The following is a 71,164-nucleotide window of genomic DNA, read 5'->3' as shown; positions in this document are numbered from 1 at the left end:
GCTATTCATATTCCGCCGATTTAAAAATTTAATATTATGATTCGTATATCAGGATTCGTAGTTGTCCTAATATTATTGTTAAAAATATATTGTCCTGATTTTAGCTTGTTATCCTATCATCCACGATTTTTTTTTTGGTGATAACTAGCCTATTTTCGAGCTCAACAGTTCGACTTAAAAATTGTCAGATTTAATCAAGATATTTATTGTGTACAATAAATATCTTGATATATTCCTGAAAAGTCAGATGTGCTACTTTTTTTAAGAATATTTTTTTTTTTCAAGATTAAGTCAAATCGCCCATTAAGACTGGTTACACTTGTCAATTCAATTAAAATACTAGAATTTCAGCAAAAAGTAGCAAATATTTCTAATTAATATAACAATTTAAGAAAAATATGCAAGTAGTTTGCATATGATGCAATTATATTCTTCCTCCACTGCACTGCAATTTTCGTGGGCTCAGCATATTAGACACGTGTCAAGGAAGGGCCTCCTTTAGAGGTGGCCCTGGTAGCCAATCCGTATTGTTTGTATGAATCTTCAATAAAAGTTTAATAAACTGAACAAATAAATGTTAAAAACAGAAGAACATAAGAGAGTTGTTGGACACCGTGAATTAATCAATAACAACATGCTAATCTGATATAGTCATCTTAAAATGTAATTCATACTTTGCCCAGTAGAAAACAACTAATTTCGACGGAATTGAGGTACTCTGTCTCACCTCACTCTCTCCTATGTATATTTCTTATAAAGATACAAGGCTGAAAGTCCAAAATATAAAAATTACAGGCAAAATTGCATCTAAAATTAAGGACAATCTGAGGATGCGGATTTTCTAATGAGAGCAATTTGTAATACCAACATGGATTCGTAGATATACAATTGGTAATAGTTTTAAGTAGTTCCTCCACTCAAGTAAAAAAATAAAAATTTCAAAAAAAAAATAAATAAACTTTTTTTTTTAAATAAGTTATGGAACTTTTTTTATACAAAAAAAAAGGGAAAATATTCTAAATATGGAAAAACGCTCAGTAGCAAATTACAAGGATTCTCTATTGAAAAACAATAGAGTATGATATAGTGATGAGTAGAGATAAAAACTTTTTATATATTTCTCCCACACCGAATACTTTTATGCCATCAAATCAAGGGTAATTGTCTCTAATATTGCTAGATAAATATCGTATTTGACGGCTCTATAAAGATTTTATTTACTTTGTTTCATGGCATGTAACATAATTTTTGAATTTAAAATTTCTTCAATTCTCTTTTCGATAAATATTTTTTTCTTCCTGTTAACTTCTACAAAAATTTGGAAGTATCACAAAAATTTCAGGACATTTATTGAAATGTTTAGTAGTTAAATGACATTTAAGAACAACTTTGAGCTTTCCAGATACTTTTGAATTGTATGTGCAGATAAAATTTATAGGACCAGCCCTGTAAAAACAACTTTTAAAGTCGTTTTTTTTTAATTAAAAAAAAAACTAGTTTAATAAAATGCGACTTAGTGGCTAGTGCTTTATGCAAATAGGCATCATATTACTAATTTATTTGGATTCATTAGTTTATTATTAGCAGAAAAAACAACACCCATAACAAAAAAAAGTTTGAAAAATGCAATCAAATGCTATGTCCATTTTTTTAAACATGCCAGAAAACAAAAAAAAGCTCACCGACTTTAAATTTCGTATCATAAACTTTCGTTTTAGTAACAATAAGTTGAAATTATTTGAAAACATTTTTAATGCGCACACACAGAAAAAAAATTTTCCAAAAAAAAAATAATAATAAATAAACAATTTTGAATAGTTTTAAAGAATATTTTTAAAAGTTATCCCTTCTGGAGTAAATTTTGTGTACACATTTGGTATGGTTGACAAAAATATTACCTGTCAAACTTTAAATACATTTAGTAAATATTTTATAACTTTTTTAAAAATAAATAAGTTCTCTTTTTAATTATTATTTGAGTAATAATAAGTAAAAAGAGATTTATTAATTTGAGCAAAGAATAGTTTATTCTTTTTATAAAATAATTTCAGAGTAATTGCATTGATTATAATTTGTAAATTAAAATTGTCATCCAGTCACAGAAGTTTAGTAGAATTATTTAAACAGTAAAAAATTAGGTTTTATAATGTTACTTACCTTAAAAAAATATTAAAAAACACTAATTGTGAATTTTTTTCTTCAAAGCCTTTTGATATGAACAATTCTCTTCACTGACACACTTAAGGTAACACAGCAGGTGTTGACAATACACAGAATATCACACCTGAATCCTTGAAAATAGATATTGCTTATTTGGATACAAACGATAGTGCATATACCGCCTTAATAGTCAATAACTTCTTCAGTAGTCAAATATTCAAGAACCGCCATGCTTTTTTTTTTCTCAGTTTCAAACAATTGCAATCTTCAAAAAGCTTCAGGAAAAAGAAGTTTGATGTGAAATATCGTACATTAAATTTATAAAATTTAAAAAAAAAAAACTTCTAAAACAATAAAGATTTCTTTCCAAATTTTTGTTAAAAATACTTTTCAATTGAGATGAACAATTTAAAAATGATTTTTCAATAGAATATATTCGTAATCACTTAACAACTGCCTTAAATAAAATGAAATTAACTAATAACGACATTCAGTTAATTTTCTGATGGAATATGAAAACGATCATAACACATTCTAAGTTTGTTATATATATATGTATCACGTACGCGGTGCTGAATCAGAATCAGTAAATGAAAATTGTTTAACCGGAAAAATATTATCAAAAATGTTGATGGCTTTTAAGGGGAAGTGGTTGTAGTTCGTTTTGTCGAATTATATCTGCAAAATAGGCTATTGACGAAAGTCTGAGAAACATCACTGAAGATGATCCGAAAATATGCCATCACAATTTTGATCCTCTGCAGAGGGAAGTCTCGCACTTTACTTTAGAACAGTTTAACGAGGACCGATACCGTGCACCCTCGGTACCTTAGCAGGCAGATCAAAGTGGTCACCGACTGTTACCAATGATGCTTGACTTTGGCGATCTACTGAAAATAGTGTCTTACAATCAGTCCACTGAGGGGATGAAGTTTGATCTCAATACCGTTCATTGATATTCTTTGAAGCACACAGATTCAAACCAACACTTAAAATAAAGTTCTGGCTACACAAACCTACATTTGAAGAATAAGGATCTGTTTTCAACCATAGACATTACGGGCTTCCGATTCATGAGGGGGAAGAAATTAAAATCCACTCGCAATAGCCCTTTTAATTTCAAACTTTAAGAAAGAAATCTTTTAACTAAATATTTACAAAAAAAAATTTTTATCTCTTTCTCGTTTTTAACTTTCATAACTTTAAATCCATGATGATTCATAAAAAATTTTCTTCATTAGTCAGAAATATTGAGGGGATTTTTAGAGATTTCTAATTACTGAGGAGAAGTACACCCACCGTCCCCTTGCTAACGACCCTCATGTACCTATATTAACTTAACTAATAGTATTTCAAAGTAAGCTTGCAGATTAACAGAATAAAAATAATGTAAAAAAAACCTATCATACGAATGTATCAACATTATTTATATATATATACATATTAAGTAGAAAAGTTCAATCGAAAACCAACAATTTTTTACCAAAATATTTTTCTAAAAAATAACTGATACACAAGTGAATGAATATTTTTTTTTATTAGAAGCTTTTAATTTCATACAGAAATTTCCAATTATTTAGTAAAAGAACTTTACACGTTAGTAATATAACTGCTTTAAGATAAATTTTTTAAAAAAAATACTTGGAAAGAAAAAATTGCAAACAATGATGTTAATCTACTTTGGCATATAAAAATGATAACTTTTTTTATGTAAAAGGTAAAGGTCACTTTATTAATTTAAATAAACAAAGCTTACATTGCATTTATGATACAAATAAATATTAATTTCAGAAATAACTGCTCAAGATTGCAACAGATTTGTTAAAATAAAGAATATTCTTAACCATCTACAGGATAAACAACATCTTTAACTTTTCCAAAAAATAGACTCTACAAGGGCAAAGTGTGTAATTATTTTTAAAAAAATGTGAAAAAAACATTGTAAATTAATTTACGATCAAATGATACTTTAAATAAAATAGGTCTAGGCAAAACTTTTTAACAGCAGAGTAGTTCAAAACACACCATGCCTTTGTAGTTAATTGAGCAAAAACTTTTCGTTACTATAATGATAACACTACTTTCACAAATTCATTGAATACAGTCAACTCCGGATTGTTTGAGAACCAATGAGACATATCTTATCTTAAAGTTTAAAATATTAAAACAAGATTAAATAATTTTAAAATATGCAGAATGCATATAAATTGAAAAAGAAATAGCAGAAACCTTCATAATACAACAGTTATGCTGGCTTTGTAGCGCACAAAAGAAAAAAAAATTGGAACATTTTTTAGAATATTATACATATTCCAGATTACTTTTAAAAAAGGTAAACTAAAAAGATATATAATTTGCTCTACTTAAGCGTAAGAAAAGAAAATTTTATTAAAAAGAATAATAAAATATGTTATTTTTAATTTCAGAATTACTTAGTTTAGAACAGAAAGTTTTAATTATTTCCAGTATAATTGAATCAACACTTAAAAAACTCATTATACTTTCTAGTCAATTAATGGAAAATTTTTATAGTATTGTCTCATTAAAAAGAAAATCAGTATCAATTAGTTAATGTTCCCTCACATAAATATATAATAGAGCTTCATATTTCCTTAATAAAATAATTTCAAAGTATGGTTTCAACAAAAATCTCTAAAGAAAAAGATATAACTAACTTAATATTTTTGTACAAAACTTATTTTAGTAGAAGATACCTTCAGTAAATATTTAAATATATGAAGTAAGAATGTTGATTGAAATTGATCAATTTTAAAAGTGAAATCAATAATTGCAAAACAATATAAATCTACACTACAGAAGTGTTAATGCATTTGCTTAGAATAAAAAAATAAGTATACGATCCCTGAATTCATCACCATAAAAATTTTATGATGTAAAATTATTGATAAACTTTTTTTTTTTAATATAAAAGACTGAACAAAGGTTGAAACAATGTGCTAAGACTATATGCTTGAACTATAGATATAATTAGTTGACAGTCCCCAAATTGGAACACTCGAATTTTGCTATTATTACACGCATTATTAACTAAAATAAAAAGATATTGGATTAAAAATCAAAATTTTTCTGATTGTTCAAATCTATTTTTTAAAAATATGTGTTTGCTCCAAAATGCTCTGAACACACAAAAATAAAGACAAATTTTTAATCTGGTATATCAGGACAACCATGAACCTCGAGTTAAGTTGCTGAAACATTATTAAGACATTAACATTATCTATGTATAAGCTGAGTATGTTTTTTCTTTGAAAATTTACCCAAAATTAAAAACTTGTGTATAAGCAGACTTAAAAAAGACAGAACATGCTAACTTTCGAATTCATTTTTTAAAGACACAGACATCTTAGCTTACTTATTTGTCCTTGTTCAGAAATAAAAATCTATTGAAATTCCAACCGATACCTTCTTTTGTTTTCCTGTTCTCAAGTCTTTCAACTAACTATCCTATATTGACGTTATCAGCAGTACAACTTGATAAAAAGATACAGCATATCAGTTACTGATAGTGAGAGCTATCTGAATTCTGAAGCTAGCACATTTAATTTTTTTTCTGTTCAAATCGTTTGCTGTTTTATGAAAAAACGAACAATAAAAGAACATTTTATCAAATCAAAAAAAAATTCCTTTCAACACATTTATATGTTTCTTTTTTAGTTATTTTTAGACACTTTCACCTCATTTTATGTATGTGAAATTTTGTGATACTCAGTGATCTATTGCTAATGCTTGGTCAATGGAATAGTGTTTTGGATGGCGATGTTCCATAGCATTATGCGAAATCAAGAGATCACATTCTAATAGCTTCATTTTGGCTTACGAAAAGTTTATGAAAAATCACTGCCTACATTTGGAAATATACAGGATTTAGATAAATTCATTAAGAGAAAATATTAAAAAAAAAAACCTAAGTCTCATTTGCTATTGTATTATATGTTGCTACCTTTAATTTCTCAATATAATTAAATTGCTATGTTAGTTCTCTATTAACTATTCTGGAAAATCAGGAGTTGACTGCAATTTTAGAACAAAAATACAAACAACAATAACAAATATCACGAATACCTTTAGTATTTATTTGATTTAGCTTAGATTTTCTTTCTCCTTTAACAAGGTAAATATACAAAAGTATACTAAGATGTTATTTTTTTTAAAAACTCCAACCTTGGAAAATAAGTTAGCCTAAATACTTCATAAATATTTGAGAACATGAAGGGAGAGAATATCTAAATTTTTAAGAAAGATACTAAATTTATATAAAAATGCATATTTAATCTTCTAATAATATTTTTCTAAAGAGAATGCTTGTTTGTTTTTTCACGTTCAAAAGGCTGCCTATTGTTTTAAATTCAATATATAGTAGTTTTGATTGTTTTATCAAAAATTGCAGGACTACTAAGCAATGGCTGAAAGTAGGTTTCAAGTAGTGTGAGAATATTTTAAAGATAATCTATGATATGCAAACAAACATTTAATTGATTTTTCATGTTCAAATTGGTCTCTTAAAGAGAGAGAAGGCAAGGATTTTTTCTTTTTTACAAGTTATAGAAACCTTAAACAGTACTATATTACAACAAACAATTGTGCTACAATAGGGTTAAAGTCATCACATTTTTTTCACCTTTTAAGTTCTGATATATATATACATATTATAACACATACTGCGTGAAAAATACAATTGTGCAAAAGTCTAATTTAAACAAAATAAAATAAAAAGCTGTACAATTCTGACAAATCGATAGAAGCTATCGAAGTAACTAAAACAAATTCAGTAATATATAATAAAATGATTTCAAGGTTTGATTATAAATTTCTCTCTCATAAAAAAATATTTCAAACACATCAAAACAGAATGAAAATGATTTTCCACTATGCCTTGCAGTTACATAACAAGTGCAATTACATTTTATGAGATCAGTCATTGGTTCAATTTTGTTTAAAACATAATCATGTATGGCTAATAAATAAGGAGAAAATAATTAAATATCAGCCTCAAATCTAGTCAACATTCAATCAATTCAAAACAGGCCGATTGCTTGCAACAAAAATCAGATATTGCACTTGTGTTTAAAAAGTTAAACTATATAAAATGAAGAAAACAAATCATTATTCAACAAGTAAATCTAAAATCATGATACATTTAACTACATCAAAATAAAGAAAAAATTTGAGCAGTTTTCAGTTCTATATAAAGAGAAAGAATAATATCCACAAAAGCTGATTCATATATGTATTTTTAACTTTTTTGCATATATTTCAGTATGAGCCACTTTCATTTAAGAACACATAAAACACTGAATGGCTTTTCTCATTACACATTGAGAGAACATGACATGTGCTGAACTTGTTAGTATACATGTAAGGCGAAATGGACAGGCTGGCTTAATACAAAACAGCTAGCTAAATATGTGCACAACATAAAAATAAATAAAAAAGACTCATACAATTCTGAAAAAATGCACACATTTTCTTTTAACTCATTCTCACAAACAGGTATTTAAGAAGAAAAAAATAGTTAATTGGATTGACTAAATTATTTCAAACTTTTAGAGCAAATCAATGAAAGATTCTAAAGTAAAAATTATATACATTTGGCTTTCAAAATAATGAGAAGATGAATATTATAACAGAATGGTGTAAGACAGAAAATAATAAATTTAGTAGCACACTTTAAGGCACTCAAGGCGAATTTCTTAACTGTTGAATTTAGCCAACCAGTCCATGTGCTAAGATTTTGAAGGACAATCAACAATATGTAACACAAATGATGTGTTATTTATTTTTTTACAAGTTTACACAAATTTATAACTTATATGCCTCGTGAGTATATACGATAAAAATGAATGTTCAGAAAAACAAAAACATTCCAACGCAAACAATAAATAAATGGGGTTAAATTTATATATCATTCCATCACATATAACTTCAATTAAATAGAACAGTCCAACACTTTGACAGCAATTTCAAATCTTCTGTTATTTATTTTAGTTATAAAACCATTTAAATAAGATAAGAGCTATTAATACAAGATTTACTTATGATATTTGTAGGATATTCGTCATGTACATAACACAGGAAAGATTTTAGCAAAACCAAAATTGCAATAAATTATTATCAAAGCAAAACTCTTTTCAAAAAGGAAGGAGGGAATAAAACCTCTTATTTATAAAAAAGTGACTAAAAGTAATTAATTTAATAAACAGCATGCTGAATAATCAATATTTTATCTGAAGATCTTAATTTGATAAAAGTGAAGAATTACTGAGATATAAACCACAACTATGCATAAATTATTGATAAGTAAATACAAATGTCAATTTTCTAGAAATTAATAGAAAGGTATTGCATTAAAAAAAAAATGTAAAAATAGAGAGCCAGAAAAGTGCACTGGTTTTAAAGTAAAATCTACAAGTCAATTGAATTAATATTTTAAAAATTGTGCTACGTTTGGTTTTTATATTCTATCCAGAGGAGAGCAGAAATATGTACAAGAATACATGATTAATAATTTTAAGATTAATTCAGCATGAGATTATATATTCCTGAAATTACGGGAGAAGAAATTACAAGAGAGGCAAAAAAGCACACAGCAACATTTTGGATGGGCAAAGCTGTACCATGAAAAATCCACGCACAATTTTTGTTGCTATAAATGTTGCAGTGCAAAAATAATATTTCTTACACACATTTCCAACCTCTTAACTAAAAATAATTCTCTAAATATTTAGTTCAATACATTGCATAGAATATGTACGGCTCTATAAAGAGAGATGAACGGGGGAAAAATTTTCACATAAAATAGCAAACGCATCCGTTGTAAAAAAGAGGTATGAAGTTGCGTAATTCCGCCATTGGTTAAAATATAGACAATCCAAGGTTGAGATAAAGCTGACGAGCACCCATGAAAAACAATCAATGTTTCATATTAAATTAATAATTCTATGATATTTATTTCAAAATTGCACCAGCAGAGTGCAAAATAGCTTAGATATCATATTTCGAATTTACCAATAAAATGCTCTATAAATATATTTACATAATCTTGCACAATAGTGCCTATATAACAATATGGAGAGATCATTTTAATACACATCTTCAAACTTAAAAGGTCTAATTATATAGACATCTTTGATTACACAAACATCAAATAACTGATAAGGCAACAAAAATTTTCCAGGAAAGTGTCTATTGCTGTTGTGCTAAGATACACTGAGTTCCAAGTGCCTATAGCCAACCAGAGACAGAATAACATTAACAACACACAAAATAAAAATATTCACACCCTGCATAAAATTATAATTATTTATACAAACAAAAATACATTAACGCTCCATTAAGTCCATTGTTAAATTACCTACTTGCATTACTAAATTAGTAAAATACTCAAACTAAGGCAAAACAAGAATACAAACAAAAAATATGGCATCGTTTTTCAACAAATACTTTTCGGCAAATTGTGAGAGTATTCAAACACAGTAAATGCCAAATATTTATTTTTAGCAGAAAATTACATCCATCCAATTCTCAAAAAAAAAAAAAAATTACATAAATAAATAAAAATATTTTCTTTCAATTGTTATACATTGGGGGTTACCATTATCTTCCCCCCCCCTTCTCTTTCGACCAACGGTGCTTATCATTTTTATGAGAAACTTTTGTAATAATTAACTAAATTTAAGCATTTATTACTTCTAACATATCCTACCTTAATGTTAAAATTTATACCTGTAAAACAATTTCGATAATCATTTAACAAAAAAATATATAAACTAATTTTACTTTTATTTAATGATTAAATTAGTGGCTGCACACATAATTTTAACTAAAAAACTAGTGAAACCAAATGGAAAAAAAAAAGTTTCATATTTTCAATATAATACTAAAAAAATTCATAGAAATTCATATTCTAAAAATTTATAATTCTAGAATAAATATAATATTTAACAATTTTGAAGCAGACTGACATTTTCTTACATTCTAAAATCCTCAATTTTTCAAATAAAATATGTAGCACAAACTTTTAAATATTTCATAAGGTAGCATGCTTTTTCAACAACAAAAAAAATTAATAAATAAATAAACCAAATTAGAATTACATACATACCTTCTGTTAATTTGTTTTCGAAAAGAATGAAATGGCCATTACAATAAAACCTAGTATGCATTTAAATAAAATTTTGAAATTATTTTATTTCTACAAACATAGAAATCTTATGACTACTAAATTTTTATATTTGGCAAAGTAAGGTGCTATCTCACTCATTTGTCCAAAACAAATAATAAATATAGTCAATACAACTTATTTTGCTATAATTGTTAAAAATAATTTATATTAGATAAAATTCAGAATATAAACTACAAATAAATAAAAATGAGGCACATCTAATAGGGAACATAAAAACAAACAAAATAAAAGGTTAAACAATGAACATATCTAAAGTTTCAGGAATGGCACAGGGAGCTTTGTGAACAGGGCAACTGACTAGATTGCATCATTCTGACCATCTTTAAGCTTAATTCTAACCACTCAATCAAAAGGGCAAGGCAACATTTCTGCATTTCTTTTATATTGGTTGAATTGGGTCATTATTATTATTATTTATTTAAATTTAAGTACTTATTGTTGCAGGTAGAGTGATAAGAAATAATTAGAAATAAAATAAATGTCCGACAGATGAAGAAAGTGTAGGGTAAAAAGTTAACAGATCCTTCATTTTTATTACTTTTGATCAGTTTCTTCCAAAAGTCTTAACACTCTAGGAAAAGATACTTAGCTGATAGCTACATCTAGAGTATCATATTTAAAAAACAAAATAAGCACTATAAGCCTTAAAATAAAATAATTAGACTCGTAAAATTTCACTGCTTAAGACATTTTATACATCAAATAGAAAATAAGCAGAACTCAAGATTAAAAATGGGGTGAAATTGCAAAAAAAAAAAAAAAAAAAGCTGCAACTGTCAGAACCCCTATAATTTAAAATTATTTTAATTTGATTCATATCAGAGGGATACTGCTCAGCAAATTTATTGATATTAAAATTGCCCCACTACAAAATGTAGAATGAGCAAAAAAGAAAATTAACATCTAAATTTTTTTTTGCACTGCATCGAAAACAGTTATCTTAAACAATATAGTTACAAAATATTTTCATAGATATTTTCAAAGTATTTAATGCTTGAGGCAGATAAATAGCAAGGCTATTATATGTATAATTCTAGTTTAAAAATTTGTTTGTAAGAGTTAAAAAAAATGAAAGGAAAAAAAAACAATTAGATTTTTAAAAATATAACCTAGAGGATAGCTAGCAAACCCGGGCCGAAGATGTAATCTGTACAAAATACTCAATGGCCAGGCTCAAATTTCACAGAAGCCAATGGATGCATGCCCTTTAGAGGGTTTGGCAATATTTGTGCAAGAAAACAAAACTAATCCTTTGAACAATCCGTGATTGAAAATACTTGAAATGGAGGTGTCATGGCAGGGCGAACAAACCATTCACATAAGATGAACTTCTTTTATTTTTAGATATGCTTACATACATTTTTTAAGGATTAAGTCTTCCTCAATGTAAACACAGCCATAAAAGCCATGCTAAAACAAATTATTTAAACAAAACATAAACTTCAAATATCATTAAGCAGAACAAAATATTTTAAATCCAGTTATAAAAACATACAAAACAACAAGTGTAAAATGTAACTTGTGATCACTTTTATTTTCATTATTGTCGCACAAGAGAAAATAAATCAATAATAAAGAATAAAGAGAAATAATAAATACTTTGATTAATTTAAATGATAAACATGAAAGAGATTTCAAAGTTTATTATGTAAATGTCACGGTTGCTGAGAACGGCAAAGTTGTAAACAAAAAATACTGCAAATAAAACATTTTTAATGACTGAATGAATCAACATAAAATAGACAATTAAAGGATAAAACACAATTTCGCAAGCATTATAAGTCATAAAGGTTTATAATCACTTGATATATAATCTTTAATATTTTTTTTCTTCTTAGCCTGAAATTCCTTTCCTTGTCTCCAACTGCTTTTGTTTCATCACAGTTTTGTTTTTGAAAATATTAAGCATTTCTTGAAACAATCAAAACAGTAAATTAAATTCACTTACAAGGCTTTCATGGGAGGTTGAAAGACAAAAACCTGGATCTTACTTAGCTTTGCTCCAAACCATTACACAAAATGACACAGCTTTTGGAGTGTTATAAGATTAATAACTAGAAAGCCATGCTGAAGGGGCACTGGAGCATCAGCCCTGGTGAGAAGTGAAGATGTCAAAACATAAATATCAGTTACTTAACAAGCATTTCAACCCGTTTCACAGAAACAAATGCTGAATCGCGAAAGAGACTTAACGATCAAAAATACAAATATTGTAAAACACAGCAAATTAGAAAAAAAAAGTCATAATGTTCACCAGGATTAACAATTCATTAGATATAAAATCAATGACTTTGCAATTACACAAGTTCCAAAAAAAAAAAAAATGTGTACATATATTAACAAAAGCTTGCGCACCAGGAAGAAAGCATCTCGACAGCTCACCAGGTGCCCCCACAAACACTATGTGTATAAGACACCCGAAGCAAAGAATAGGGTATTTTGTTGAGTTTGTAGGGCATTACACCATATTATTGAGTTCCACAGCAACTGCAAAAAAGCACTCAAATGTATATTTGCTTGAAAGAGTGTCGCGGATGACGTAACTGCCCCACAATGAGCCCTCAGAGCATATAGGGATATTGCTAGAGCTCGAAGGCTTATTACAGCTTTCCTCATGAGCTATTCACACCGTGAGACAACCCACCACGATCCTCGCCAGATCCCTGAGGAGTAGGAGGACCATCTTTTCGAGGTGGCATCCTTTCGTTGATCTTATCGAGACCCTTGGCTTCTTCAAAACTAGTAATCTTGTGATGAGGAGAAAATCCAGCAAGTGCTAAATAAAAAAGAATAAGTCAGCACAAAGTTAGAAATATTCAATATTAAAGGAATTTTATGAAATACTAAACAAACGACTCAATAAAACTGAAGTATATCTAAATAGATAAAAAATAAAATTAAAATAAAATGACTAGGAAATTCACTGGACAAAGTTTTAAAAAAAAAATTTTAAATTATGAGTACGAAGGTGATAAAAAAATATATACATATATATAGATAATCTGTTAATAACTGAAATTAAATAGATTTAATCAATGTAAGAATATTATTAAAAACATAAACCGGATAAACAATTATTACAGGGTTCCCACTCTATGATGAGATTGAAATTCAAGGACTTTCCAGGACTTTTCAAGGACCTCAACAAAATTTTCAAGGACCTTAATCTAAGACCAATTTTAAAAATTATTCTCTTCTATTTTACTAGAAGCAACAATGCTTGTTGTGGCAATAATTAATTTCAAATATAATACCTAAATGCTTTGCCTATATAGAGAGAAGAGAGTATATGTATTATGGACTAAAATTTATATTTTTTTAAAAACAACCCTACTGGTTTTGCATATTAATTCACAAAATCATTTTCAGCGCAATCTATAACTAATGGTAATGAGGTGTTAATGGTGAAATCCTTTAATCCTGTGCATTTCCATGTGAAGGCTGCATGAAAGACAGAGCTAAATCTTAGGTATTCCATATTCCATGACTATTCCATAACCCCCTCCTCTCCTCTATTAAACATCGTTTCTGAAATTATTCATCCATAATTTACACAACCTTCTCTAAATGTTATGCAGCAACAATTCTTTCTGAAAATAAAAATTAGAAGGAACATATCCCATTTTCACCATGTTTAAAAGCATTATTCGTTATGTGTAATCCACAATTGCCAATGAATATGACCTGGTGGGAATATTTCTCTTTTAATTCACACTGAAGCTTCTAATAGAATTTCCAATTGACATAGGGTCCATCCATGGATAATTGAAGTATTTTAGAGAGCTTTTAACCATCATCCATGCATTTGTAAAAAGAGGACAAAATATTTTCTGCAGTTCCATGACCCATAAATTGGGAGGTAAGATACTTAGTGCAAACTTTATTATCAATTCCTTACCATAATGTCCATCTGCTTAGATTGTAGAGACTGATTTAACGTCTCATCAAAGAGTACAGTGTAGCAATCAAGATTTTTCAGCTCATTTATAAGAATCCCTTTGAAGTATAGTGCCAATCCAAAGGAGCCCAAATAGGCTCACTTTGTGGCACTACAAAAAAATTTTCTCGCTATACAGCTATCAGCAAACATTTTGGAGACCAATTTACTAATCCCTTCACAGGAGTTACATGAATAATTACTAGTGATGCACTTCAGACTCCAGAGAATTTCAGCATCAAGCACATTCCTTTTGACCAGATAAGACAATGTTACCTCGGCCACTAAAGTTTCTGTTTCACATGGGGCACACGATGTTGAAGGAGTATTTACACCAGATGAATTAGATGTTGATGTCTTTGGAAAAAGAGAACTCAGGGCATGAGACTGCTTTTTTGTTTTACCGTTCTTTCATGTGTGATTTCAGAGCAGATTCTTCCATTTTCGCGATATCGATCTCCTTCATGTACAATCGGCACTTGGCTCTGAACTTCTTTTCGAGCATCGATAAAATCCATTCTTTATAAGCTTGATTATCCATCCATTGGGGATTAAAATAGCACTTCCCAGGCATAACTAGTCTAAACTACATAACACAAATACGAAGTTGTGCCTTTGCGAATACGCTTTACAATAAAGTTTTGAAATGACGCAAACATAAGGACAAGTGCGGATGGTAAAACGGCAAATTTATTGAAAACTACAAGGTACATATTGTTACGAAATTCGAGAGTATTCCAGTTTCGATAAGAAAAAAGAAGATCTAAGCATATGCGACAGAAGATGAAGTGGAGTCTCGCCCCGAACGCATTGATTGTCTGCTGTGCTCCGCGCGCTTGGCAGACACCAAGACGCTAGGCCCGGTTAGAAACGGTGGCGTTAAAAACCACGTGAGAGAGCTCGGGAACAAAACAGAAAGAACGAGAAAGATCCGCGGGTGTTTTAAAAAAAGGGCCGCCGGCAGTATTGGACAAATTCAAGGACCTATCAAGTTTTTCAAGGACCTAAGACGTTTTTCAAGCACTTTCAAGGACCTAAATTTAGCAACAAAAAAAATTCAAGGACTTTCAAGGACCGTGGGACCCTGTATTAGCATCTATTAAAAAACTTAATCATGGAAAAAATAAGAACCGCTAAGATTGCAAAACTTCATTAAGCAATACTAATTTAAAAAGAAAAAAAAATATTTCAACACCAACAAAACCATCTTAAAAAGAAACCAACAAATATATTAACAATCCATATTTAATTAAAATTAATCCATAATTAATAAATTAAGTCGAATAGAATAAATAACTAAAATATAATGCTTTTTATCAAGACGAGCAAAAAATAAATAAGGGATAAAAACCTATTTTTAATTCTTAGCCATAAAATAAATATATAAATTATCCTAAATTATGAAACAAAGTTATTAATCAATAAAACAAAAGAAAATTTTTTCAACAGTCATCCAAAAAAAAAATAATTAAAAAAAGAAACTAAATTAATAAAAATATTGTACAAATAATCTGTATTTAATTAAAATAAAATCATATTTAATTAACTGATGAATGTTTCGAAAAATAGATGGGGGGGGGGCGAGAAAAAATTCTATTTTAAAAAGTTCTTCATAAATAAGATTGATAATTAGATTTTAAAAAAATTACAATTACGATGGCAAAACAAACCACGAAAATTCATAAACAAAATATTTAAAAAAAACTTTTTTTAATGATTAATACTAAGCCAACAAAAAAAAACTAACAAATATAAATATATAAGTTATTTAATGTTATTCATTTGACTGAAGTTAAGCCAAATTATAATATAATAAAAACTAATTATAATAAAGTAAAGATTTATTAAAATCTCCAAATTAACTAATATAAAAAAAATTTCAAAATTGCAATACATTTTATACCTAATCATAAAGAAAAAAAAAAGAAAATGAAGAAATTACTGACAGAAACATTAGTTAAAAGAAGCACTAACATAAATATTAAAACCAGAGTCAAGGCAAGATATAATGAGATCAACTGAATTAATAAAATAAAAGATCTTTATCTTAAAACTCATGAATAAGAACTAATTTATTGCGTACAAAATTTAATGGGAACAGGGGAAAACAAATAAAAAACTCAAAACATAGTGAAATTAGAAAGGCATCACTTGTAAAAAAAGAAATCTGCAATCTTCTTCATAAAAATCATGAAATCTTGCAATTGATCTCCAAATTTTTTTTTTCAAATCTTGTGTTCCCCGACAATTCTGGGTTTTTCTCATGTTTCAGGTGCTTATGTACACTGATGCTGATGTTACCTCTTCTGATACACGCCTGGCGGTTTTGTAGAGTAGCCAACAATAAACATATTTACAAAATGCCTACACTTAACACTCTACATAAAATCCAACATTCTGTTTTTAAGTCTAATTTTTATGTAATTTTTAAAAAGGAAATCTCTATAATTCGTTATGAAACTACTATATAATATTTTTTCTGACAATAAATTCATTCTTTTTATTCATTGTTATAATTAATAACTAGCAATACAAAAATAATACACAATTTTTAAAAAAATTTACCATTTTTGATAGACGTTTTTCCACCTTGAAGCGTCCCTATCGGCAACTGGCCAGTAGGAGTGAGACCCTTCAGTTGCAGCACACTTTCACTCTCCTCTCTAAAAACAAAACATGCATTATACAAAATAGTAGAATTTCTAAGTTAACTAAATAAACAGTACTATTGAAAGTGAAATTAAAATCGATTTATAGTGATAAAAATTAATTTTATTCCAGAAAAAATATAAATAAAAAAGTTGAGTTACAGATTAACTTTTTAATATCAACCTCAATAAATAACTAATAATCAAATACCTTTTTTCTTGTATAAATTAGGGAACTCTAAATTGTTCATTAAATCAAAAAAACTTATATATTAGTTATTATTTTCTTGAAATACATTGTTTTCAGGTAGTGACAACAAGAAAAAAGATGCATCAAATTTTTAATTTTTTGTTTAGAAGATACAGGAAAAGGTACTAGACAAGAAAAACATAGTCATGCTTAATATTAAAACTTATTAAAATTATAATACGCATTTATTTAAGTGAGGGAATGATAATATGGTAAGAGAATAATAATTTTAGCAATAAACATGTTTAAAATAATAATTTTAATGAATGCATGAAATTTTTACTATGGTTCATAAATAGCTTGTTTGATTGTTGCATTGTGATGTTATTTTATTTTTTTGTTCTTGCACAGTATTATTTTATTGTCTACAGTTTTTTTTCTCTAATTGGATATTACAATCTGCATGGTTATCCTACCCAAAACATTATAGCTTTCTAATAAATAGTAACTTAAGCTCTTTAAATTTACTAAAATTTTGACTTGATTTATTCACTTCATACAGAACTGAGCAAAATTATAAGCGTTTTTTTTTCCTTAATAAAATAAAAGATTAAATTTTTAGCTGTTGTTTTTAATAGCATATTCACTTCAGAAGGGAATGAGATTTCATAGGTTTAAAAATTAATAAAAAGTATTTATTTCAAATAATATTTCAAACTACATACTGAACAAATAAATTATTCATTTTTTAATAGAAGAAAAAAAAAGAAATATCTTTCATTTACACTATTTTACCCTAAATGCAGAGACTATATTATAATTACCTTCATACATAGGAAACTGTAGATGTTAATGAAAAGGCTAAGTTGAGAATGCAATAGCAAAAAACAACCATGAGAGAAATTGGTTTTTGTATAGAGTGCAATAAAGCAGTCACAATTACCTGAGCACTGAGAAGACACGGGCCATTTTTCCAATAGCTCTAATTTTATTACGAATGACCTCCTTTCTAGCAGATGCTGAGGCCGCAGCTAAAAGAAAAGTACAAGAGTATTTATTAAAACAGCTCAAACAAAGTTGAATATATCCATAGTTGATATACATGATATATAACAGATAAAAATGGACGCCCTCCCGCTAATACAGTCAATAAACACCAGTTAAATACATATATTTTTTTATATAATGCATTGATTAAGTTTCAGATCAGACATTATGTATTTAGCCTGACCCTAAACTATCAATAGTTAACGTATTTGGAGGAAATAAAATAAAAATATAAAGTTTAAATTTTTGAAAAACTTTAAGTATACATTAGCTAGCTTATTAAAAAAATTAAAACTTATGACAATTTTTGCAACTGCAATTTTTAATTAACAAAGCTACATAAGAGATAAAAAATAGGGGGGAAAAAGAGAGGGGAAAAAATATTTCTGAAGAATAATTATATAGTCGATACAACAACAAAAAAAAAAAAATGAAGCTACCCTATCTAAATCTTAACTTCCGTTTTCTCGCATGAAATAAAACTCCTTGGTGTCACTTCAGTAAGGTGTTAATAACCAAATTAATCATTACGCCTTTTAGCAAATAACAGTAGTAAGGTTATTTAGAACTGCCTCTTTTAAGTTAATAATGATAGCCCAAAATTTCCATATGAAAATAAATATTAAATTTATTTGAAAACAAAGTGTTGGTGATGTAAAGAATATTCAAAAAGTTCGTCCATTGATTTAATGAAAAAATTGAACATAGCTCCCTTTTCAGGAGCAAATCTTGGTTTTAGTGAGCAATAATTTTGTGATTCATAATATTTCTCTGTACTTCTAACACTCTAGCTCAGCCAGTTTCTTTTTCGAAAAGTTTGTTTCACATTCCAAAAAACAACTAAAGGTTAGTCATGAGTCATAAATCTAGCAAACATAAATTTTTTTCAAAAGGGGTGCAAATGATGATGTTTATCAGGCCGCGAGTCTTATACAAAAAACAATAACAGTGACAATAAGACAATTCAAAGTAAATTAACTAACTTTTTTAGTATAATGCATAAATTAAAAAAATTTAAATACTATAATTATAATTTAGTAAGTATGTATGAGCTTTTATGATTTCTTTACAAGCACTCAGTTATAACAAGCAAATATTGCAGTCTCTTCACGTTTGTTATGAGCTAGTTAAACTGTATAGCCAAAATTCCGATTTCTTAATTTTAAGGTAGATTTTTGAAGGTTCATTTGTTGTCCTATGAAATAAAGCTTTTCATTGAATAATATACTATTTTTATAGATGTTGAGAATTTATGACTGCAAAATTAAGCTTTGTAGATCTTGAGCCAGAAATTCAAATACTAATTATGAAAATGAAAAGCATTTGTGATCTAATTATTTAAAAATGAAAAATATGCTTTATACTTAGTGAATTAAATCAAATTATCCTTTAATCATCTACCTACACACAATCTTGATGCATAAAAAAAATTTAAAGATTGCAGTACTAATAAGGCAGCTGAAATTACTTTTATGTACAGCCCATCTTGCCAAAGCTCCTCTGAAACTCAGAAGACTACTTTAAAAAATGGCTAATGAAATGCTTTTTTAGGTTTTGTAAATAGGACAATATATAATTGGAAAAAAATTTCAAATTTTAAATAGATTTCATAAAAACGTTTAGGAACTTAAAAACTATCAAACATCACATCTACAGAAAGAAAAAATTAAAAAAAAAGTAATCTTAGAATTCTAAATTATTCATGATTTGATATTTTTTACATAAAGCACAACATGATTTTGTACTTCTAAAAATTATCTCTGATTTCTTGCAAACTATTTTTAGAAACTAACTACAAGTATTATATAAACAAACAAATTGAACAATGCACAAAAAAATACATTTAAATCATACTAGATATACTAAATGCAATTCACAAAATACACAATGAAGCTTAGTCATTAGACCTGTTAAATTGCCATATAGAACATGGAAAATTTAACATATTTGTCATAATAAAACACACTAACATCTATAATTTGCACAATATATTTAATTCTCAATTCTTAATTGCAACTTTTTAGGCTGCAATTAAGAATACATAAAAAAAATAGTTCAAAATCTTAAAAGAAGTCAAAAATCACAAAAAAAGAGACATTTTAACAATTTGTAAACAAGCAAACATTGCTAAAATAATAAATCATAAAACAAGCAAAAAGTACTTCATGCTTATAAGATTCACAACAAGCAGAAAAGATGTTTGAAAATTTGGGTACAAGCTTATCTTCACCACATACTAAATGTTTTCTAAGAATTTTTAATTATTATATTCTTTATATCATCTTAATACCTAAATTAGCCATTAAGGAAAAAATAAAATTATTTCTGTCTTACACATCATTTTAAGCAGGAATTTACACTAAAATATACCAGCCAGGGCAGTGGATTCAAAGTTGAGCATACTGACTAGCTAAAATTAGTTGGGATCTTAGGTTTAAAGAAGGAATTATGTAATTGATTACATGAAAATTATTTTTAAAAAATATTTATAATTATGTGAACAAGAATATTTTCAAATGAACAAGAGGGCATTTAATTCAATTTGTATATGAATAGGGAAAAATACGATTAAAAAAGCATGTGAATCCATGATACGAAAATAAGGCAATAAAATAAATTTCAATATCTATTTTGTAAATTATGTCAATAAAAATCTAGATAAATCTTGATATGCAATTCCCATTGATAATTGAATAAAAATCTGAAAAATTAAATGTTACCAATTACTGATAAAAATTATTCATCGGAAATTGAAACAGAAATGAAAAAAAAAAAAAAAAAAAAAAACATTAATCTCATATTTTAATAAAATTAAAATTACAAATAGCTAATTAAGGATAATAAATTCAATGCAAAGAATGAAAGAAAATGAAATCCATAGATAAAAATGATGATTGCGAGAAGTGACACTAGTGAAGGGCATTAATGCAACGAAAGAAAATGTTTTATACAGTGACCATATTGCACAACCCCAAGGAGAATATTTCACTTTCCCTTCTTTTCATACCTTGTTATTCTTTAAAAAATCACCTTATAGAAATAAATAGGTAAAACCAAAGTTTCCTTACAGAAGTTGAATTTGTAATTTTTTCTTAAAATGCTCGTTAGGGCTGAAATTACCAAATTTTCGGTATTGAGATTTTGTGTTTCAATGAAAAGACTGGTGGAGTGCCTTTATAATTTTTCCCTGGCCAGTGAGCCAATTCAGAAACAAAAAATTACCGGACTATTTCCTGTTTTTACGGATCTCTGTTTACTTGCCACCATATATTTATAGAAAAAAAGCCACAAAAAAAAAACTGTCATTAATGAAGCATAAAATATTTCACATTTTAATTTTTAAGACTGTGTTTACTCATCATCATCATAGTTGGCTAGATAGCCTAATGTGAGCCAATGCCTTTCTCTGAAGATTTCTCCATGATAAATTCCGATCTATCTTTGATCTCCAAATTTTTTCATTAATTGCTGAGAAAAACAGACTCCACTGAGTCAGCCCATCTCAACCACGGCCTTTCCCGCTTTCTTTTTCCAGTGAATCTAAAATGCTGTATCTTTTTTATTGTGTTGTCGTCACTCATTCGAATCACGTGGGCGATACAATTCATTCTATTTATTTTTATGTATTTAATAATATCAGGTTGTTTATAAATATTGTATAGATCAAAGTTAAATCTCCTTCTCCAGTTATTGCTTTTATTTACACCACGAAGTATACCCCACAAAATCCATGACTGTGTTTACTATCAGTTTAAATAATTTCATTATTTAACACATTGTAAAAGTTGTATTGGTACTTATCCTATTGTAGTTCAAATGTTAATGAAATTTTAATTTGCTTACAAAAAGAAAAAATTAAATCTACCATTAATTATGCATTTATTTACATTACTTATAGGCTATGCTCACCAACCCTTGTAATTTATTCACATTCATCATTGTTCATTTCTTCTTACATATTAAAATCTTTCCCAACAACACCAATCGTTTTGGTTTCAAAGAATGCAATTATTGCAGGGAACATTTTGTTAATGTGTTAATCGGAAAAAATTAACAATTACTCAGATTTGAAAAATAATCTTCTGTATTTGAAATGAAATTAACCTAAGGAAAACAGATAGTGAGACTCAATGAGAGGAAATAAATGAGAAGTTATTTTACAAGTTATCGCATTTCAGTGGATAGTAGATCGATGAACATGTTTTGTTTTTTTTACTACCACTTTCACAGTTAATAGTTCTCAAACTAATAATAAAGTTGTGATTTTTTTTTTATTATTATTCCATTGAACTCCTTGCATTGTTTTCTACTAACCTTCCTAATCTCAGGTTAGCAGCAAAGATAGATTTATATAGATTTAAGTTAGCAAATAAGATAAATCTTAGATTCTGAACAGCAAAACAGAACATATCAATAGCAATAAAAAGCACTTAAAATTGCAATTACTTTCAAACAAATTGGAATTTTGAAGAAAAAAAATATGTCTTAAATTTCTTAACAAATATTTCCTTTTCAGCATGCCAAATTTTAACTCTGAAGCCCATAGAACAGTCCATATGGTATTTTTTTTAAACAAGTTTAACAGTTAATAATTCTCAAACAAATTATCGAATGTTGATTTTTTTTGTATTCATTGTAATCCTTATACACGTTTCTACACACCTCAGTGAATTCAAGTTTCTAAGACTAACAGTTTTTGCATAGCAAGAACACACAAAACAGTGGCAGCAGTCATAATTTTTTAATATAGATTTTTTTTTAAAAAAAAGTCATGTTAAACAGACAAAGTACTTCACAGTGGTTGAATCGCAATTTTTTACTTTTTACGTATAGTTTCTTTAGACCATAACAACAGGTTTTTTTTATTCATACTATTTAATGAAAATGTGTTGAGGGAAATATTTAGAAGGTTAAAAATGAATCCTTTATTCTATTAAGTTATTAACTAATTTTTAAATATTGAAATTACAAAATATTAAAAATTATATTCACAGCTTTAATGACTTTGCTTCAGACACGACAAAACACCAAACAAATGACACCACAAAGCACCACTAAATATATATATAAGCACATCCACAATTGAACAGTGCACACCAATACTACCTACAGCACACATACAGGAGGAATTAAGTGCACTTACACATTGCAGTGGATGAAAAATGAAAGAGAAAAAATTACATGTCAGTTTATTCAAGTAACAAAATAGCAAAAAATTCATTATATCAAATTCTCATAAAATCAATAAACACAACACAAGCTCTATACATTGACTCTGCCTACCTATTAGCAAAGTAATGCTTGGTTTCTGCAAGCAGAAAGAAGCAAGCTAAATAATATCTGAAAAAGAATGCTTAAAAATATTTCAATTTTCAGGCAAAAAATTGGCTTTAAATAGGCAGCATTTGCATTACTCTTTAGAGCTGCACATTCTCCAGCAAAAGTATCAAAACTAAATGCTTATATAAAACTCAAAATATATATTTTTTTTGCATAATTCAAATAACAGTATACTTATTAAAAAGGTAATGGATGCAAATTGTTCATCAATATATAAACATAAATATATTCTTTTTTTTTAAACTTTAGCTTAACTATTAAACAAATTTTAGTAATTTATTCATTTTTCTTTTTTTTATATAAAATAATGCTAAATAGAATTTTAGATTTTGTAAACAAACACAGAAAAAAGTGTAACATAAAAAAATAATTTTTACATCTATTCACTATTAGTTTGATGTTCTTATTAAATATTAGTATGATAGCAATATAAAGTTTGAGAAATAGCAATTAAATAAAAGAAATCTATTAATTAATTCATTCATCAAAAAAAAAAACTTTACAGGAAAAATAATATGTAGCAATGAATTTCTTTAAAAGACAACAATTAGTAATACAAAACAATTTAAAATAACAGATTAAAGTTTGATTTAGAATTTAAATGTAGAAATAAAATTATAAAATTTCACATTGTTTATTTGAACCAAGTTTTATTCACTTTTACACTACAGCCTTCTTTATCATAATTAGTTTGATGCAAAAAAGTAGAATCATTATTTTTTCCCCTTTTCATTGCTAAGCTAAAATTAAGAGTTAAATGCTTTCATAAAAAAGTCTCTTTTTTTATTAAATGTTAAATAATTTTATTCACTTGATTTTTTAAAAATGATCAATGATTTAACTCAGAATACTATTTAATACATAAATATATAATCCACAGATTGCAATACTTTTTCGCCTAATGCACAAAATTTTACTCAGTGAAATGAAGGTTATAATCAGAGAATTAGTAGAGGCAGCAAGTGACTAAATGTAGTTTAATTATTAATAATTATATAAATTATTTTCTTTAAATTATACATTTGCATCAATTGTATGCAAATTGATTATTGGTAACTGTTACAGCGTAAGTAATATTGAAACATCAATTTAAATAATTAATTAAAACATATTAAAGAAAGAAAGAGAAAAAAATAAAGAAATTTTTCAGTCTTAAAAAATGTAATAACTTATAATAAATATCACTTATCTTTTAAATAAATGTAAAAGAAATTTACTAAATGATAAGAAAATGAAATTTATAAATTCTCACATAAAGATCCTATAAAGAAATGATAAAGAAAAATCTAAATACTTAGTTTTTAACTTTAAATGCCAGTTTGACTTATTAATATGACTAAAATAAAAGGTTAAAAGTAAGCGGGGGGGGGGGGGGAGAAGACTTGAAAATACTTTCGATACATACCATTTTTTAATTTTGAGATTAGGCATTTTAAATGAATAAAGGAATTAAACGACAAAGTGATTATAAAGTTTATACACATTTATTGTATGTCATTAATAGTTTCATTCTTTATAATCTGAATGAATACTAACCAGGGTTTGCCCACCTTAAAAAAAACCACTAGGAATGCTAAGTGTTTTGTTTTTTTAAATGTTTTTATTAAAACTAATTAATGCACATTTAATTTCATATAATTTGTTGTGTAGCATAAATTTGCCAGATAGAGTTTCATGTTTTACGTGATTAAGTTTTTAATATTTGTGAAGTAAAAGAGACACTATCTATAATTTGATATTACTATTGAAAACTTAAAGCGGGTTTCTTCAAAAAGTAATATTTTAATGAAATTAAATCACATAGAAAGTTAAATAATATAGTCTGTAAAGATCAATTTTTCAAATGCAGTTGCAGGCTTTATATGATTAATAAACAGGTTTTTAATAAATAAAAACAGTTGATGATATTTTTTTACCCATTTTAGCACTAAACAAGTTTTTTCAAGGAAATATCTTTAATAAAAAAATATTAACACACATTTAACTTTAAATAATTTAATATAAAGGCATAAGTTTTAAAAATGCAGTTGCATTGTTATACATGTATTACAATAAACAAATTTGAAGAGTAAACAAATTTTTACAGACATTAAGAGAAGCTGAAATCTTATGACTTTTTAGCATAATTGCTCTTTTTTCTTGCTTAAGCAAATTTTATCAAACCAAGATCAGACGTATCTAATGAGGTAATAAAAATTGATGGAGATTCAAAATGTCAATGTGCACTGTAAAATTGAAAGAATCAAAGCTCATTTGCTAAAATGTGCAGCTAGAAAAGCTGAACAAAGAGAAAATGATAAACCAAACCAATTTGAAATTGCTTTAATGGAAGATTTTTTTAACAAGTAATGAAATTTCTTCAGTCACCAGCTCAATACCAAGCACTTCTTCTTGCAACACCTATTAAAGAGATATTTCGAATTTTCTTTGCTAAACAACTGCTGAACATAAGAGAGGATTAGACAAAGCTGCATCAACTTTTTTATGCAGGAAATATACTTTTCAATGTTGTTGCACTAGATTATTTTAAGCAAATGATAGAAAAATTAAGGCCTGGCTAAAAATATAAGAGGAAATCTTTTATAGAATGAACCATTTCTACCATTCCCATTTTTGAACCATTTCTACAACTTATAGAAATGGTTCAAAGCTATAGTCCCCAACATTTGACGGTTGGTCTAGTGTGAAAAATGATCCTATTCAATCAATTGCCATTCATACATGAACCTGCAGCCATCTTTTGAAAGTATATGATGTAGACTCAGTAAAGAAGATATCTCAATAATGTGATTCAGTTGTGGAAGCTGCTATTAAAGAATGTCAAAAGAAATTATACAGCACAGTATTTGTTATAGTAACCGATAATGAAAATAAAATGGGGAAGATGTGGGAAATTTTAAAAGAAACACATCCAAAACTTATAACTTATGGATGTTCTGTCCATCTTTTAAATTTGGTTGAAAAAGAAGTATGTCCTAATACTGTCATTGGACACATCATGGAAGTTAACAAATATTTTAGAAATGTGCATCAAGCATATGGATGGGCAAATGAAAAAAACTGTTTAATGCCCCTATTACCAAATGATATTAAGTGGAGTTCATATTGTGAGATTGCTCCTGAACATCAAAATGAATTCAATAAAAATATATCAAAAATATTAAATAATTTTTGGCTTTACCAAAAGGCTATTAATTTGGAAAAAGAGTTATAAATTTTTTCTGAAGCTTTAAATAAGCTTCAATCAGAAAAAACTTCAATTTCAGAAGCTGCTGAAATATGGATTAACTTCCTGTTGTGCAATGAATAAGAATCCCATAATCAACATTTTGTAAAAAGATTCCATCAGGCTATTCAGCCACCTCATTTATTAGTGTACTTCATAAATCGCAAAACGAGAGGACAACTTTCAAATGATGAACAAGAGCAATTAGCAGATGACTGGGTTTCTAAGCATCTTCCAGAATTTCTGCCAGGTGTTATGGCATTCAAAATTTCCGATCCTGAATACTGTGCAAAATCAATGATGCATGACACTGTTATTCAAGTTTTCATCACAAAAACGGTGTAAAATTATGGCAAAAAAGTGAACAAAATTCCAAAATTCCCCTACCATATTAAGCCAAAATGATTTATATAAAAATGTAGTCCTTTTTTCTAAGGTTAAGTATTTGAAAAAATGGGTAGAGTAACTGATACTCTTTATAATTGTACGTAATTTTAATTTCACTTTCTATTAATCCTATTATAAAACCAAGGAAGACCATTAAATATTTATTTCAGTTTTATTTTATTAAAGTTAGAAGTCTGATTAAATTTTAGTTTGTACTGATAATAAATATTTACTAATTATAAATTTATAATAGGCAATATATAAACATAAATGCTTACTAAATTTAGTAAATAGATAAGGGTGAAAACAAAAAGATCAACAAACTTGTTTCTTTTATATTACTGCTGCATTTATATTTCAAAATATTTTAAATATAGAATAACTAACTGAGCTTTGTTTCAGGAAATACATTTCTAATTGTGCGAGTATTTTTCAGTTTGTGACTAACTGGACAAGTACATTTTGCATTTGTCCTTTCTTTTGTTTTCATAAAGTAAATATTCTGTCAAATTACATATGATTTAAGTTAACAGGTATATCAAGAAAACAGAAATAATATTTATAATGCCCTGGTATAACAATAGCAAGAGTTCTTAGATGAGAGACAGATGAGTTGCATAAGTATATTCAATTAATTATGAAGAGTGTTACCATAAATGAACCTTTTAAAATTCATCAAAAAACAACTTTTCTCAATACATTCTATAATGATGTAGCTATTTTTCCAGTAGGATTCATTTGAAAAATGATTACTCTCATTTACATTATATTGGCAGTTGCTTTATATTCAAAAATAAAAATGTGCGCTAACACTTAAATTTATCAGCAAATATTGGCTGATTTCATCATTGCTTTTTAGTAAAATAATTTTAAATTTAAAAGAAAAAAATTAAATACATAAACATACAAGCTCTAGCAATTCTAAGGTTTGAAAATTACACAACTAAACTATATTTTTTAACATGCACCATACTGTTGAATGAAATGTAAATGTTTAAAAGCTATTTCTAATATCCTACAATCTATAGCTACATCAGGCTTAGAATTTAGTTTATAATCACCTTCTTCCTTACCTTCCCCTTCAAAGGTCTCCTCACCCTCAGACATTAATTCATCATCAGAACATATATTCAGGACATTTACTAACATTTCTGTCACTAAAAAAAAAAAAACTAAATTATTCAACTGGCATTTTTATTATTGTATTAAACTGACTGAATAAAGATTTATCTTTAACTGCCAGAAACAAATTATTTCATAAAATGTTTTAAGAACAGAAAGGTGGGCAAAGAAATGTTTTTTTAATTATTTAATTTTTAGTTAATAAATACACTATATATTTGACTTATGGGGCACCAAAATAGTGGGTATTTTGTCATCTAGCTTGACAACAAATACTGTTACTAGTCTGAAAGCATACACTCTCTATTTTTAATAGCAATCATTATAACAGAAAGAAATTAACAAGAATTTTTTTTTAAAAATGATATTGTCATATCGTATTTTGCATCGAACCATTATTTTATGCAAATTATGATACAAATATCTAAACATGAAATAAAAATTTTTAAATCATCAATATGAATCGTAGTAAGGAGCGATCCTACGCTTTAAAAATATTTTTAAAGTACTAAAATATGCTACAATTAGTTACCAGTTTGAATATATTTTACTAAGGTAATGTGGGGAAAAAAACTTGGAAAACTGTGGAAAGAACGCAGTTATTATACACTGGTTATTATGAATTAAGAAAAATTTCAAAAAAGCAACAAGTTCCACAAAAATATGTTAATCCCAATGAAATTTTAATATGTTGTCAAATAAGAGCTGCCAAGTAAAATTGCAACCTGTAAATTAGCATCTGCAATGAGCATAAAATTGTATGTTTGATTGCAAGTCTGCAAATTTTGCTGTGTTTCTGCATTAGAAATTTAAGATAGCCAATTTGTAACAATGACTGCCAGGCATTTGTTCGAAGAATGGCGATGGAGATCTATTGGAAAATGAGAGAGGACAAAAGCAGATAAAAGAGGTCAGGTGGAGTAATGTAACTCCTTCCGTGGTTCATCGATTTTGGCAATAGTTTTTAACCACAGGTAAGGTATTCGGAAGGTTAAGCCAAGGAGGGCCAAATGCTTATGATGAGCATCGATGACCAATATTTATCGTTATGTGCACAAAGAAATAGAACAACTCCAAGTCAGCTCAGATCCTCTCTTAGTACAGCCACCTGAAGAATGGTGTCAATGTCTACCTTGCATAGGTAGCTTTAAGAAATCTGGTTTGTTTGCTAGACGATCAGCCATTGATAGAAAAGAACCTTTGAGGTGGATGCAGCAACATATCCACTAAACGACTGACTAGTGGAGGGCTGTTCTCTTTACAGATGAATGCAGGTTTAGTCCTCAAAGCGATCTGATATCCATCAAACATCCGTGAAAGAGATGCATGCCAAGGAGGTAGAATCTGCGTGTGGGGCAGTATATCTTTGGGTGGATGCACAGAACTGCATGTCTTCCATGTTAAACTGTGAATGCTCACGTATATATAGACAACATTCTTGATGTTTTTGTGAGCCCATATACTGCTGCAGTAGGTGATGAATTCATGTCACAGCAACCAATTCAGCACATGGAGTAGCCAGCTTGATCACCGGACTTTAATCCTACCAAGCACGTTTGGGATGCTTTAAGAAGACGTGTAACTGCTCTAAGTCTTTCTCCTCAGACTCTTGCAATTGCTTTTCAAGAACACTTTCTTACGCTTCCAACGGAACTGGCAGACCATATAATTGAAAGCATCACACTGTATATGCTCTATTGCTACTAACGATAATTATACTCCATATTGAAGGTACTTTTTCTATTCCAAATTGACACCTCTGATTTATTCATTTCATACATATACTAATTTCTGTAATACCACAATAGTCAAGTAAATACTTTTTATATTATTTTATACATTATGTGCACTATAATTTGAACCAGTTTCATTAAACTGATTATTTCCTTCATTGAAGTTTTTTTAGATTTTTTCTTAATTTATGATAAACAGTGTAAAAATATAGCTCTTTGACTAATTAACCATTAATCTTGAATATTAACAAGTAGACATTTCATAAATGTGCACAGTTTAAGCAAAAAGAAAGTGGTACCTATTTGAAACAATAAAAATTATTTACCTTTCTCCCCAACAAACGGTAGAGACCAAGTGAAAACGTCCATAAAATTTGGCAACCAATAAGGATGTGGAGAGCAATTGAACTGTCTAATATTCATAACGTTGTTTTCATATTTCAAAACAGCAGCTATTATACAAAATATACATCAAAAGAGCTATTTTTTAAAAAAATTTTATGCTTTATCAAACAAAAACTGATTAATGATTATATAAAGAACAGAATAAAGTCTGAAACATTAAAACTTAAACTCATTAAATGGTTTAAGAAATTAGTCTTGATCATTACATTTTAATTAACTCTCTCCTTTAAAAAAAAAAAAAAAAACTATATCAGATTGTTTTATATATATATATTACTCAGCATTATATTAGAACACATACGAACGTAAAAACTTTAAAACAAAATTTTAATAACCGTTTAATATGAGACAAAGGACAATGAAGTGCATTACTAAGTGACAAAAATAGGAGGGGTCCAAAAAATTTGCAATAAAAATGTCAGTTTTCTACCAGTATTATTAATTGTTTTGACATAAAAAAGTGAATAACAAGCAGATCTTGCTTTTTCCAACAATTCCAAACAGAGAAACATCTTAAAGGATCGCTTAAAAAAATAACTAAGTTTGGTTTTATAAAAAATTCATCAGGTATAACTTCTCCGTACATTTTATGGAAAAAAACTCAAAGTTTGAAATGACTGAAATTAAAGCTGGTTAATTTTTATGAATTGAACGTTTTGTTAATTTGGAAAGCTTCATGATGTCATCTATGGCATTGATTTCAATTAAACTAAATTTCTCTGATAATATTTGGAAGAAAAAAAAAGACATCTTTTACATTAATGCTGATAAAAAGGGACTTTTAGGACATCTCAGATACAAAATACTTTTAGGGACCAACTTAAAAAATAGAAAACAATGACTAAAAAGGGGTTGTACGAGGTAAGCCAATTAATCTTAATTCAAGTCTAGTAAAGAAAACAGAGAATAAGAATAAGCAAATCAATAATACTTATAAGAGATAAGTTACAAGCAATAAATAATTTGTAGATAATTAAAATGACTAAAATGTAAATAAAATAATTTGTTGAGGCTAGGATTATACCAATTTGCAGAACAAAATTATCCATTAAACATTTAGATCTCTTAAAAGCAGTATTCAGGGGTCAGTCCAGGTTTTTCAGAGAGGAACCTATTTTTTGAAAATTTAGACTTAATTTGTGAAAATAAAATATATTAAAAAATCAATACAAAAATAAGGTAAAAATATGGATTTATTGTTTCGTGCAGGATACAAAAATAAAATTTTTAAAAAAAGTATTTTGTGAAATTTTTCCTAAAGTTGAATTTGTGAAGGTATCGCTAAACGGTAGTAAATTTGGCCTGGGCAGACCCCTGGTATTAAAATAAGATACTTTTTTACCTTTATTATTATAAACATCTAAATAATTAGGAGCAGAAAATATAGTAATTAGAGATGGGAAACCAGTTGTCTGACTTTTCCTGTACATTCGATACCTAAAATATGGAATTACATTTAATGTATCATCCAATTCATTCAATGTGAAAGCAAATGAAAAACTATGAACAATAAATTTTTACCCAGCATCTTGTGCTTCGTGAGCTCTAATGATTGATAGCAAGTTATTTTGTTGTAGAAACTCGCAACAAGCAGCATAACTGGAAGAAAAAAAATTAACACTTCAAAATAGATAACAGTTCTTTCTTGATCTCGATCCATGTTTTATAATTTAGAGCAGTATTTGTGAGACAAAATATTTCTGCAAAGATATGTATGCGTAAAACAAAAGTTATTGTGAAATATTAAAAATTCTTATGAATATTTCCCAATTAAGCAAAAAAATCTATTTTAGAAGTCACTAAATTTTACATTTAATATCTAAATACTTAAAAACAAGTGTGTACAGTAATTTAATAAAATACGGAAAGTAATAATACTTTTATAAAATGAAACTTTGTGAGAAGCCATTTTTACGAAATTTAATTTTGCAACAGGGTGCGTAGCCAAACTTTTCAAGAAAAAATTAGCACCTTTTAAGCACTCAAAAAATATTTCTAATATTAGACGTGCGCACTTATAAGAAAATTTTCTTCCTGTTGTTGAAAGTTCTTCATAGATACCATTAACAAAATGCAAAATAATTTTCAAAGATTTTACATGATCATGATAATTTAACTAATAGTAATATTAGCCACAATAAATCAACTTATACAAAATTTTAAATATATTCAATATTGAGTGGTTCATTCTATTTTTTAAATTAATAACTACTTTATTTAATTATGTAAAAAAAAATTCAAAATTATAAATTATTTAAGTACTATTTAAAAAGGTTACTGAGTGTATTTTTTAGATATAAATTAAAGTTCTAAAATAAATCATATTCAACAAAACTAACTAGATTAATGTTAATGATCACACCAAATTTTTAAAGATATGTAAAGAATTAAGCAAACTAAGAAAACATTAATAAATTGATATTACAAATATAAATTAGCGAATGACTCCTAATAAGTTTTTATTAAAATCTGTTACTTGGTTTGCACCCTAAAAATGAGCACCCTCAAGAACTTTTAAAAAATGCTATGCACCCTTTTTCTGCATGAATTGGCACTTGCATTCATTAAAATATAAATATATTGTAAGAAAATTAAACAGAAGTATATTTTAATAAAAAGTAAGGAAAACATTTGGTAAATATGGGTTTAGGTTTATAGTGATACGAAAGCAATATTTTACCTGTAGAAATATGAGCAACCTCGGACACTATTGTGAGTAAAATGTTCAGTCGTTTTCTCATTTCCAAAATCTTCTAAAGGATCTGACCAAAGAAGATCACACATTGGACCAAAGGCAGGTGGCTCTTTAAATCGATCCAACTGATTATAAAAATAAATATACCAGAAAAATTTTAGCAACTAAAGTCATTTACTATTCAAGTAATTATGAAGATAGAGAAAGGAAGAAAAACAGTTTAGGTAGGACACATCAAGAAGAATAAAGAAAGCAAATACACACTATAAATTAAAATGCAGCAAGCAAATAATTTTAACTAAACGGGGCTCTTACTGTTTTCTCAAAGCAAGAATTAAAAATTCCTGGAGACTTTTCTTGAAAAAATTAAGGATCTTAAAAATTAGTACAGTTGTTTATCATCAAATATACATATACCCACAGTGACAATGCCAATTATTTACCCTTTCTAAAAAATAATAAAATCACTAATGTGACTACTAATATAATTGCATTTATTACAGAACTATTAACTTTTTCGTACAATTAAATTTTTTTAAAAATGTTAATGCTTTTTAAAAACTTACAGTTACTTATTACACACTAAAATATCATACACATTTATTTAATTCTTCAGGTTTTCTAGAAATAGTATCTGTTACGGACTCAAATAAATAAAAAAATTCTGTTACTTCTTTTTTATAAACACATGCACAAGAATTGAATTTCTTGAACTCTGTTGATGTTAAAGGTCAATGTGGGTTTTCGGCTTAGGTACCTCAGAACTATCCAAAAAATAATTTTAAAAAAATAAATAAAAAATGGCATTATCTTTTACAGTATCCTACTCCCTCCAACTGCCTCTCTAAATGATCTACCAATGATGAAAAGCCTCATTCTATACGAAAGACTGACTTCTTGTTTTAAATACTTTTGAAATAAAAAAATTGCTACAATCATCTAGTGATACTTCAAACCAAGAACTTTTAGAAACTTTGACCCAAAATTAAGAACAAAAAAAGCATTTTTTAAAAGACTTTTAAAATAAAGCAGAATTTTTAAACAAAAGTTCACAATAACAATTCAAAAAGCTGTTGAGTACAACAGTTTGTTAATTAGAAACTGCTTAATAGGATTAATGACGTATACATGAAACACATCATTACTTGAACACATCCAAATATTAATACTTCACTTTGAGAAATTTTATAAGATACAAAAACTTAGAATTGTTTCAAAAAATTAATTTAAATGACATAAATCTTCACAAAAGGAATTTATTAATTTTTGACATACTTTTTTAATATCATCTAAAGTATGTACTTCTGGAGATAGGCCACCATGAACACATAAAAACTGCTGATTCATTAATGCGGCTAAAGGTAAACAATCAAATGCTTCCATACAGGCATCATACACTCTTTCAGAATATTTTATTTTACCTAAAGAAAATTTTAAAAAAAACTTTTAAAATCAATGTAATGCATGTAAGCTGTAAGTATAAGTGGGAAAAGAACAAAAAGTCTGAAAATAATCTACTCAAATCACGAAAAAAAGAGAATGAAACTATTTTTCACAAAAAGAAAACATTTAAATTATTAACATGCTGATTTAAGGTCTGTTTTATTATTTGTGCACATTTGACAATCCAACAAATTCATAAGCTTTAAATATAAATCATGATCATTCAACCATAATAAAGTAAAAACAAAATAATTTAAAAATATTAAGAAAAAATAGACATTTATCATAGTAATTTCTTTTAATATTCTCTTTTATTAATTTTCTTCTGAAGTTTAGAAAGTCGTTAATTCCATCAATAGTAAAAAGAATCTCATACCTGTATATAGGTTATAATGTGTCATTCTTTTCTTTTCTTTTTTTTTTAACAACGTTTTCAAAACTATTTTTCAGCAAAAAATAATGAACATATTCAGTTAGAGGGACAACTTGTAAATGGAAATAAGCATAAGATAAAAGCTAAGAGTAATGTCTTAGGGTTTAAGAAATGAAGCAAAAAGATATTGAATTCGCAATCTTAGCCCTATTTTTAGAAGGTCAGAAGTCAAAGACTGCAGGGAGTCAAAAGCCATTCAACTGCAATAATCATATCTGAATACTGTAAAAATGTACTTCCATAATATTTTTAAATGTATGCAGTTAAAAGATTCTTCTATTGTTAAAGATGTAATTTAAATAAATAATTAATACTTTGTATTAAATAATAAATATTACTTTGATATTATATTGATATTAAATGATTGCTAGACAAAAAATTGATACTGTATTATTTGTTTTGATACCTTTGATTTTTAAAACCAGCATTTTTCTAAAAAATCTGAAAATTCATGCAAATAAATATATTGCTTATGCAAATAAATATATTGCTTATGCAAATAAATATATTGCTTATGCAAATAAATATATTGCTTATTCAAATAAATATATCTCTTATAAAAAAAAATTTGCTTACTGGTATTTGAATTGGGCCCATTGCTTTTATAAAGAAACATTTAGGTGGAGGGAAAAATCAATCTAATTTATGTTATCTAGCTATGTTTAGTCAGAATAATAATTATCTAAAAAAGAAGCATATTTTTTTAAGTTAGAAATTATTTGAAATTAAAATCTAAGAAAAAAAAAACACCTAGGGCAACCAAAAAAAAAAAAAAAAAAAAAATAGAAAGAACGTGGATTAAAGATAGTTTTGAGAAATTATATAAAATAGTTTCAAAATTTCTAAAGCACAGAGAAGTTTTAAAAAAAAATGGTTGCAGAATTTTAAGTTCTTGGAAGGTGAATTTAAATGAGAACTGAATTTGCATGCAATTTAATTTTTGTGCAAAATTAATTTAAGCAAGGCATATTAACTATATATATATATATATGTATGCATAAAAGACAACCATACATTTCCCAAATTCATAGACAATAAAAAAAAATTTACTATGAGATAGAAATGCTTTTCATATCCCAGCAAATATTCTAGTAGAGTTTTTTTTTTCTTCATTAATTTAGATTTAATTGCATTTTATATCATTGCCTGACATAAATACAGGAGATGGCAAAGAACTTTCTAGATTTCATATCAAACTTTCATTTCGTACAATGAAAATGAATGGCTTCGTTGGCAACCTGAACTGATAAGTTTGATCATGATCTTAATTTTTAATGCTTCTTCCAACAAACGAGGTTCAGTAAAAATTCGTAACAAAATTATTTTCTACCAATTAGACTTTATTATGCCATTAATATTATGAATTAAGACTTACACTCTGTTTTGAAGGTGAAATACTCTGTTAAATGCCTACATTCGTGGTTACCACGGAGAAGAAATAATGTCGTAGGATAGCAGATCTTCAATGACCATAAGTAGAGCACACACTAATAAAAAGGATGTTGATAAGTTACAAAAGAACTCTTAAATATTTTTATTTTAAAATAAATTAAATTAATAACTCACTTCAATGCTGAAATACCCCCGATCAACATAGTCTCCAAGGAAAAGATATTTTGTTGAAGAAGGTGAACCCCCAACCTCGAAAAGCTTCATGAGGTCAAAGAACTGGCCATGAATATCACCACACACTGCAAATTTAAATAGAAATTATAAAATATTTTAGATATCAAACTCAATTCACAAATAGTACTTTCTATACAACAAAAAAAAAATAATACAAAAAAAAAAAAAAAAACTTCCAATATCTTTTGATTTAGCAAACAAAAAAAAATGTAAAAAAAATAATACTTTCTAGATAGCTACTTCAGTTTCATTAAATAGGTCAAGTATGTTACTTTTTGTTCCTAAATTCTTCATAGCTAACAAAACAATTAGTGCTTTAGTCTTGGGTTTAGTCTCATTCATTACAAAAAAAGGAAGAAAAAAGACTACATTGGAAACAATTGTCTAAATAGCATTGTTTAATTTTCTCTCCTTTCCTCCACTCCCTAAAACCCAGTGCAACATTTTATCACTTACCAAAGGAGAAGAGAGCATACTAAGAGGAGAGCACTTAACAATTTGATGCATAGAAGAACTTTTTTTCCTATTAGATATCCTTGGATATCCAGTTCTTACTTTTTTTTAACTGCATTATAACCTAACTTTGAGTAACCAAGAAGGACTGAGAACCAAAAGTGAAAAATAAGCACTTAAAAGCTCTTATAAGGCACTATCAATTAACCTTTTGAATAAAACAAAACAAAATTGTTGCCATTGATATATCAATATTACTTGTCATTAGACAAGGTGCTAAGCCAAATTTTTCAACAAAAAAATACTTATTAATTTAATATATATATACATACATGTAACATAAAAAGCTTCTAATAATCTTTTTATGTTATCCTAATTAATTATTCTAATTGAATACTTTCTCACACTTTTAAAAGCCACATCCTGTTCTTAAATCTATTTTTGGCTCAAGTATGCATTTAATTAAAAGCACAACATTTTGCCCTTTGCTCTCTGCGGGAAACGCTCGATATATTTCTTAAACCAATAGCAACTACTAAGATTTCCCTCTTTCCCTAAATTGAAACATTTTACGGATTTACTTTGCAAGATTCTCCCTAACATATAACCGAGGAACACAACTTTTCGTACACACTTTCATGACTGCTCTGTCTAATAAATAATAAATAAATTTTGTACCCTCCTTCCCAGCCTAAGACCTGTTTTAATCCTTCCACTCGGTAACGACATTATATACATAGTTGTGTTACAATGTTGGATAAAATAATGGAAACATTTCTATACTAACACATTTTTTTATATTTCCCAAGAAATACTTAAAAAATCATTTTATAACTAAATACTTAAAGAATCATTTTATAAACGTTTAGGTTATGCGATTTCTCATACTTATCAATTAAATATACAGCTTTAAGATGTTTGAGGGACCAACAAAAAATTACTAATGGAAAATGTTTTTGATCACCCTATGGCAAAAAATGTAGCGATAAATTTGTAACAATTACTTTGGTTATTTTATGCAAAAGGTTTACAAAATTTAGTTAAACCTTGCTTAAATATTTATGAAAAATTTATAAAAAACAAACTTTTTTGTCTTATGCTTTTTTTGCTATAAGTTTACAAAAAATTCTATAAAATTAAAATATTTTCAGCAATTTAAAATGAATTTCAAAATATTAGTTTTTAAAATAGAGAAAAATTTGTTCTGAGAGTATTGATTTTCTGAGATTATTGATTTTCTTATTTTAATCGTTTGTACATTACATCAAATCGTTTAATTTAAAGTTTTTATGAATGACAAATCTAAATAACATAAGATTTTTTTTCTGTACTTGCTATATGTTAAAATAGTGAAAAGTCCCTCACGTTATATGTTTATTAAAATCTTGCATTTAAATAATAAAGTGTTTTCATAAAAGAACTCTTAATTACACACTGAAAATTTTTCTGTTGTTACTAATTTCCCTTGCCAATACCAGCCAGCCTGCTTGAAATCAAGGGAATTTTTAAGGCACAGGGTGCGTTTCGTGTTTTTTCCGTGGCGCCATCTAGGTCCAAAAACACGACTTCTGCTACACAAATATCACAGCCCCTTTTACAGGGAGGACCCAATAATATTCCATCCTTTCATCCCCGCCCAGATCGTAATTTTAAACTGAACCAGAGAACGATCAATCCCCAATTCAGTACTTCCAGAGGTATTGATTTGTTATAGAAACTTGGAGGACTTTGTGATCCTGACAGACTAAACATGCCCAGTCACTATTTAATACAAGGATTTCTTCCGGTCGGCGGGGTCCGAATTCAGGTTTACACAAACAAGAGTCCAACATCCTACCAACCAAGTTATCCCGGGTGAAAATTTTAAAAGTAATAATACAATAATAAAAGTAATTAAGAACAATAAAGAGTTTAAAAAACTTTATGCAAATAGTGGACAGTCTCTCGGATAAAAAAAAAAAAACCTACGATTAAAAATCTCAATTCTTTATAGATTTAATTAAACGAATCAAAGAAAAATGGAAATTTTGAGGTGATGAAGCTTTGTGATTGTTGATCGCTCTGAATCCCCATGAAAATACGTAATTAGTGAATAATTCCCATATCAAGTTCAAGGATTATGGTACTGATCTATAAATAGTACAGCGAGAGAAAGTCATAGGCTTGCCAGTGACGAAGACGATGGCGCTTCATCAGCGATGAAATTAACAAGAAAGATAAAATTTTATTTTACTATTAGGGAAAAAATTCGCAATGTTTGGTTGGTCCCCATGATCGGTAAAAAATCGCGAAATTTTTCGGTTCGATTTCAGAGGGCGGAAAATGAAGCCTGAAGCCAAGAATCTCTAGCAAATTGCAACAGGGTTGAGCACAGAGTGTAATGAATGCAGCTCAGTGCACGGACGATACGCCGAAATGGATTGTGGTTGAATGGAAAACCACTCTTTTTGCGAATTCGTAACGAAACTCGATTTAGTAAAGAAAAACAAATCTCATTTTGGAAAAGGGAAATTTAAGCACAAAACCACCCATTGAAAAAAAAGCACTTTTATAAGTTTTTTTTTTTTTTAAATTAAAAAATAAGCAAATTTAAGCACTTTATAAAAACGGTACGCACCCAGTAAGATTAAGTATACAAATGTGAAACTTGAAGTAAAGTACGAGTAATTTAAAAAAGAAAAATTAATTATTAGGTATGCATGCAGTAGTATAATGGTGGGCAATGTTATCTTCAAATAAATGGTAATTTTTCACATTCTTCTTGAATTTTCAATGCATGTTTTTTTTAAAACAAAATCCTAATTCATTTACATAAAAGTTGCATAAATATTATTTAACTAATCTTTTAAATCGATCCCTTTTAAAAAAATAAATAAAGCGTATGTTATGTACGTAGTTTTTTATTTGGACCATTTGAATTTGCTATCACCCAAACAAAAATTAGGGGAATTTGGAAGCACAGCTTGCCAACTGATTACAGCCACAATCTACTAAATTATGGAACATGTAAAGTGTACGCTTGCCAAAACTGTTTTTGAATCTTAGACCATTGTTTAGAGCTCAATTGTGACTCAAAGGCGCTCAGATTATGAGAAAGATTAAATTTTATTGGATTAATGTCACTTCTTACGTATTAATAATTTAAAACTAGTAGCTTAAAAAAAAAAGCAATCTAGCCCGAATTGTGCTAGATTATTAACCAAATAAAAAGTATGCACTAATTTTTAACACTTAACATTTTGAAAGAAGTTTCAGGAAATAAGTTTACGTAGACCTAAGATCAAAAATTTTCTGAAAACATAAAAACTGATAAATAAAATTTTCATTTTCCAGAAAGTAAGAAACAACATAAAACTGTTGTTATAGACTTATTTTTTTTCCTAAGATAAATGAAGGAAAAAAAACTCGTAATTCTAAAAATTAGAAATAAAAAACATGTATAAAAAAAAGGGGTATGTCTAACATTGATATTTCAATAATCCATTTTGTTTTGTTAAATAAAAACAATTCCAATCATCAAAAACTATTTACTTATTAAATTGACTTGATTCAAAGAAAAAAACAGTAATCAAAGCATAAACGGTTTTTTAATGCACGAGGACCCATTTTCATTAATCATGACTTGCTGCATTCTAGGCTGTAACTTAAAAGCATTAGCATTCCCTACACCACACCCATGCAATGGACACACCCAACAGTTTCTACTAAACATTTACAAGCATAGCATAATACAGAAAGTATAAAGAAAAACAGTTAAGAAAGTAAATGAATCCCCAAACGAGGGTAAAAGACTCAGCAGAAAATATTTTTAAAAAAATGGAAAGCAAACTTATTTAAAATTACAAATACACATAAGTAGTAGTTTTAATACGCATATTAACGATGGCAATTATTTTGGTCCGAATTCAAAATCAGATCATTTAAGATATAGAAAATATAACTATACTAAGTGGATTTGCAAACTTTAGGATCAATCGATATTATATACATTTTTTTTTTCAATATTCTTTATATATATATTATGAATCATTATACACTCAAGAACATTATTATTTAAAAAAATTAAGTAAAAATAATTTAATTTCAATATTATAAATTGTTTTCTGATTATTATTATTTTTATTAAAATATCACAAATATTCTTATTACACATTTTTAGAATTTATTATTTTATTTATGAATTCTATTTATAATTATTTTATTACAATAAATTAATATAAATTAATTTACTATATAATCATTAATTTCTCAAACAAGTAATTTGTTAAGAAATTATAAATTAAATAGTGTAACAAAAAAAAAATAGTAAATAAATAAATGATAACATTAAAAACTTGACAAGATAATGCTAAGAATGCTGTTTTAAGAATAGTGTTGAATGAAAGTGAGTAAGATGAGTAACAACAATACTAGCAGAAGAGAGAGAGAAAGAGGAAAAGTAGCTAAAGATAGAAGATTGTGAAGGTGATTTTTTTCATTTGCTAAGATCAGAAAGCAAGTTTTTCGAATGAGTGGGACTGCACCAATAAAAAAATAAGAAATGTTTTGGAACGACATCATGGAAAATATTTCCAAAAATAAACAGGCATTCAAATAAAACGAGAATTCGAAAAATACCTCTAGACGTTCTTACAATCTTTTTTACCCTCGAGCATTTAAAAATGTTTTACATTTTTAACAATGATCAACACACGAAATATAGGGATAGAATACACTGTAAAACCAATAACAACAGCGCAACATATATATTTTTTATTACTTGTTTACTAGTATAAGTGTAGAAAGAAATACTATAAAACAAAAATGCTAACATAAAAATTAAATTATGGCTCTAAATAAACCAGGGAAGACTATTTTCCTTTAAATATCCAAGGTGGATTCTTTATAAATAACTCAAATATAAAAATAAAATAAGAAAAAAAATAGCAGTGTTTTTTAATTCACTGTTTTGGGAACACTTTTTAAAAGAGAAAAACTGGAAAATTTAATTTCTTCTTAATATAATTATGCTGTATTTTAGTAATATTTATACATCTTTTTAACGACATATATTTTAAATATATTTATAAATAAATAATATTTAAATTATTTATAATAATTTAAATAAATATTTTTAAGCTGTTTAACTTGACACTATAAGATTCAAAAGAAAACTATATTTTAACCTAGTTAAAATGTTGTGCTTGCAGATTATTTCCCTTTCCTCTAAAGATATCCAAAAATTGTAATCAAAATTAAATATAGAACAAGAGGAAAGAAATATAAGCCAATGAATTCCTTATTTAGTCCAATTCATATAAAAAATAATGAAGATTTATCATAAGCTAATTAAACTTATTACACTTTAAATAATATTAAGGGGAAGGGATAATACTTTTTTTTTTTCACAAATAAGTAGTTTATCTTAAAATGACTTCTGAATAATTTTCATTTCCAAGGCAAACTTATACCATGATAATAAGTGTTTGGCTAGAGCAGTGATCTACGATCATGGACACAATTTATTTCAAGACTGGCAGACACCAACTAACTTATTAAGTGGTTTATTAACCTGTCATTGATTTCAAAAGGGTTACGGTTATTTGCCATTTAACTGCACAAAAGCCAGAGTAGTAGCACTTAATTTATGTTACACTAGAGCTGCATAATGTAATGGGATAGATTTAACGTCTGATGTTTCCCAAGCGAGAAACATTTTTGCCAGAAACATCACAATTTTAATTCTGTGCCGAGAGGATGGCTCCCCAATTCGATAGCTACACAAACTGCATGAAAAGTTTAGCACTTAACGATATAACAGTTTAATTACAATAATATCAAAATAAAAACGCAGTAAACCTGCCACTTCAGATTTTTCTACTAAATTTAATTTAGTGGAAGATACCTGGATTCTCCATTTAAAAACTCTATATAACTGTTTGTTTTTCAGGATTTTTTCTTTAAAAAAATAATAAAAAATCAGATCAAAGAGACAAATCAATAATAGCAGACTAAAAAAAAACTTCATCCTACAAGTTATGTTACTGCATGTGCAGAAAATAACAAATAAGGTGTACCCCGAATTCATCACAATAAAAATTTTATAAAATTGTTAATTGAGTTTCTTTTTCATGAAATGATTTAATTTCCAAAATGTGTTGAATCAATAAATCCTGTGAGTAAGACTATAAGCCTGAATAATGTAAATTGCTGGAAAGTCCCTAAGTTTGAACAATTGAATTTTAAGGAGAGAAAAAAACATTAATTAAAACAGAAAAGAAGTTGAATTGAAAATTTAATTACTTCAATACGATTATTTTAATTTATTTGTATTAGTAGAAAATGGAATATTAGATCTGGAATATCAGAACGAAAACGCAACATCAGAAAAAATCAGGGCAACTACAAACCTTGCTAAAATCAATGCAACCAACAAGTAAATAGCAAATTCAATTTCTTACTCAACAACCAAAAATTGCTTTCAAAAAGTTTGAACGCAGTAAAAATCAGTGCCCTAAAAAATTAGCAACTTTTTCCCTCTAAAAAGAAAAAAAAATGCCTGAACTTGTGAGAAATTTGCAGAAGGACTTCTCATATAATTAGCATCTGGCATATAATGGCTTAGTAGAGAAAATAAGAGTTTGGGTAAAATACGTATCTGACCTAGTTTTTCCATAATTAAATAAAATTATAGTTGTTTCAAACGAATTCTCAATTGATTTTGCCAGATACCAATTCTACTTTAATGTATTTAATCTCTTCTAACAAGAGGCTTTGCATCAGAAAAATTGCTGAGCAACTTGCCAAAACTCTCTATATTAAAGAAACACATCTATAATAATGAAGAGTTTGTCTGTATTAGACCATTTAATGTGAGCATCCTGAAATATGAACAATCGGTGAAAGGAGCAAATTTAATTCCTAATCTCAAAAATACTTCAAAAGTGTCATTCAGATCATAAAGGAGGAATCTTTGAAAAATGGAATTCTTTCATTGGCTTAGAACAAGCTGCCATTATAAACTTAACTGCTTTATTCTGCTTTTTCAAAAGTTCTAAAGAAAATTAAGGCTCCTATACTATCAGGGAAAATCTATCAGTCTAATTCAGGGGCTCTAACTAAAATGAATTTGAAAGAATAGGCAAACTATATCAACAAATTAGTATTCCTTTAGTTTTTAAAACCACGTGTTTATTTTGCTTGTAGTTATCTTTTTAAAACATGTTTTGTATAAAATTAAGTAATTTAAAATCAACTGTAATTAAAATAAAAGAAATGCCAATGATAATTAAGTTATTTAGCAGATACTATTGGAGACAAAAAAAAAATAAGCAGAGTACTGAAAAGTAATCAGTATATTTGTTACTTATTAAAACTGTCAATACTGTTCAGTTTTAATAAAAATAGTGCAGAAAGAAATTTTCGGCAGACCCTCGAAAGGGATAAGTTCAGGAGAAAATTGCTTAAATATGGTAAATTTTGACTATCACAAGTTGGCCTAGAACAACAGATTATATTGAATGCAGTTAATCTTTATTTTGATGGAAACTACTAAAAAATTAAATAAATAAATAATGGTAGCCAAGAAGCTTAGATAATTTCTCTAAAATGTTAGTTAGTTGTAAACAACCTTTTGGGAAATTAAGGGAAACCATATAGGAAACTGAAACACCAAATTTATTTTCAAATTTAGGATAGAATAGCATTGAAGGTTACAATTGCTTTTAAAGTTCTCTCATGTAATATACCTTACTCATTGTTGCACTTCACATTAGTGATAAATGGTTAAGAAAACTTCAAATCAATCTAAGTTAAAATGGAAAAGCATTGAATAGTGAGTTTTGTCAAATACCAAACAATTTAGTTTAGATGAATGTGAAAATCAGGGTTGGGTTTTTGACACCACTAATCGCAACGACACGGCATTGTTGCAGAACATTACAGAATTCCTGGAAAAAGATTTTTCCATTGAAAAGTAAAAAAATTAAGTTTTCTTTTTTACAGAAACTTACACGTAATATTTGAATCATGCATTTAGATATTCACTTTTTGACTCGCTCAATATATGCTGATAGTATCGTAAACCAGGGTTGGGTTTTTGATGTCAAAAAGTGGTTTTTGACATGACAAGGGTATAATACTGGTTTAAACCGTCAAAAACCCGTCAAAAATGTCAAAAACTGAAGTTTGCCAAGAGAATATATAAACTTCAAAACTACCAACAGTTGCCATGCATTATATTGAAATTTAATTATACTATAGGTAATCAGCAGGCTTTAAAATATTTTTTAATTAAAATTAAGGTAAAATAACAGATTTAAAATCTCAGAAATTTATATTCAAATGCATGTGCAGAAAAATTTTGCACAAAAATTGTTTAAATATTTATATTTAAAAAAAAAATTTTTTTTCTTTTTGATACTTAAGAAAATAAGAAAATTAAAAGTTTATTACTCTATGCATTTTTGACATATAAGGAACATATAACTAATATTTATAAGGAACTTACAAGTTATGTTGTATGAATACAAACTTGATATAAGATACAAGTGTATCAAAAATTTTTTTTAATGTTATACCGAATATCTTTATTATCCAGTATGTTAATTTGAATTTAAATGTAGTTATATTTATGAATAATGATAAATATTATTCATATTGTTTATTATATTTATTTATAATTATTACACTTATCATTTTAAAACAATTTTTATCTCTTAATTTTTTTTTCTCCACTTGTATTAAGAATACAAATAATGCATATCTTGAAAGCAAGAAGTAATTATTCAACAGCTGAATATTTAGATATTCAACAAAACTATATCGTATTCAGCAAAATGAAATTCACAAGTATTTGGATAAACTAAATTTTCAGCATAGTAAATGAATAGGCTGAAATCGACACTAACTACTCTGTGTATTTAACAGAAAGCACTTAAATTTGTATTGTCTTATGTTAAAAAGATTATTAAGAAGATTTAAAAGAATATTAAAAATATTTTTCTTTAAAAGAAGATGTCTAATGTACAAAACTGCTGATGTTTATCTTTAAAAATGTCTAATTTTTAGTATAATCTATACTATACACTAAATTTGGTTATAAATAAATTTCTTAATAATATCACTGCAGATTTTCAATAACACGTGAAAATGAATACATAATATTACAAAAGATGTGAGTTTTCAAAAGTACAAGATTTTGGTTACTATTCAAAATATAAGTGTTTCTTCAAAATTTAAAATTTATTTTTTCTAGAACATATTTAGAAACACTATCCTTTAAAAAATATATAAATTTTATGTATTAATTAAATTTCACATATGAATATAGGTTTTTGACATTTTTGACAGTGAGGTTTTTGACGTGACGGTTTAAACTGTCAAAAACTGTCACATGTCAAAAACCTGCCAACCCTGTCGTAAACCGATGTAATGTTTTGATTGTATTTTCGGCAGTTATTGACATTGATTTTCACATGGATTTTAAATATCCCAACATATTTCAAACAATTTAGAAAATTCAAATTGTGCATTTGAGTATTTACATTTTAAGGAAATGGAATTTTTGGAAGTTATTGCTATTGATTTCTCCATAGTTTTTAAATCTGGTATCTTTTATACGATATTATTAATTACAACAACCTGATCTCTAATGATTTTTAATAATTTTTTAATTGCAATGATTATTTACAAAATGCAAAAAAGGAAATAATTTGTGTGCTCCTCCCCATCAAAATGTAAGAATATCCCCCATAATATTAAAATAAAAAATTATTACATGTTCAATTAAAAATATATATATATATAATATTTTTTTTCGTAAACACAGCGCTTTTGTTATTTTAAATCAGTTACATATATGTTTGTTATTATTAAAAGTATCTTGCAGAAAGATTTGTTGCAGATAGCTCGAAAAAATTCTGCCTATGGGCGCCAACAATTGCTTGATCTCAACATATAATTTTTTTTATTGATTCTGAATATTTATTATTAATTATATTTAGGAGAGCAGAATATATGCAAACTAGGCTTTGGAGGAAATTCAGACAACAATGGGAAAATCTTTGGTCTAAAAAATTCCCACAAAATGTTTTATTACAAAATGTGTTGCTTTGCAAAACTTTTCTTGTTATAAAAAAACAAATGCCAATCTGTGTATTTAGTAGTTTAAATTCCTAAAGTTAATAAGTGGGACCTTAGTTAACAAGTGCAAGTGACAGCAATCAAGATGGTGAAACAGAACCATAACAATAGCCACCTTTTGTGAAAGACCTGCAAGCCTTTGAAACAATGAGAATATTTCTGTATTCATAATAATTTACAGAAAAAATAGCAATCTGTCACAAATGTTGAAAATTTATTGTTTGCATAGAGAAGAAAATGGTATGTTCAAACTAAAATTTACGTACGATATATTAAAGAAATAGATTTTTTTATTCACCTTTCGTTTGCAACGTGAATATTTTTGTGGAAATATAATTTGTTTAATTAAAAAAATTTATGCTTACGATAAATTTATAAGTTTTTTATTATCAGGTCATTGTTTGAGATTTTATATTGACCCGCATTTGTCAATTTCCAGACTCCATCATTCACAATAAATGGTCCTATGAAACGACCAATCAAAGTTCTATTCATTATTTTATCGCACGTAAAATATAAGATTGTCCAAATTATGCAACGTAATATGTTTTAAACAAATATATATTTAAAATTTACTCCTTCACTGTTATGTTATAATAATTATGTTATATAAAATATGAGCTTGTACTTCAACAATTCATAAAAGAAAAGAAATACTTAGTTTTAAATTGATAATTACTAAATAATAAGTAATATTAATATTTTCCTGGGATTTGGTGTTATTACTTCATTTTGTATAAGTCAGAGTCGGCATAGAGTTTCAAGTGAGTCTGCAATCAGAGTCGAACATTTCAACTGCATACTTTGCAACACTGAAGTAATTGTAAGAAAGATGCTTTTGTCTTTTTTTCATCAAATATTTGAATGGATATATTTTGTGATCAGGTAAGATTTAAAATCTATCCACTAAAATTAATAAAAAAACAACAAAAAAAGCTCATTTTTTATTTGCTCTAATATTATGTTTCTGCCGGCCAAGTGGATTAGTGGTTAGCATGCCTGACTACGAAGACAATGGCTGCGGGTTCGAATCCTCCGCCTTAATATTTTTCTGTATGTTTCCCCTGTTGTGTGATGCGTGAATGTGGCCCATCCTGTGAATGGGTATCTGCAGCAATATGACGAGCGTAATGTTACTCGCCTCCATGGCTTTGGTTCACGGAAGCCCACCAGGTAATTATGAATGAGCAACACTTCCAGCATCTTCTAAGGCGACGAATGAAAGTTCAGTGCTTGCCGTTATTTAAAATAAATAAATAAAATATTATGCTTTTAAAAATATTTTAAAATTGTAGTTCATTCTTCAAATAACGATATGCAGTTTATTTTAAAATCACTCTCATTTAAATGCTTTCGGTTGAATCTCTCTGTTATAGCATTTAAAGTATCTTAAAAAAGATAATAAAAATGGGATATTTTTTCATAATTGAATAAAATTAAAATCTAAAGAAACAAGAAAAAATTCAAACAATTAATATAATAATAATACAACCAAATAATCTGAAATATGAGACTAACTGAAGAAAGGGAATATTTGGTGCATGTAAAATATAAAATCAATTACCAGTCACAGGAGCTTCAATATCTAATATAGTTTTCTCTTGTCGCAAAAGGGCTGCTCCTTCATCAATTATTTTGAGCGCTGCAGCCTCTTCAATGCGGCCTTCTAACACAAAATGCTGCTTTAGGAGATCTGTGCGAGGTTTTGTGGTCTTTGGGTCAAAAACTTCGGCTAGTGTAAGTTTATGACTAGGAGGGAATGGAACACCTGAAAGAATTATTTAAAAACTGTAGCAAAAGGATTTAAAAAAAAAAATTCAGAAGATTAATGAAAAATCATTTAAAATCAAAACTATTACTTCATTACAACTGAGATAGGGAAAATATACTACAACTAGGAAAAATATATAATTAAATTTACTTTTGATTTTATAGATATGAATTTTAAGTTACAAATAATAAGAATTTCAGGATTGATAAAAATAGCAAGAGTATCAGGCAAGAAACAAAAGAATATGCATGAATATAAGAAGGAAAAAAATTTTACTTAATAATTAACTGAAGTATGTCAATGAATTGAAATTGATAAATGGAGATATTTGCTTATGGTTTTTGAAATTAACAAATAATCAAAAATTAAGGGTAGCAATAAATCACAAAAAGTGAAGATGAAAATATTTATAAGAGTGTATTACAAAGAAATGTAACTGACTGGGGATATTCAAGCATTTAAAATATATTACAGTTTAACTTCTCAATTTTATAAGTTTCTTTTTTAAATAAATTTAACGTAAATTACAAATTATTTTTATAACACTTTTCCAAATAAAAGCTTTAAAAAGAAATTAAATTATAAAATTACTTCTTGAGTATATAATGCTTACAGTAGGGCTGCACAACATTTTTAAATGAAGGGTTAGTTACACTACATGTTGACCAATGAAGAGCCTCATACCCAAATATTTAAACATGTTGTTGGCAATTATGGTATTTTTATATAAACAATGTTCTAGGAATTAAATCCTTTTTATCAGTCAACTTATATCAGTCAATGCATATTTGAAAAAAATTATTCATTTCTGAATATTAGAATTCATTCAAAACGGAAGAGAGCCAAACTGACACTCCTTAAAACAATATTCTTTTCTTATCAAAGAAACAGATTATATTTATGGAAACATATGTTAACATCTGGAAAAAGTAATACCTTTATTATCACATAATATGAAAGTTAATATAAAAACAATTTCTAACAATAAAGAGCTTTGATAATCAAAGAAAAAAAAATATTTTAAAATAAATTAATACAATTAAATAAATACAATAAATGCATATAATTAAAGAAATTTTATGTTTAAAAATTACTAGAACAAAACCGTTACAGCATAATACAAGATTCAACACTTAGATGGGAATAGTAGTTCACCTTTAGAATGTTTCTATTTAGTTAATTTTGAGAGGTTTTATGAATGTTAGTACTGTTATTAACTGTCTCTTTAAGTACTTTTTATGCCAAAAAACTATTAAAAAAAAATTACAAACAGTAAAGAGTTAAAATTTTGTGCATTTCTCCATTTTTCAAATTGATAATAGAGCTTCAATTACAAACCAATGGGAACTAGAGTTGAAGGTAGGCCTAAGATCAGATGGCTTGACTGTGTACAAGAGAATTTCAAAATCCTGAGAATTACTAACTGGGGGACAATCACAAAGAATAGAGCAGAATGGAGGAAGTTTCAGGAAAGGCCCATAAAGGGCTGTCATGCCAATAGAAGAAATAATTTGTAGCCAGAGTCGGTTAGTGTAAAACAGGGTTGGGTTTTTGCCGTCAAAAACTGGTTTTTGACATGACAGTGGTAAAAACCGTGTTTTTACCGGTAAAAACCGTCAAAAACCTACTATTTTCTTTAATTTATGGCATATAGCAGACAATATATTATTTTCACTTAATTGCCTTTATAAATGAATGTTGTAAATGATTGCTATTGATTTTGCAACTATATACACGTATTCTTATAGAAGGATATACATTCATACAGAAATATTGTAATATACTTATTGAAAATAGTGATACTTAACTTTTATCATTATAGCTTGATTTGCAAAGGATTCAAAATTTTGCACTTCTTAATTGTTAGAAATAAACAAACAAAAAAATTTGGCACTATTAATAAATTCAAGAACTAAAAAGAAGAATTTAAAATTTGGCATTTCTTAAATATTAGAAATAAGCTAAACAAAACTTTCAAAACTTGTAACTACTAACAAACTCAAGTCAGGAATGACTTGACATTTTTCAGTAAGGTAATATGCCAAACAAAATGATGCTTGGAAATGTTGAAAATTTTGCAGAGTATCCGAATATTTTACTTCAAATAGTATGATTTGATATAATCATGTTGGAAAAGGGCAAAAATCTGTTCTTAAATATCTTTCAACTCTTTTTTTCTAATTCTATTGCCCAAAAATGAATTAATTTTAAATCATAAGCAGTTAAACTCAAATTAAAATACAGTTTTATCGAAACTATGAGTTTTTGACAGAGGCGTTTTTGACATGGCGGTAAAAACCATGGTATAAACCGGTAAAAACCGTCATGTGTCAAAAACTTGCCAACCCTGGTGTAAAATATAACTGGATTTTCAATACCATAAGGAAATGTGTCAAAAAATCAAGGGAATCGAAAAATCAAGGGAAAAATCGAAAAATCAGCTATGTTATTGGTATGAGGTAACGCAAAACAAAAATATAATAAAAATATTTAAGATAACAAAGATAATTAAATATTAAGATAATTAGAAATATTTAAGATAAATAAAAAAACTGAGTAACTACTATTAAGAATAAAAAAACTAAAGTGGTAAAGTTGAAAAAAAAAAAAAGGGAAATCGAAAAAAATATCTTATTTCTGAAAACAAAACTTCAATGTTAAAAATAATATTTTCGGATAAAAAATAATCCATAAAACGTTGAGATAATCTATAAGAATACAGTGCTATCATAAAAAAGATTATGTTCAAAAGCAAAACAGAAAAGAAAAAAAAATCCTAATTTTTGAAAAAAAATATTAGAGCAGTTTTCCAATTATAGTATTTTCAAAAAAATATCTGAAGTACAAGGTCTAATAGAAACCCTCTTAATTGCAGCATCATGATAAAAACATTTATACAAACAAATGTTTTTAAAAAAGAGAGAAACCAAAACAAAAAATCATTCTGAATTTTGAACACAAAAAAACTTGACATTAGTAATCTCAAATTAACTTTTTCACATTGCCATATTTTTTGAAAAAACATTCTCAATATACTGAAAAATTCATACTCAAAAAGTAGAACTTTTTTCCATGACTTTTCCAGATATTTCAGGTGTGTATGAACCCTACTTTCATTAGAAACGCTCTTTAAAAAATGCTGCCATTATAAAAACGCTGATAAAAAATGAAGATTAATAAAAATAGCAAAAGAAAAATATAATTTTTTTCTCAGTTCTGAAATGTAACTTTAACAATGAAAAATCAGAATTTTTCTAGGTTACCTGTTATCTGTCTTACCCTACAGGAAAAAGTGACAATAAAAAATAAAGTCTATAAGAAACGCTCCGTTATAATTAGGACTGCAAGTTTGTCGCAGGAAAAAAAAAACCCAAATTAGCGGGAAATTTTGAAAATTACACAAATTCTAAACATAAAAAAATTTATTATATAAATGATGCAAAGACAGAAATTGCGCAAATAATAAAAAAAGCTTTAAAAAAAACAACAAGAGTATTTCTTTGAATTTGAAGCAATATTAATATTTTTATTTAAATGAACAGAATTTTGGTACAAAGTATTGTACATTGTCAGATTATTCTCATTTATCCTTCGTCTTTCATCACTTAATACATTTTTATACTTAGAAAACGATCTTTCTGTATCAACGCCACTTTTGCCAATTTTGGAGCGTTCGGTCTTTAATTTCCAAAACTCTAGCAATTTTCCTTCACCAACGTGCAATTCCTTGACCATTGCTTTGTAAGAAGTAATTGCTGTGAAAACTCAAACATTCTACATTCAAACTACTAGTCCCCCCCCCCTTCATCTAAGAAACTGATCCATATTTAAGAAATCACAAGAAACCACCTAGGAAAAATTAACTGGGTATGTAGAAAGGCAGTAGAAATTTCATTGCCCAGTGCAATAACATGTATAACAATTTTTCTGTCAAAGATTTGATTTATAACATTTTCCTTCTTTTGTGATTCCACTTTCTTTTGTACTCTTACTGACTTCAGGAAGGTAATTACCCTCCCTAAGTGTAGAAAGACCACCTTAGTTGACAAGATTGTGATTATCTCTATCTCTGAACTATTAATTTTCATGTCATTTTGCTATTGATTCAGTCCCCTAAATATCTGATCAATTTTACATGTTCAATTTAAGGTTCAGGAAAATAAAAAATTCTGTTTAATAAAAATAATAAATAAAAAATGAAAAAAAAAATCAAATTTTAAGCAATTTTCGCACAAGTCAAGACATATTGAGAAATGTGCAGATTTTAGGAAAAAAGATGACAATTTCGCAGAAATCATCGCGGAAATTCGCGCCGCAACAAACCTACAGCCCTAGTTATAATGCTGTGCTATAATTCGAACAGAAAAACAGCAAATACGAAACTAATTTTAAAAAATTCTCAATTTTTGAAGAAAAAATTAAAAAATGACAAAACAGACTTGCTTGAATATAACTAAAAAAATCAGCAGTACCTAACTTAAGGTTCAGTATAAACTAATCTAGTTTCCATTTCTCCAAGTTTTGTTTTGCCAAAGGTCTTTCAAAACATAACTAACAAGTTTTAGAACTTAACAAATACGTGTAAAAACTATTTCTATAATAATGTGTTGTAAAAAATACTATTTTAAATTATTTTTCATTAAATCTACTCAAATTTTTTAAAAAAAACTTTGTTGAAAAATATTTTTTTTTAAAAATACTTTGCTGAATATTTGGCTGAATAACTGGCCAACTAAATATTCGGCAAAAGAGCCCAAATATTTGTTACATCCCTATAATTAAACCATTAGCACCAAAACTTAACAACTTTTACTATTTTATATGCAATCTATGTCATGTTTCTATGTTACCTACTATGTCATGTTTCCATGTTTCTATGTATCATATGTTACATTGCCTTACATATATTAAAATTTGTATTAATTCAATACATTTTTAATAAAAACTTAATACTAATGTTATAAATTGCACATTGCTAAATACTAATATTAAATAAATAATAATGAAGTATTACATTTTATAATACAGATAAATAAAGGGAGAAATCTCTCTTTACACTACAAATAATGGTAAATGTTAAGTATTTATTCAAATGTTGTGTGGTGTTGTAAAGAAACATAAAAGCATAGTTAAAGTATTCAGTTATTTTTCATTTTTTATTATTATGGCAGCATTAATGACAAAAATGGATATTTTGGAATTGTTATCTTAAAACATTAATTAATAATTAAAATGGAATAGTTTAATACTATTAAATACTTCGGAATGATTAAGTTACACTTTCATTTAAGGGCTATGGGTATTACTAGACATTGTTTTGAAAAAAAATATATATATATATATATATATATTTCTAACCTTGGTTATATTTGTTAAATTCTGAGTTAATTTATAAATCTCTGGGGAAAAAGTAAAATTTACTTATATTTTTTTTCTTTTATGACTTCATTTTTTAGACTACATTTATTCAACACTCAGTGCTGAAATCATAATTGTTTCAAATTTTTTCACTGAATATTTTTTTCTTGTATTAGCAGAGTTCTTCCCAATAATAAATAAAGCATTACCACCATAAGAATTTATCAAAATTTCTATTATGTAATAATAGAATTTGATCATGAATTGATTTTTAAAATATTGTATACAATTTGATGTGTTAAATTTAAGAAGTAATTCTCTTTCATTATCAAAATCAAAGAAAAATTTGCAGTTAATAAAAATAAAAAAATTAAAGGCATGCTATTACAGAGGGGTGCGCAACCTGCAGCCAACAGATTGTTGTTGTGCGGCCAGCAGGAGCTTCAGAACTAGTTTATTTTTTTAAATAACATTAGAGTAAGAACACTAATGTTTATATAAAAATTATTCAGATGTTGCCAATATGACTAAAAACGTGTGCGGCCCTTCATTAATCAACTTGTTGTGCAAGTGGCTCTTCACTCAAAAAGGTTGTGCACCCTGTTAATTATAATAATTTCTAATACTCAATAGATGGCACTCTGCGCAGTAATGTAAAATCATTAGTTTCTAATCAGTTTCCTCCATAACACTGTACCATCATCATCATCCTTCTTGTTATTAAATATATTTTATGTTAAAAGGCGTTTGTTATGATTGAAAACCCCGAGATCAGAGATCATATCACCGTATTTAATATTGGCGCACCAACCTGGAGCTAAGAATTTGATTAAAGGTGAGTGCACTTGATTTAAATAATGGATTCATAGGATGATTTGAAAAATAAAAGAAAAACAATTCGCTCTTTAACAACTTGATTAATAACAAGAAGGATGATGATGATGGTACAGTGTTATGGAGGAAACTGATTAGAAACTAATGATTTTACATTACTGCGCAGAGCGCCATCTATTGAGTATTAGAAATTATTATAATTAACACACCCCAACATAAGATACGTGCATAATTTTGTTTCAAAAAAGTAAACTAAATAAAAAAACTTATTCATTGATAGACAACTTATAACTTGAGAGCTTTTTTCCATAATTTAAACTAAAACAAATGAGAAAATAAGCATTTAAAAGTTGCATTTTTTTTTAAAGGTGTATATTTATATTTTAAAAGTAATTTTAAAATTTAAAATCATTAAAAATATATATATTAATATACCCCCCTCCCCCCCAAAAAAAGATAAAGGATACTCATAAAAGTTTAACCACTTGAGAATAAGCCTACAAAGTAAGCTCTAACAAAGTAAATATTTATAATATTTGCAGAATTAAACTTATAAACACAGATAATTTTTTAACCAGTGTGTAATTATTCAAAAAAAATTTTTTTTTACTAAATGGAATGAAAAGTGTTAAGGGTTGACATGGGTGGAAGAGGTTGCATTTATAGAGATCAAAGTACGGACAGGCAATTTTAAGAATGATAAACATAAAAATAGAATAATATAATAAAGAAAATCAATATCTAAGTCAACAAAGGTGTCATGCGTATTGTAATGCATTATTCAGACTAAGCAAAAATCATTTGGTCAAAATATTTACAAAATAGGCCTGCAATAAGTGCTCTAAAAAGGATTTTTAACAAAATCAGGTACAAAATTTTTCCAATTAAAACAAGTTTAAAGCGAAAGGAATGTGAGTAATAAAAAATATATCTTTTTATTCTCCAAATAAAAGAATATCATTTATCAATAACTCCATTTATCCTTGTAGGAAATTTAGGTTCATTGAAAATGCTTAAAAAGTATTATATTTATATATTTGCTTGCCCTAAAAGTACTACACATATTTTAAATGTCCCATATTTAACATCTAATGCACCGTAAACTGCTATCATTTTAAGATGTTCTATTTATGAATATAAATATCAATTCATAAAATGTTTTTAAATCATAAAATATATTTGTTTTAATTCAATAACTTAATAAACGATTAAGTACAATGTTATATTATACAACACAATGTCAAATACTCTTTCAGAGAGGTCTTTTGTTGAAGTTCATTCTCTTTAAGGAGATAGGGAAAAATATTTCATTATGCATATTATTGGCAGTCTTGTCTTTTAAGAAAAATATGAAATACCTTTCGGACATGGTTAAGATTTTTTACGGAAGTAACTTTCTTCCATTACACGGAAAGAAAAAGGAATTAAAAAGGTGAACCTGATCAAAAAGGAAAAAACTAAAATGGATCATAACTATTTAGAAATCTGTATTTTAAGAAAAGCTTACATTTATACAAATTTAACTTAATACAGTGTAACAGAAAGTTAAAAAGATTCCATATCTACTTCATTAAAAAAAATTAACTATTTCATTTTAATTAGTTTAATTTTATATAGAATTTTAAAATCTATACATATTATCTAAGGATTAAATTGAGTATTAGAATTGAAATTAGAGTAAAAATTATTAACCCAATAAATGATTTGTAGTAGTAACATTTAAGTTTAGTATTTATTTTATTAATACCACTGCAATTAAACTTGATCTGATGTTGTAACAACATATACAATAAAAAAAATTGTGTTTAACTACACTCTTTTGCATAAAAAATATTGAAAGAAACTAGTTTGAGAAATTCATTCCACTTTTTTTTCCAATTGTTACTTTTAATTTATTTAAAAATTATGAGTAAATTAATTTGAAAATACAATTATTAAAACTAGACTATAACTATAAGCTGTTTAAGAAATTGTTTTAACATTTAATATTTCTGAAAAGAAGCTTGTTCCACTTGTTTTGGAAAAAAAAGAACCTTTCTTTCAGGGTAGATTTTTTTGTTTATTGTAGAAGAAACTTCTCTGATTTGGGATAATTTTACTGAAATTTTGTTACAATATTCTCTTGTTATAGCATACAAAAACATATCTACTTTCTTAAAGAACTCATGTATCTTAATTATAAAAGCTTATATGTTAAACATATCATCTTAAGGTTAAATTGAAATTAAAGTCTGAAAAAAAACAATGATTATGAATTTGATTTATGTGTTTTGTGAAGTCTTACTATACTAAGGATGTCCCAATTTCAATTAAATAATTATGATGGTCATCCCGTATTGTTAAACAGAGTTTGACTAACAGACTATTTCTTTTCCCATTCTATCAAACACACCCACAAAATAATTAACACGTGCATAAATCAGCTGATTATATGCATAATAGACGTTGAATTAATTTGAAAATCATTAATTACAGAGCATATGTGTTTGGAATAGAATAAATGGATTTGTATCATATATTTAGCCGCATGGTTGCGAGAGAAGTGCACGACCTATATTTGAGAAGCGATTTGAATGTACGAATCTGATTTGTCAAGGCCAATGATACACTCCCACCGGTACGGCCCGTGTATGGGAGGAAAGCTTTACTCAAAATTACAAAGATCAATAGAATGGAATGACTCTAGTTAAATTATGGTTCGACAAAGGGGAAATAATCTTAAATAACCAATACATGCACCACAACATGACGAGATATACATTAAACTAAGCCTAAGGTAGGTCTATCACTTACTTTTTACTACACGTTCCGAAGGGCAGTATTTTGTACTATTCGCCGACATATTCGATCTATCCTTTGATTTTCACGTTACCAAAGACATAAACAACACGTAATGCTTACACGTAGCCACTAAGATGTAATACAATACCGCTAACGGTACCACAAACGTCGTAAACAACAAATTTCTTCTTGCATTTCTGCAATGCGCATAATTATTCGCGCAAGCAATCTAATCCAATCTCAAGACATCGCCTAACGAGGAGAGCCGAAAGATTTTACTATTCCACAACTTACAAAGAGTATAAGATAATAAAAGTGGAGTTTTTTGAATTTGTAACACTCTAACTATACTAATTCTCAATCACAAGAAGATTATTAATCGGGATATTCTATTTTCCCATATAACTGTCAAGAATTTGTTTAGAAACACCAGTCCATGGGTGGACCGATGCCAGTATCAACACTATCATCAAAAATAAGTCTAAAATAAAGAAACCGAAACTAATTTTCATAAATGAAATGAAATCATAAACCCTGAGCAAAATATATTCTTATATATAAAAAAACAACTTTTTCATAACAAAATTTTAAGATAACTGAAGTTTTTACTATGATTTTCGTGGTATGTTTGTTTTTCAAAAGTTGCAGGTTCGTGCTATTTATATTGGTTGCTAACGAGAACCTGATTAGCGAGCTTTTCGCTAGTATACATAGTTTAGGCCAATCTGGTTCTCGTTAGTAATGAAAATTGTTCTCGCATGTGAAAAAATTGTTTTTAATGTGAATGGTCTTTTAGAATCAAATTGGAGCTTCACTAAAGAGTCATTCTTACTGATTGCGATTTTTTGATGTAGAAATGAGAACCTAATTTAATTTTTTCGCGGGAAAATATTTTTGAACAGCGCGAAAAATCGCAAGCAATGAAAATGGTCGTATTTATGACGGTTTTGAGTTCTTAATAATGTTCCGAAAACAATACCGACACACGCTCACACTTCATTACCAAAATTTCACCGCAATCCTATCACAATAATCACTCGGATACCGTCCAATACATCCAAAACTTTTCCGGTTGTACTTTCCGCTTGTTCTGAAATCACTGTAAAGATCATGAGGATTCTAAACCACTAATTAGACAAGGTAGGAGGAAGCGCAATTTGATCAAGTATAACTTTTGACACAGGAAATCAAACCATGATACAAGTAGAAAAAGGCGAAGACTATCCACCACACCTGTTGGTCGTTGCTTGCATTATCTAGCGATCATAAACTTGAAGTGCTGCAAGTGGGGTGACAAAAACGAGTGTATTTTGAGGTATACCTAGAGACCTTCAATTTGGATTAGTTTTTACAAAAAATAAATTCCATTTCCGCCCGTGTTTTAAATTTTCCGGCCACTAACAGAATTACTAGAGGTGCAATTCGAGATTCTGGGATTCGGTTCGAAGCATATTATGTCCAAGTAGTCGTTTGTATGTTGCTTTCCCATCCTCTAAAAAATATTTTATTTGAAACGTTGCTCCTATAGTAGTAGTGTGGGGAGAGTAGTTACAGACCATGTCAACCTTCATCTATGAAAAGCAGTGCCGTAACTTCACCCTTTGGGGCCCTGGGGCTCAAATTTTTGCCGGGGCCCTTTTCTAAAACTTTGTGTACTCCATCTCTAATCGCCATTTTAGCTACTTATGTATCATGTTGAATAATATATTTATGAAAATAAGTCACTTGTTCACATAGAAATGGGATTACAAAATATTGCAAGTTGTAAATTTAACACTAGAATGTAAAATGTTATAGTATTTAAAAAAATTAATTTTTAATTACAAAACACAAATAAGACATCTAAAAATAATTACAAAATACATACTAAACACAGATTTTAAATGTATTTAATGGTTCTAGTTTGGTAGATAGATTTATACACTTAAGTTTGTTGATTATACATCAGTTTGCATTAAAATAAATGTCTAGAATAAAGATTTCATATTTAAAATTTTAGATTAGTTTCAGTTTTTGAAAAATATTTAAAGTAAATTGTAAAATAGATTTCATAGTAATAAATTTTTTAAAAAAGGTAAAAAGAAAAAAAAATTTTATAAAATGAAAAAAAGTCATGAAATTTATATTTATAATTATTAGTACAAAATATAAATCCATCCATAATTTGAAACACAGTCCACTAAATTTGCTAATCTATTATTAATTAATAAAAATTAAATAATAAATTATAGCAATTTTAAAATTACTGAACATAAATCTTTCTAAAGATTTCAAAAATCTGAAATAAAAATTTCAAAACTTAAAATTTATTTCTCCAGGCCTTTGTTGCCGCAAATTCATCAATTATATCGCTGAAATCAATATTTCGTGTTTTATCGTTTTCAATAGACAGTAGAGCAAGTCCATTCAATCGATCCTGTCCCATCGAACTTCTTAAATAATTTTTTATAAGTTTCAATTTTGAGAAAGTATAACAACAAGTATAATCTCTACACACTGTCACGAAGTGCATAATACATCCTTAATCCAGTGATTTTTGTTAGTAACTGACAATTTTTAATGTTTTTTTTTCTTTTCTTATTTCAAATTTTATTGTAGCAATCTAAATGTAAATACTCAAAGTCATTAACTTCTTTGTTAATTTCTTAATTCAGTGAGATCCTCATACAAAAATTTCTTTCAATTTTAGTTCAAATGGGCGAACAATTAATTATCTCATACACATTTTATAGATAAGCAATTACATTTAAAAGAGATGTTTAACAACTATTTATATTTTAGACTTTCTTTTCCTCCTACACCAGTCGTTTATCATCATATAGGTCGGTCATTTTAGATATAAAATAAAGTTTCAGAACTTCCAAGTGTAAAAGTCATTTTTTTTCAAGTGTTACATTAGAATACTAGGAATAAGCGTAACAAGAAATTTTTATTATATAGTATAGTTACGTTAGAATTTTCTTTCAAATGTTAAAGGGTAGGATATATTAATTTTAAGACATTAATAAAATGAGGAAAAGAAAGAAGAAACAAAATATCTCGATTTGACCAAGATTTCTCACATTTTGAGAAACGAACAAACTGTGTTTTTAGAAAAATATTCTGAGTTTGTATTTTAACGTTTTGTCTGCATATTAAGACATTTTTACGTATTTCCGCTTTTTACATATTCTTGTCATCTAATTTATTGTATCCAAGATTTTAAACATTTGACTACTGGGAAATAAAATTTTTATAATTTATTTTTGGTTGTTTCAATAACGTATCATGAATTTGTATCTTCTTTAATTAATAAGTTAAAAGATTTTTTCATTACATAATTTAAGTTCACATGCATTACATCATACGTGACAAGCTAGATAGATTTAAATGGCTTTTAAATCACTTGTCATTTTGACGATTATTTATTGATATATTTATGCAAAATTGCTTGATAACATTTGTTTTATCGAATTAAAAAATAAACTTTTGTGATATAATGCAAATTAATTTACATTTCAAATGTTTCAAAAAAAGCTTGTAGATATTTTTAGAAGTAAGTAGTAGTTCACGTAAGGAAAGATTTTCGATCAAAGTTTTGATACATAATTAAATGAGATGTAATTCAAGCTGATAGGATAAATAGTTTTGAAGTTATAATGGTCTTCTTCATAATAAGTGCATTTCAAAGACAGTACTTTTGTACACATACATGAAAAAAAAAAAGAAACATTTCAACTTTTCAAATGTAAGCACTGTTGTTTCGTGTTTTGTCTTATTTGGTTCAGTGATTTAAAATACAGACGAAATACTACCTCATTTGTCTGTATAGCATAGCAATGTAAGATAAATAAGTTCAAGTAAAAATTGTACTTGTTGTACAGGGTCCTAAAAATATAGTAATATTTAGAGCAGAATTCATTCATGAATATTTTGCTTATCGAAACTTCTGAACAGACAAAATGGCAAATAAATATATGTATTTATGATGGCATGTAATTATATATGATAAAAAAATTATGATAAGAAACTAATATTTTTTAATATTCCAAAAAAAAATTTTCTTATTTTTCTAAAACAAAAAATAAGAAGAAAACCTTTTTAATGGTTTGTAATGACAATGAATTTTATCTGATTTGGATTTCTATATTGAAAAATACAATAGCTTTGAAAATATTTCAATGAATATCTTAAACATTGGTTGCAGTGAAAATCATATTCACAATGGAAAAAAAAATAATAAGTCTCAAAACTAGAATCTTAAGTGTAATGTTTTACACATCTTGTTCCAATATTGAAAACGGAAAATAAAGTAATTCATTGGTAAACAGAAATGTTCACACATTTTAAAGAAATGATTAAATGTAATTCTGATGGTTGGATAAATTCCTTTCCTACATCAGCAATATTTATAGTTTCAATATTAAAATTTTCAAAAATGTATACTATAAACTGAGAAAAATAATGCATGAAAAAAGTTCTCAGAAAGTTATTATCACAAGATAATTACTTTGATTATCCTATAACAGTTTTATTTAAAAAACATTACATTAAGTGCGCTCAACACTACCTCCTTCTTCAAATGTTATGGAAACAAATTGTGCCATTTTTGAAAATATGATTTTTTTTCTAATTCAAGCAGTTTTTAATAATAATATTTTAGTTAAACGAAGTATAAGTTAAGGATAATTTTTTGTGTTAGAATAAAAGCTACTTTTGTTTATATAAATTAGTGCTGTAAAAACAACAGAGATAGTCAAATAAATAAGACAGAATAAATGTGCAATGGGTTTGGTGTCTTATCTCCGCTCAATATAATGTGGTTATCATATAAGATAAGAATGAAATAGTAAATTTAAAGGAAAATTAATTGCATTCTCAACCCAATCGTGATATTTCCTTGTTGTTTGAATTAACATATTTTCTTTTTTTTCCTCTCTTAAGTATATAAAACTACAACATGTACCATTTTTGTCAGTGAAAGCAAGGAATTTGAAATTAGTTTAATTTTAATGCAATGTAGATAATGCTGATCTTAAAGAATCGACAAAAGTGTCTCATAAAAGTAGAAAGATTTATCGAAACAACCTAATAAAAAATTTTCTTCGAAGAATTTTTTTTTATTGATTGAAAAACAATGGTTTATTTAAACCAAAATACTTTAAATGATGACATATTTTCAGTTATTCTCAACGAAACAATGTTCATAGCGTTTTATTAAATTAAGTGCGATTATTTAATTAAATTAAATATGATTTTTTTCAAACAAAATCAAAGTTTGCTTTTCAATTTTGAATGAAAACAAAATTGTTAAAAAGCATAAAAAATCGAATTTCCAATTTTAAAAATTTAATGGTCTTAATTTTAAAGATATAAAATAAGAACAAAATGTTCTACATAAAAGCAATTTGACATAAGAATATAAAAAAAGCAATTCCAACAGTACATTAATACGCAGTTTTGAATGTATTAAATAATTTAATGTAAACAATTTCTTACCTCCTTAGAAATCAATTTCCTTTTCGTTTTGTTGTAATCCAAAGTAATGACATTTATATTTAAAAAAAAGTTGCAAATAATTTTAATTAGTATCAATTAAAGTTAAATTTTAATTTGAAAGATTGAGCAAAATATAAGTTAACAAAAAATCTATATTTGAATTAAAAATAGTTAATTTAAATAAAGCAATTAAAGGAGCTAAAAATTGAAGTTTAACAGAGAGTGATTCCCGCGTTTCTTTCAGAAAAAATATGTCAACAAAAGTAATCCCCTTCGATCCCTTAAAAGCTTGCATCTGTTTTCCTAGAACATCTAGACAACTGTGACTAACCGACAAATGCATGGTTCTGGAAATATATGATATTTTATAAAAGGACAAAAAGCCTATAGGGTCGTAAAGCCCAGGGCAATTTGAAGAAGTCAAAGGAAGGACATTTTCCCATGGTGTAAAAGGAGATGGCTATATTTTGAGGGGTCAGATAACTGTCTCGGTTGGTGATCTGAAGGTGTTGAGAGTCAAGGAATGCTTTAAAATATATGTCAGTGAAAGATGCATTTTATTACACCAGGGAAGGGGAAAAAGAGAGGCAATTATTTTAGTTTCCTAAACACTTGTTTTATTTTTTTATGCTGAGCTCTTCTTTCGGTTAAATTTAAGTTTTAAAATTTTTTCTTAATAAATTAGAAATTGTCATATGTAGAAGAAAATTCAAACAAAACAGACGTATTTGTCTCGGTCGGGGGGGGGGGAGTTTTATTTTATTTTTTTATTTGAAAAATAGCGTCAAAAGGTGAAAAAAATAGTAGTTTCTTTTTCTGAAATTGCTAATTCTATTTTATAAGCAAAAATTACTTTATTGTAGTGAATGTCAATGTTTCAGAAGGAATGACGCTCATCAATTAAATTTACGAGAAAAATAAAGATTGCTACTTGAAAAATAGCTTAAAAGTAGAAAAAAATGAGTTAAATACTAATTTTACTTTATTTTCGTGAATGTCTGAATTACAGAAGAAGCAAAGTACTTTCTTAGCTCCCTCGTTTTAATTTAAGAGGAAAATAAAATTTTCTACTTGGAAAATATCTTTAAATTTGCTTTTCCTTAAAAAAAAAATTCAGCAGATTTCTCTTTTTTATTTGGAGGAAAATTAAGTTTTCTATTTAGAAAATAACTTAAATGTTGAAAAAAATAGCTTTTTTCTCTTTCTGAATTTACTAATTCTACTAGAACTTACTTTTGAGAATGTCTAAATTTTAGAAGGGGTGAAGCACTCCTTTACAATTTTGAAACAAAATAAAGTTTTCGACGCTCAAAAAATAGAGTGAAAATAAAGATATTTTTCCACTTTCTTTCACTTTACTTTCCCAAATTTCAAAAGGCACCTTATTTGCCCATTCAAGTTAAATTCAGAACAACATAAAGCTTCTAATTAGGGGTATAGCTTCAAAAATGCCTTTCCTCTTTTCTGTGAAGCGTTTTTGTTCTTTTGAGGAAGGGATATAATTCTCGGAAAAAGTCTTTCACCCTATTTTAAAGTCGATATGTAACTACGAAAAAGAAGATTTTAGCAAATCTTCACACAATCTCTTTCATATATATATATATATATATATATATGTATATATATATATATATATATATATATATATATATATATATATATATATATATATATATATATAAATTATTTTAAAAAATTTCGCGTGGTCCCTTCATATGGGGCCCCCTTGTCCGTAGGGGCCCCGGGGCGGTGCCCCGACTGCCCCGGCGTAGTTACGGCCCTGATGAAAAGGTACCCCAACATAGAGTCGAGTTAACATGTCTTATATACTAGTGAATTGTAGTTGTAATTTTGTAGTGGTAGATACGCTACAGTACTCCCCCACCAGAATTATAGCTATGATAGAATTCGATGAATGGATGCCACTAGTTGATTCATTGCTGTTTTTGTGCGAAGCCGGGAGAGCTGTATTAAGATCACCGTATTTTTTTTGAGTGCTGAATGTGAGAGGTGTATTAACTTCACGGTTGTAGTCGCTCCTGTGTTGCCGTTAGCAGTCGAGTGTATGCAAGCAAACGTTGTGTGTGATCTAAATGAGACTGAGTAGCAACTGCGTGAGGAGGTGGATAATGATGCAGTCACAAGTAGCAAGTCAACTGTTCAATGTGGACCATCCAACGAAGTAGGCATTACTGCAGATGTAGGCGTATCCAGATCAAAGTGGGCGTTTTTGCCAAGGTAGGCGTGTTCACATCACGTCCGAAGGTCACCAATGTGGGGAGAGTAGTTACAGACCATGTCAACTTTCATCTATGCAGATACGCTACAGTAGCAATGTTTTTTTCTTGCATCCGCCACTGGGTAAAACAAAGCACTCTCTTTACAGTAAAGAACTTATATTGTCTGTCTATATCCAAGTAACGAATCGCCTTTTTTCTCTTAACTTTTAATCAATTGTATAAACTAGTAACAGATTTAGCCCGGTACTTGAGTACTGTTTCATTTTTCCAGTCCTTAAAATTCTATTCTATAAATTAGGCCTACATCTTTCCAATAACACAAACAATTATTGCGAAAAGAGTTTGATTAATTCTAAAAGACCAATCCAAATTTATTCTATACCCAAACTTAATAAGAAAACTTTTCATAAAATTTTCTTAATCAAATAAGATCAAGATCTTAATAAAATTTTCTTAATCAAATAATATATGTAAAGAAAAATCCTCTTGATATTCAATAGGCAAGTAACCAAAATATTAAAAAAGAAAAAAAAAAAAAAAAAAAAAAAGACTTTCAAAGTTTTACTTTTACTGTGCTTAATAAGAAAAATATTATCTTATACTTATTAATGCAGTTATAGTTATTGTCTTATGGTTATTGTCACCGTTAAAAAATACTGGCGATATTTTTACGATCTGATCGGGCCTTACGAATTTCGATTTATTGGAAGTCTTAATGATGTTCACAGCGTAGAAAGGTTTTCAATAACCTGTGCCTGTCTAGTAAGAGTAAATTTAGTCTTATGATACAAAAAACGTACTTTGGAACACCAACCAGGATCCTTACAACTACCCACTCTTCAAATTCATTGCCAATATCTTGATAAATTTAAGAATCATTCGATGTCAGTGATTAGCGTATTAAAATGAAAACAATTTCTTCTTTGTTTAATTTGGTACAAAGGAGCAAAAATAAATAAAAGACAGCATCATAAATGTATGTACTCCGGATTCTACGTACTAAGTGCCAATTTTAATGGTTCAAAGAGCGTAAACATCAAATATGCTCAAATATTAAGGGATGTACTAAAGATGAGTTCGGGCTCGCTTTTAGAGAACTGGGCCCTCACTAACCATAAGAATTTTTATCCGTACCCAAAGCAACTTTAAAGCAATTAAGTTTTGCGGTTTTGAGTAAATAATTTATAACTACACGTTTTTCAGTTTTTTATATATTTTTTTTAAAATTTATTTTATTGCTGTTTAAATTGATAAAAACCGATTTGGAGCAGACTTCCTTGCACACTATTTCAGGGGGTGTTATGGCTAACGAAATTAGTACAGTGTAAAAGTATTTTCTTTTTTTTTTAAATATTATTTTGATAAGTCACTCATAGCTAAACAGAATAGTTAAGAATAATCTCGTGAACAAACATTACGGCGCAAATAAACGACCAGAAATAATTCTTAGTATTAAATAAACTATGCAGCTTGAAATAAATAGAGCAACGTATTACGTGAATGGGGAGGAGCCTCATAACTATTTCAGTGTGAATGTTTGTTTGCCTCATAGCTAGGAAAGAGGATCAACCAGTTTACGTAACGAGTTTCGTTTTGTGTATTTATCAGGAGTTTCGTTTTGTATATGTATCCTCTTCGAACAATTCAGAATCAATTTTTTGTTTTTATTCAGAACAAAGAACATGCTTTTGATAAGTTAGGAACTTAGCTACTCCACAAAGATAAAAATTTTACTAATTGTCCATTGCACACGCAGAGACCGATCAAGAGAAATTCAGGCCCAAGGCCCACTAAATTTTCCGGGTCCCTTACAAAATATTTTGATATTAAATTACTGAAGAGTAGTCCTGACAATAAAAAAAATCTATCGAACTGCATGATTCAAGTGAAATATTCTAAGAAATTTTGACTAAAATTTAAAACAACAAAACAACGTTATGTCAAAATAAAAATAGTTTGGTGACCACAAACAATTGAAATCAGAGATTTTTGCTAAAAGTCACTGAACCAACACAAAGCTAGTCCACCTTTCATTCGACTCATTACTAATTTTTGAGGACCCTCAGAAATTGTGGGCCCTAGGTCCATGCCTATCAGACCTAGGCGATAATTAGGCCCTAGACGCACGCATCAGACCATAAGGAATTGTGCTCTAGGAGCCAACGGACCTTGGCAAACAAAAATATACAAAAATATATTCTGGTGGCCAAGCAACGGACAATCGCAGGACCAGAGAAGAAAAACGTTTCCACACCAAATTAATTGAATCGGACTCGTACTTTAAATACGTCTTAGTTGAAAATATTTTCGCAATAGGTATCTAAGGAAAGAAATATAACAGATATTGGCTGAGTTAAAATAACTTTTAAAGTAGTAAAAATGCTTTGATAAGGTTGTGATAAAAATTGAGCATTTTCCAAAAATTTTTTGGTAATGGGTAAAACTCAGCAGCAAATTGAAATCTTACAAAAAAATTCCCAATCTACAAAGCAGTAGCGTGACTCTGAGAGGCCTTGGGCAAAGCAATTTGGAGGGCCCCTACTAGGAAAATGAAAATCTTAGGATCACCCATAGATTTCCACCATTTCATGAAGGTAGATTGCACCTTTTTTCTTCTTTTTTTAAGAATTTACAACTAGAATTTTTTCTATTACAATTATCTTTTATTTTATTTTTAAATTTCGGATTATAGTTGATTGTTATATATCAGGTGAGAGGCCTGTAGAAGTGAAAAAGTTTCAGCTTTTAAGAGCCCCGCATTTTGTAATCATGAGAAAATTTTAAAAATATCATTTTTTTATTTTGATTTCCATGAGCTGAAATGTGGAGAAGAATGCTCTCAAGCGTTCTGCTATGTCCCAGGTTACTGCTTTTATCTATATAAATATAATATAAAACAATGACTTCTAATTTTCAATACCCTAAATACTTTTTTTTATTATTAAAAAAAAGTTCTTAATGGATATCACAGACATGGAGAGTTATAGAAATGCTCGATCCTGTATAAATGCGTTCTTTTCCTTATTACATATACTACATTTATCTTTTAGCTAAAAGTTTTACAGTGCATGTCCATTAAATTGTATAAAGCTCTTCATCTTCACTGGACCTGAATAAATTAATGTCCAAATAGATAAAATTATTACATAAGAAGTTACTGCTTTGATTTCTGATTGCTAAAGATATATTGCTTGAAACTTCGATTTTCATTTAATTTTTCTAAACAATATCAGTGAAAAAGGGACCCTGAAATTTACCCTCATAATTCATAGAAAATATATTTATTACAAAGAATTTTAACAAAAAAAAAAAATAATAATTGACGAAAAAAACAAACAATACAAAATAATTACAGAACAATTGGAAAAAATCAGACGTTTCTAACACGAACTCGGCCCTTCGATACTACTTGAAAATCAAGATAAAAACGAACGTTCTTTTCCTTCTCCTTTGATCCGATAATGAGGAAAGTAAGCGAAGTTTTGCCACACGTAGAGAGTTCTGCCCCGCGCCTCCTTCAGCTCATTTCGATAGCCAGTAGAGTAGTGATAATATGAGAGAGCTGGCGCACTGCTAAAATTTAGACAGAGTTAAATTCGTTGCGCAAATTTAAAAAGAAAAAACGTACCTAAAAAGGCAGCGTACACAACTCTTAATCAAAAGCTCCATATCCGTGAGAATATGCTGCCATTGGATTTCTGTGCAACATTTTAAATGCATGAATTTTGATTGACATCCTTTCTGTAAGGTTGAGAAAGGCGGTTCGTTCCCTTATTATATAGAGACATGACAACCTTGCGGGTAGAAGAGGAAAAAAATTGATAAGACCACTGCTAAGAGAGAACAGGTAGGAAAGACCGTGGAGAAAAAGAGTGTAAAGGGTAAATGTGCTACCCTCCCTTGAGAAATCAAAGGATAGCGATGATGTGGCTAACGCCAAAAGCAGAAAATGGTAGAGGTTGAAAGCTCAGATAGTGAATGTGAAGAGATTGGAAAGAGAATTACAACTACAAAAGAACAAGAAAAGGAAAGCCCCTCCTATAATCATTAAGAACTATGATCAGACATGGACCCCAATAAATAAATTCCTAAAGGATTTTAAAATCCAAGGTTTCACTGGGAAAGTTTTCGGAGACGAGATGAAGCTGTCGCTTTCATACTAAGATGATTACCGACATGTTACACGGTACTTACTTAACATCAAGTTCCACACTTTTAAACTTCAAGTAGAAAAACCACTTGGAGTGGTTTTAAAGGATATACCGGCGAATATTGAAACGGAAGAAATAGAAAGAGCTCTGATGGCTAAAAGTTACATCATTACTTAAAGTGAAACAGATGAAGAGTTTCAGAGACTGAGTTCTGAAGAAACTGCCACTCTTCATAGTAACCCTACCTAAGAATGATCAGAATAAGGAGACCTATGATTTCACTTATTTACTGAATTTAAAGATTAGAGTGGAGACCTACAAAGGCAGAACGAATCACGTAACACAGTGCTATAGATACCATGGATTTAGTCATATGCATGATTCCTGAAACCATAAAGTGAAATGCTTGAAGTGTGGAGAGGGGCACTTCACTCAAAGTTGTGACAAGAGCAGGAGCAGCCCTTCAAAATGTGAGAACTGGGGGGGGGGCGGTGTGAGCATCCGTTAAACTTTTTGAACTGTCCTAAATACCCAAGGACTCAGTTTAAAGAACACATACTAAAATGACCTTAATTAAGGATCCTAAGGAGCAAAAAGTGAGAGCTCAATAATAATTGCCGTAGATGACGCTAGATCAGTTATGACTGAGCTTAAATATCTAGTTAATGCTATTAAACAGGAAGGTCTAATTGACCAATTAAAAGTTCTAAACTTCATTGCTCATGATGAGTAATACAGCTAAAAGAAATGCCCAATTGAACTTGTTCAATGGGAACGCAAACGGCATAGTGAATAAGACAGATGAGTTGAAAGATTCTGTGACGAACTATGACCCAGATGTGTTCATAATAACGGAAACACACTTAAATAAACAGTATAACAAAGTTTCTAATTGCACAATTTATCGATGTGACAGAAGATATAGAGGATGAGGAGTGGCGATATCCCGGCGTAAAAGAGTCCGAGTCATGGCGAGTTTGACTATTCAAACAATAATGGTATGGAATATGTTTTTATTCTTTTAAACTACAACAATGAATCAGTCAAAATTGTTGGCCTCTATAATGCACCAACACATACCATTTCAGAAACTCAACTAGAAGGACTATTCGCTGGTGGTTATGACACCATCATAGCTGGAGACTACAATCTAAAGCACATAATATGGGACTGTAATAAATCGAATGTAAATGGTAAAATTTTGAAAAAATTGGTTAATAGATTCTCTCTCACAGTGGTAGCACCTTTAGAACCTACATTCTATCCTAACATGAGAAATCACATTCCTGATATATTGGACTTTATTAGAAATATGTAAATTCCTATGGCAATAAATAATCTGTCATCTGATCATCATCCTGTGCATATCTCTGTTAGCATA

The 71,164-nt window shown here is 27.9% G+C and overlaps 1 protein-coding gene across 2 annotated transcripts; it reads right to left on the bottom strand.

Annotated features, from left to right (window-relative positions):
- Positions 1 to 10,702: 10,702 nt before the first annotated feature.
- LOC107436709 (serine/threonine-protein phosphatase 2B catalytic subunit 2) lies at positions 10,703 to 58,575 on the bottom strand. Of its 2 annotated transcripts, none has more exons than XM_016048509.5 (13): positions 57,927 to 58,575; positions 48,735 to 48,938; positions 36,536 to 36,660; positions 36,345 to 36,456; positions 34,369 to 34,514; positions 33,079 to 33,218; positions 31,920 to 31,997; positions 31,741 to 31,835; positions 30,320 to 30,445; positions 28,212 to 28,295; positions 18,082 to 18,169; positions 16,866 to 16,963; positions 10,703 to 13,139 (listed from the first exon to the last, which is right to left on the bottom strand). In XM_016048509.5, exons 1-13 carry the CDS (start codon positions 57,973 to 57,975, stop codon positions 12,976 to 12,978), a joined length of 1,509 nt encoding a protein of 502 aa, XP_015903995.1. In that variant the 5' UTR covers positions 57,976 to 58,575; the 3' UTR covers positions 10,703 to 12,975. The 2 variants fall into 2 exon arrangements, with proteins under 2 accessions (XP_015903995.1, XP_015903994.1); XM_016048508.5 differs by having other exon boundaries at positions 28,200 to 28,295; positions 57,927 to 58,382.
- Between the last annotated feature and the right edge of the window lie 12,589 nt (positions 58,576 to 71,164).

This window comes from Parasteatoda tepidariorum, chromosome 1 (assembly GCF_982258835.1).
Source record: "Parasteatoda tepidariorum strain Cologne lab strain chromosome 1, Ptep-v5.0, whole genome shotgun sequence".
Classification (NCBI taxonomy): domain Eukaryota; kingdom Metazoa; phylum Arthropoda; class Arachnida; order Araneae; family Theridiidae; genus Parasteatoda; species Parasteatoda tepidariorum.
This window is presented reverse-complemented; position numbering and strand designations above follow the sequence as displayed.

What these genes read in the sequence shown, in the direction of transcription:
- LOC107436709 (XM_016048508.5), bottom strand. Translation starts at nt 57,975, where the DNA reads ATGTCGGCGAATAGTACAAAATACTGCCCTTCGGAACGTGTAGTAAAA. An exon ending in TTTCACCTTCAAAACAGAGT is followed by an intron (nt 34,515 to 36,344) that starts GTAAGTCTTAAT and finishes AATTTTCTTTAG; the next exon opens with GTAAAATAAAATATTCTGAA. An exon ending in CGTGTCTTCTCAGTGCTCAG is followed by an intron (nt 16,964 to 18,081) that starts GTAATTGTGACT and finishes TTTTGTTTTTAG; the next exon opens with AGAGGAGAGTGAAAGTGTGC.